This window comes from Malus domestica, chromosome 10 (assembly GCF_042453785.1).
Source record: "Malus domestica chromosome 10, GDT2T_hap1".
NCBI lineage: Eukaryota > Viridiplantae > Streptophyta > Magnoliopsida > Rosales > Rosaceae > Malus > Malus domestica.
The window spans coordinates 2,905,734-2,977,532 of NC_091670.1; the positions used below are offsets into that span (position 1 = coordinate 2,905,734).

The 71,799-nt window shown below is 38.2% G+C and overlaps 6 protein-coding genes across 6 annotated transcripts; 3 read left to right on the forward strand and 3 right to left on the reverse strand.

The window, feature by feature from the left end:
• Nucleotides 1-796: 796 nt before the first annotated feature.
• Nucleotides 797-2,056, reverse strand: LOC103455344 (germin-like protein subfamily 1 member 11). Its single transcript, XM_008394924.4, has 2 exons — nt 1,854-2,056; nt 797-1,513 (listed from the first exon to the last, which is right to left on the reverse strand). The coding sequence occupies exons 1-2, from the start codon at nt 1,978-1,980 to the stop codon at nt 963-965; spliced, it is 678 nt and encodes a 225-aa protein (XP_008393146.2). The 5' UTR covers nt 1,981-2,056; the 3' UTR covers nt 797-962.
• A 7,790-nt stretch (nt 2,057-9,846) lies between these two features.
• LOC103444632 (serine decarboxylase) lies at nt 9,847-12,637 on the forward strand. Its single transcript, XM_008383585.4, has 5 exons — nt 9,847-10,553; nt 10,653-10,884; nt 11,010-11,203; nt 11,317-11,453; nt 11,926-12,637. Exons 1-5 carry the CDS (start codon nt 10,241-10,243, stop codon nt 12,487-12,489), a joined length of 1,440 nt encoding a protein of 479 aa, XP_008381807.1. The 5' UTR covers nt 9,847-10,240; the 3' UTR covers nt 12,490-12,637.
• Nucleotides 12,638-23,883: 11,246 nt separating this feature from the next.
• On the reverse strand, nt 23,884-28,155 carry LOC103444633 (transcription factor VIP1). Its single transcript, XM_008383586.4, has 4 exons — nt 27,307-28,155; nt 26,824-26,956; nt 24,638-24,722; nt 23,884-24,541 (listed from the first exon to the last, which is right to left on the reverse strand). Exons 1-4 carry the CDS (start codon nt 27,885-27,887, stop codon nt 24,312-24,314), a joined length of 1,029 nt encoding a protein of 342 aa, XP_008381808.2. The 5' UTR covers nt 27,888-28,155; the 3' UTR covers nt 23,884-24,311.
• Nucleotides 28,156-37,353: 9,198 nt separating this feature from the next.
• LOC103444634 (THO complex subunit 7A-like) lies at nt 37,354-38,603 on the forward strand. The gene is made up of 2 exons (XM_008383587.4): nt 37,354-38,175; nt 38,284-38,603. The coding sequence occupies exons 1-2, from the start codon at nt 37,582-37,584 to the stop codon at nt 38,398-38,400; spliced, it is 711 nt and encodes a 236-aa protein (XP_008381809.2). The 5' UTR covers nt 37,354-37,581; the 3' UTR covers nt 38,401-38,603.
• A 20,863-nt stretch (nt 38,604-59,466) lies between these two features.
• On the forward strand, nt 59,467-60,479 carry LOC103422025 (vacuolar iron transporter homolog 4-like). The gene has a single exon (XM_008360065.4). It carries the CDS (start codon nt 59,594-59,596, stop codon nt 60,278-60,280), a length of 687 nt encoding a protein of 228 aa, XP_008358287.1. The 5' UTR covers nt 59,467-59,593; the 3' UTR covers nt 60,281-60,479.
• Nucleotides 60,480-62,476: 1,997 nt separating this feature from the next.
• On the reverse strand, nt 62,477-71,475 carry LOC103444636 (eukaryotic translation initiation factor 5B-like). The gene is made up of 12 exons (XM_008383589.4): nt 71,327-71,475; nt 68,285-71,077; nt 68,086-68,193; nt 67,895-67,995; nt 67,709-67,799; nt 67,510-67,620; nt 67,302-67,367; nt 64,926-64,985; nt 64,268-64,825; nt 63,483-63,602; nt 63,054-63,173; nt 62,477-62,977 (listed from the first exon to the last, which is right to left on the reverse strand). The coding sequence occupies exons 2-12, from the start codon at nt 71,009-71,011 to the stop codon at nt 62,912-62,914; spliced, it is 4,128 nt and encodes a 1,375-aa protein (XP_008381811.2). The 5' UTR covers nt 71,012-71,077; nt 71,327-71,475; the 3' UTR covers nt 62,477-62,911.
• Nucleotides 71,476-71,799: the final 324 nt, after the last annotated feature.

The following is a 71,799-nucleotide window of genomic DNA, read 5'->3' on the forward strand; positions in this document are numbered from 1 at the left end:
TAATATATATACACACACACACGAACAAGTCCCACTTTTTGGTGTTTAGTTAAAGATAACTTCTGCAAAGGGGCAGCTGGGAATGCTTAAAATAGAAGCAGTACAACTTTTTGACGATGTACAATCAGGAGGATGAAAAGAAACTAATTAGAAGTTGTACTAAAAGGTGATAAGTTGTTAAAAATGGTTAATGTGATAACATTATTAATAACTTTAGGTTGGCTATAATGAATGAAGGTGTTCATCAAATATTCCCAGTTTATTGTTTTATATGGATTCGTTCTACCAAATTGTAAGCAGCTTTTATTGATGTTGACAATTTGTCTCAATATTCCGAGGTATAACAGGGTAGATGCTCCTCCTGTGATATCGAGCTTCACCGTAGAATTAAAGTTGTGTAAAAGACTTTTTCTTATATACTTTGCTTTCTGCTTAGAAGCTGCTTCTCTGCTCAGTCTCGGGGGTAGAAGCTACTGGTTCAGTTTCATATAAATTTGATCCTCTGTTCCTTGTTTTTCTGTGTAATATCCTGGTGCGCGTGTGTGTGTACATATATACATATATGTTGGAAAGGTTCTTATGTGTACATCCGCTACACTACGCAGTAAGACAATGTGGTGTATGACATTTACACATTATATTTACACATTATAACCCTAAATCTGACATATCTAGTTAGTTTTGAATTAATATGTATCTTAGCCCTAAACCCTAAATGTCATATATGTGATATATTTGTCATCTTTTAACTCTCCAAACTCCAAGTAAGAGATCCCAGAGATAACGCACACATTAATGAACACAATAACATTATATTAATTGATATCAAAATTCACGTAGGGACGATGAGGTATACATAAGTAACCATCTTATTCAATTAATACTAGATCATACTTTGTAGGTAGTGAAAAGCTTAACACATCCACTCAGGCACGTGGACCGTTCCTTGGCCCTTTTTGTTATCAGTTGTTGTCGTACCAGAACTGTTTTTGAAGATATGAAACCAGTTTGTCATCGACTTGGAAGGCCTTGGCTAGAACATCAGGATTGATGGGAGGGTTGGCGCCGAACACTGCATTTGCTATGGTGATGACTCCTGGATTCTGGCTGCTAAGACCAGCAATGGCGACAGCACTGGTATGTCCCACATTCAGTTGGAAGTGAATAAGACCAACTGGGAACACAAACACATCTCCCTTGTTCAACACCTTGGTGAATAGACGATTATTTGGGTTGGACGTTACGAACCCAACGTAGAGTGTACCTTCCTGGAGAAAAAGGATTTCCGTGCCGCGAGGGTGAGTGTGGGGAGGGTTTAGGCCATTTGGTGCAAAGTCTATGCGAGCTAGGGATATGCCGAGAGTGTTTAGTCCTGCTATTTGATCCACATTAGCAGGTGTTACCGTTGAACCCAACGGATTTTGTGTGCTTCTTGGAATTTGAAGCCCAGAAAAGAAGAAATCATTTGCTGATGCAAGCCTTGAGTCCTTGCAGAATTTCCCGTTCACAAACACTGCCATTACACCCGAAATACAAAAATTTATTTATTTATCAATATAAATGAGACAACGTACATGATTAACACGAACAATATATATGAGCTTCTATTAAACAGGTGCCAAATTGTCATTACATGTGATACGTACAGATAGTATTACTATCGTACGTACAAGGAACTAAATATGTATGTACTAAATACTAACGTACTCATATTGTTCATATGCATGCTATATATATTTTCCATGCAAACTATACAGAAAAACAATCTTCATACAAAATATTCCCAATGGCTTACGAAAAAATAATTGTAAAAAAAAAATAGTATATATACTACATGTATATTAATGCTATACCCCCTAATTTGGTGTCATTAAGTGCAACGCAGAAGTCCTGGAGGGGACTGGGGTCAGAGGCAGAGACAAGGGAGGTTGCGAATGCCAAGATGGCAACAATGCATACGAGGAACTGAGCACCTTTCATGGCTAATTAGGGTTAAACTTAACTTAAGATGCCTCAAAACTTGTATTAATGTGTAGAGGGCGGGATGAAAATCCTGTATGATGCATAGGCCTATTTATAGATCGGAAGGAATGACTTGGTCTTGGATATACTTTCACTGTCGAAGCAGGTAAACCCCATAATATTAATAGCCAGAAGCAGGTTAAGACTTGGTTTGATGAAATATTTTAGTTCGTATTGACCAAAATTTCTTTCCCTCATCCATACATGGTTCGATTTCTTATACCCACATAATCTTTTTGAGAAAATTAATATCAAAATTTTGACAGTGCAAAATTTTAAAGAACACTAAGTCGTCTAATGATCTTTTTTGTGTAAATATGGTACCCACATGTATAACCGCGCTGTTTAACTTAGGGTTTTCATTTGAACTGTACTTTCCCTTTTATAATCCTAATTAATAACTGGTGGGTAGAGTTCTTCTACTCAACCTACTAAGTTCAAACTCTTCTCTTTAGTGTAACTTAAATTGTTATAATATCATTTTGTAATAAAAAAGAACCCGGATCCTCTTTGTGAGAATTCTGGGGATCCTTCAATCATGTCCGTTCATCGTACATCGTGAGGTCAGAAATTATTTTAAATATTTTTATTTAAAATTAAACACAAGCAGTACTTGACAAAAACTGACCGTACAATGTATGATAAACGGACACAATTTACTGATTCTCAAGATCCTCACCAAAATGATCCGAAGATGAGCCTGTTGATAAACAAATAACTCTACACAAAATGCTTAAGCGAATTACAATTTTAAATACAGATAATTGTGAGCACTACTACTTGAAAATAGTTATTCCGTACTCTTTACTTTTTTGTTACATTTTAGTTTGACAATACTAATTTGCTTGAATGATTCTTTGTGTTTAGCACTTACGTGCTAACTTTTTAGTTTTCATTTAATTACCTTCTCTAAAGGGATATTATAGTACAGGGTTAGGTGTGAAGAAAATATACTAGGAGTTGGAGAGATTTTTCAGTGTACTGAAAACACAGTTCAATATATCAAGTGTAATAATACGATTAATTGGATTTTTTTTAAATTTCCAACTAATTTTGTTATTACACTTATGTACTAAACTGTGTTACCGACACACTGCAATTTTTCTAAATGAGGTTGGAGTTTGGACTAAAAGAAGGAGTAGTTAAAGGTGATGCGATAAGGATATTAAAAGACTTTAGGTGGCAATTAACTAATGCAAATGTGGAATGTTTATCGTTATTTTGAATCATTCTACCAAAGAGAATGATATCCATTTTTTATTTTTACGATTTAAGTTGACAATTTTGCCTTAAACACTATTGCCGCTCCAAATTGCTCCTATCATTTCCCAACTGCACCGTAGAAGTACATGATTATTTCTTCCTTTTCATTATTTTCAACCGTCTAGTTAGGAACTGGTGTTGCTCTCTTCTCCCCATCGAAGGGTTAGTTGCTGCAAGTAGTTTTTGGCCTTGTTTGTGCTTTGAACGTGTGGTAACTTTGAATTACAGTGTTTTCCACACATGGAAAACAAGTTAATGAGCCCAAGGTTATAAATAGTACTTGTGGTTTGCTATATGTGTTTAATTAAGTAGTGTGGTATCAACTTCAGTAAAAAAACATGAACGATACGTAAATATATTTACAGTAAAACTTTTATATAGCAATAATGTTGAGGTCAAACTAATTTTATTATTATAAAGCGTTATTACTTATTAGAGATGTAGTTAAATAAATTGATTTAGTTATCCTTAATAAAAGTGAACTATATTAGTAGTGGAGCATGTCAAGAGGTTGAGAGTATGAATCCCACATCGAGAAAAAATAGATCTTGCATGTGCTTATAAGTAAGTTGAGATATTCTCTATATTGCCCATTAATTTTATGGTAAAACCTTAATTTTGCCATGTGTGAAGCTCAATGGCCACACGGACTCCAAGTCACCCGATTTATGTTGTTCATGTGTCAGGCTTGAAAATTCACCACATGTGAGAAGATGCACTGAGAGTATGAATTCCTGTAAAAATATGACTCCTTGTATTGATATGTGAAAGTATTACAATATATATCGGGTTATCTCAATCCCTATTTCAATAGAAATCCTACACTAATTAGAATTGAAAAATACATTTTTATCATACATTTACAGAGAAGATTTGGGATTAATTTCTTCTAATCTAACATTTCCACATCGGGTCAAGGTAATACATTCCTATAATACATGCAATAATTAAGAAGAAGATTTGGGATTAATTTCTTCTAATCTAACATTTCCACATCGGGTCAAGGTAATACATTCCTATAATACATGCAATAATTAAGAAGAAGGTTTGGGATTAATTTTCTCGTACCTAACAATTCAACATTGGGGAAAGGAGAGACCTTGCATGCATGTGCTTATAAGTAGTTCGGCTGCTCCTTATATTGCCAATTGGTTTTATGATAGAAGCTTAACTTTCTTCAGATGTAACATTGGAAAAAGAGAGATACCTAATCTCTAAAAGCGCTAGTGGTGAATGTGTGTATGTAGTGCTAATACATTTCCTTTTCTTTGTGACATTGCATATTTTTGGACTAATTGACAATTATTACTATATCGAGACAAGTTTCTTAAGACGGGAGCTAAAAAAAATTATAACTCATTACAATGTGGAGTTTATTCCTATATGTAACTGAGACAAGTTGGGGCCGAGATTTTTTATGACTACATGGACGTTATTCCTTTATATATAGTGTCACTATAGAGAAGTTTTAATGTAGTATATTTTTACTATGTTTTTTTGTGGGAGTTACAACATAAAACTCTGATTGAAAGAAACTTCCCTCTTACCCACGAAACCCCTTGTCACTTAACAGTTAACCCCTCCAGTTTACATTCATTTTTACTCCTTACACACTCCTCTTGATTTTTAGTTATCAGATCGAATGAACTGAAGAAAATTAATAACAAAAAATGAATACGGGTGTGTAGGAGGTAAAAATTGGTGTGTGAAAAGCACTTTCCTTCATCAAATGCAATCTTCACTACCCCCAGGGTGATTTCTACAAGTTACTCCCAAGAAAACTAAATTCATGATGATCATCCTGTAGATATAAAGGTGATTTTCAGGCGGATCAAATCGGAAACAAGGTTTCATATATCCATTCCAAATATTTCAAGGGTGGTTCTGTTGTTGCAAATGCTCACGGGAAGGACCCAGCCATGGGCTAGTTAAGGCGAGGCATCCCGTAGATGTCGACGTTTTGGCTCGTATACTCTTTTCCCTTCAGTACGTTTATCCTACTGGTTTTGCTCAAAAAGGTTGTTAATGAAACACCAGTTTTCGTCATCCAACCTTACAATACTGGTTTTACTAAAAATCCTCCACTTGAGTTTGTTTTCACATATATAGATAGAAATTTCCAGGAGTACGAAGTTTCTCCCACGCCGACTATTGATTTTTCTCTATGCTTGGTTTTTTTTTTTTTTTTTCTCATCGTCCGCATGAAGAGCATACATTTAAGTTTGGAAGAGACAAAGAAGAGGCATTGACATGGAGTTCCCGGATTGCCCAACTGAATAATTCATGAATGTCCAGAGGAGAGTGTTGCATGACATTTATGTCAATCCACTAATTGGTGTAACTGTTAGGTCATTGATTCCTCAATTGATTTCTCCATATTGAATTAGGGGTATTTGTGTAATTTTTCATAATAGTCACATCACCTTATAAAGATGGTTATGTCTCACATTATAACACTACGAAATTCTCTAATAAGAATTCTTTTATTCTCACTCAAATTATTTTCCTCTACAACAGATATGATTTTTTTTGCCATGATAGCCACTCCACTATATAAAGGTGGCTATGCATGACTTGTTAATTAAGATTCATGTTAAAAAAAATCTTAATTATGTTATTAAAATTGGGAGATAACTGATTCAAACATAATTTGATTTATCATAACATAATTCAAATATTTGGCACATAATTAGAAAGAAAAATACACTTATAATAAGTGCATAATAAGAATTTTAGATTGTCATTAACAAGCAATTGGTCATTGCAAATAACATGGCCCCAAGCAATTGCATACACACACAAAAATGTACGACTCACTGATTCCGACCTATTGGAGAAGTCCGCCTTTAACACCTCAAGCATTGTGCTCTAACAGTAGTACACGAAGTGGAACTATCGAAGATTCTCAGCCCTCACAACAATTCTCTTCACCAAGCCATCACATGGTGGGCTTTATGAAGAAAAATAGCCGAAATGCATGGGGATGTCACTTTTTTGCCTATCTTGCAACTGATTTGAGCCCAGTAAATTGGTGATATTATGGATGAAAACTTATATATATATTAATGGGTAAAATATTGTTTACTATTCTCATGTTTTGTGGTTTTCAACATTTAGTACATCAAGTTTTTTTGTCTCCGATTCATACCTAAAGTGTAAATTTTGGAACAGTCTCATACATCTGTTAGTCAAACTGTTAAATTTGCCGTTAATTATGACGTGGCGCCATGACTGGACGCCACGTGTCATCCACGTTTTTTTTTTCTTTTCTTTCTTCTTTTCGTCTTTCTTCTGCAATTTTTTTTTCTTCCTCCTTCTCCTTCTTCCTTCCTCCTTCCTCATTCTTCCTTCCCTTTCTTCTCCTTCTTCCTTCTTCTTCCTTCTCCTTCCCCTTCTCCTTCTTCTTCTTCTTCTTCCTCCGAATCTGGGGAAGTTTTTTTTTTTTTTCTTTTTTCTTCTTCTTCCTCCGACTGCAACCTTTTTTTTTTCTTCCTCCTTCTTCTCCTTCTTTCTTCCTCCTTCTTCCTTCCCCTTCTTCTCCTTCTTCCTTCTTCTTCCTTCTTCTCCTTCTTCTTCCTTCTTCTTCCTTGAATCTAGGGAAGATGAAGGTTTTTTTTTTTTTTTTTTTTGAGGAAGATGAAGAAGAAGGAAGAAGGAAGAGGAGGAGAAGGGGAAGGAAGAAGGAGGAAGATCTAGGGAAGATGAAGGTTTTTTTTTTTTTTTTTTTTTTTTTTTTTTTTGAGGAAGATGAAGAATAAGGAAGAAGGAAGAAGGAGGAAGGAAGAAGGAGAAGAAGAAGGAGTAAGTAGAAGAAGGAAGAAAAAAAAAGTTGCAGTGGGAGGAAGAAGAAGAAGAAGAAGGAGGAAGAAAAAGAAAGAAGAAAGAAAAATAAATATAAAAAAAAGAAAAACCTTCATCTTCCCCAGATTCGGAGGAAGAAGAAGGAAGAAGAAGAAGAAGAAGGGGAAGGAAGAAGGAGGAAGGAAGGAAGAAAGAGAAGAAGGAGAAGAAGGAGAAGAAGGAGGAAGAAAAAAAAAACCTTCATCTTCCCCAAATTCGTCGGAAGAAGAAGAAGAAGAAGAAGAAGAAGAAGGAGAAGAATAAGTAAAAAAAACAAAAAAAGTTGAAGAAGGAGGAAGTAAAAAAAACAAAAAAAGTTGCAGAAGAAGGAACTAAAAAAAACAAAAAAAGTTGCAGAAGAAGGAAGAAGAAGAAAGAAGAAAAAAAAAGGAAAAAAAAAACGTGGATGACACATGGCGCCTAGTCATGGCGTCACGTCACAATTAACGATAAATTTAACAATTTGACTAATAGATATATGAGACTATTCCAAAATTTACACTTTAGGTATGAATCTGAGACGAAAAAAACTTAATGTACTAAATGTTGAAAACCACAAAACATGAGCGTAGTAAACAGTCTTTTACCTTATATTAATTGTATATTATTTGTTTTATAATTTATGTGAGATCTTATTCTTCAACATACCCCTTCATGAGTGGCTTCACACGAGATCACAAGAGGAACTAATTCCCACATTGAAAATTGGTCAAGTCATGATACAGAGCTAACACAACTTTTCAAAAACCCAACTTAAAAGAGACAAATTCGAGCCTAGTAAAAGCGGGCTCAGGACGTGTCGAAAGAATAGCTTGCTTCAAAAAAAAAAAAAAAAACTACATATTACTAGGTGTTAGATCTTATCACAAATACCTCGATGATATTAGGATCTATTCTCCAACACAAATTTTTATACACTTGCAGTCATTTTATTCAGGCATTTCCATCAAAATTCTCATCTAAGGTTTGCTAAAGAGTATTTAAACAACTTTGAATAGTATTTCATGGTGTTGACCGTGGAAAATATTAGCTGATTTGTCAAATTTGGAGGTAATATTTACCATAGGCTAATGCTTGATATGAGCCGAGTTAGTAGGCCATGCATTTGAGGTGAGCCCCCCATGCCCACATGGCCTTCACCCGTTCATTTCGGATTCAATGGTCCTCACAGATAACGTGGCCACAAGCAATTGCGCACACACGCACATACAAAATCTCCAACTCTCTATTTCAAAAAAAAATAAAAATTATCCAACTCTTGACTCTTGAGTACTCGTAACAGCTACAATAAATAAATAAATAAAGGAGGAGTCATCCTTCATCATTTAATCGACAAAGAGGTAGATTCAGAAGTGGCTCCACGTGATTCAATCTTTTTGCTGAATATTCATTTTCCTACAACGGGCCCATTCCTATTGATATGATTCCCGTAAGTACGTCATCGTTTTTAATTATCGTGGTTGGTGCCGACTTCTAGATATGATTGATCATAGCATATGAATATCTTTATCGGCTTAATCCTCTCCTCATCTTTATGATTCCCGTAAATCTTGAGAAATTTTTAATTTTGACGGAAATATAAATGGTATATCATGTATTTTTATGTAAGTAGTGAAAATTTTTAATTTTTAAGTTGTTAACCTTTTAACACACATATCTCATTATTTATATAAGAACACATGATGTACCACGGTCGCACTGAAAAATCTCTTGTAAACCTCAAGGCCACATTGCAAAACGTGGTCCACGATGTCTCTCGGTGATGCCCGGCTACTTCTCTGACGAAGGTCGTCGTCTAATCGATGCCCGGCTGTTCCTTCATAAACGGTACTGCATTAAGATCCATCGAGCCAAGTCGATGCCCATGTCCAAATTCATGTCAAGTGGATGGATCTGCGACAGCTGGGGAGGGGGAGAACGAAGGGGACGATCCCTTTTGCAGCGGGGTTGCGACTTGCTGATTAATTCGCAGGATCTGGACAATTAAGATTCAAAGATTTTAACCAATCTTCATCATTCTCAATTTCTAAATTGTTAATTAACAATATAAAAAAATTGAGGTATTAGCTGATTTCCTACTAATTTGTAAGCAAATGCCAATTTCTTACTTGAACTTTAATTTAGTCAATTATCCTCATGAACTTTTATAATTAACTAATTTTTCTCTGAAATTTAATTTTAACTAATTATCCCACCAAACTTTTATAATTGGCCTATGTACTCCTAAACCCTAAAATTTACCCAAAAAATGTGTCCAAAGTGAACTAGCATAAGAGAAGAAGAAGACGAAACAATATATTGTTTACATTAAGATTAAAATAACTTTTTTTTAGTTATAAAATTAAAATTAAAAAAAAGAAATTAATCAATTATAAAAATTAAAGAAACTAAAAAAATAATGATTAAAATTAAAATTTATAGAGAAAAAAAATGACAGTTCCTTACAAATTTGAAAAGAAAATCGACATACTGTTAGAATTCTTATGTCCCACATCAGCCAGAAGGCTTGAGAACAAGCCTTTTAAATAGAAACCCTACTCTTACTAGCATCAAGACATTTTATATTAAAACCTCATACCTAATGGATTAAACAAGTGACCAAATAGAGATAGTATTGTTGATATTGTTGAAGTAAGCCCATGACCCGTCTACCGAAAATTTAAGACATACAACTAAACAAAATTTGATGATTAAATCATCTCTAGGCGAAACCTAATAAACATTTGTTTGGGGTTTTATGGGTCCACATCATTGATGCTATCACGTGAAATTTGATCAGAGCATCATCACATGTATATGTTCCGACCGATTTCCGATGTCTTCCACACGCTTTTTTTATTTTTTATTTTTTGGTCTGAAACTTAACAAGCAAGCAAAAATAAAAGTACGTAGACTGATTATTTCATACGTGGCAAAAATTCAGAGGACAAAATTCTCTAAAACTCGTCGATATTTATTGCAAACCACAACCGCCAATTAGCAATTCAGAAAAATACTACTATAAATAGAAACCAACGCCTTCCCCTGTCTTTCTTTAAACTCTCCTTCCGCCGCCTCATCTGTATTGCAGCTCGGCCACCTCTCGACCGTTCGATCTTTCAACATTACAAATTTCATGGATCACGAGAACGGAGCTGTGGCGGTGGAGATGCTATCCGATGATTTCGATCCCACGGCTGTGGTTGCGGAGCCTTTGCCTCCGGTTGTAACCAGCACCGACGACTGCGATCTCCTCGGAAAATTGGCCGAAGACCGCAAAGGTAGCCGGGAGAAACAGATGGTTCTCGGCCGGAACGTGCACACCACGTGCCTCGCCGTGACGGAGCCCGAATCCAACGACGATTTCACCGGCGATAAGGAGGCGTACATGGCCAGCGTCCTCGCCCGCTACCGCAAAACCCTCATCGAGAGGACCAAGCACCATCTGGGTAAGCTTCATTTGTGCCTTTTTTTTTCGATTGAAATTTGAAATTGAAGAAACAATATTGAATCTGAATTGTGGGTTTTGGTTGGAATTGGAAATGCAGGTTATCCTTACAATTTGGACTTCGACTATGGTGCTCTGACGCAGCTTCAGCATTTCTCCATCAACAATTTGGGCGATCCGTTTATCGAGAGCAACTACGGTGTCCATTCAAGGCAGTTCGAGGTCGGTGTTCTCGATTGGTTTGCTCGGTTGTGGGAGATTGAGAAGAATGAGTATTGGGGATACATCACCAATTGCGGCACGGAAGGCAATCTTCACGGAGTCTTAGTTGGGTATGTTAAGTGTTTGATTAATTGTTTGTGTGAATCTGCTCTTAATTTATCAGCACATATGCTAATGAGTAATGACGGAGCTAAAACAATCGGATGTGATGTATAATGCAATTGAATTCTTGCAGGAGAGAAGTATTTCCAGATGGGATTCTGTATGCTTCTCGAGAATCGCATTATTCGATATTTAAAGCTGCCCGAATGTATAGAATGGAATGCGAAAAGATTGATTGTCTGATCTCTGGTGAGATTGATTGTGCGGATTTTAAAACTAAACTTCTTGCTCACCAGGATAAACCCGCCATCATCAACGTTAATATTGGTATGTGTAAGATTTGAGACACACATCGACACAAATTGAACTCAGCTGTGTATATTATGTGCACCTCTGTAATCCGATTGGTCGGATGGTTTACTGAATTGCTTGAATTGCAGGAACTACTGTCAAAGGAGCTGTTGACGACCTGGATCTCGTCATACAGACCCTTGAAGAATGTGGATACAAGCAAGATCGTTTCTACATTCACTGCGACGGAGCATTATTTGGACTTATGATGCCTTTTGTCAAACGTGTATGTCTGTCATCTCATTTCAACTCTTGTTGTTGTGACTAGGAACATGTCTCTTATGCTTATTCCCTTTAATTCATTTGGTTCCAAACTGTTTTTCGTTTCGTACACAGAGTTTTCCCGTTGCAATTTTGCTGGGAATGCTTTTGATTTGGCTCTAGTTGATCTTGATTGTTTATAATCTTTTTTCATGTTTGGCTAGTTGAATGACACTGACATCTTTGATTGGATAGGATTAATTAACGAGCATAGTATACTGTTAGTGAATCATCTTGTGACTTCTAGGATGAAACTTTTGATAAGTTTGTAATCCAACTCGGTTAGTGCACGATGGATTAGAGTCCGCTTGTATTTAAAAAGCTAGTCTGAAATAGCTGTAGTAATATTTTGCTTTGCGTCCTAATTACGATATGCACATATTTTTCTGTTATTGATCGATGCTTTCCCTTTTCTCATTATGCTTGGTGATGAGCAGGCACCAAAAGTTTCGTTCAAGAAGCCCATTGGGAGTGTCAGCGTTTCTGGTCACAAGTTTGTTGGATGTCCAATGCCTTGTGGTGTTCAGATAACAAGGCTGGAGCACATTAATGCCCTTTCAAGGAATGTAGAATACCTAGCTTCGAGGGATGCCACAATCATGGGAAGCCGGAACGGTCATGCTCCAATTTTCTTATGGTACACGCTCAACAAAAAAGGTTACTCGGGGTTCCAAAAAGAAGTCCAGAAGTGTCTTAGAAATGCTCACTACCTGAAGGGCCGCCTTCGTGATGCTGGAATCAGTGCCATGCTGAACGAGCTAAGTAGCACAGTGGTGTTTGAGCGGCCTAAGGATGAAGAGTTTGTTCGTAGGTGGCAGTTGGCTTGCCAAGGAAATATTGCGCATGTTGTGGTGATGCCAAGTGTCAACATCGAAAAGTTGGACGATTTCTTGAATGAACTAGTTGAAAAACGCTCAACTTGGTACGACGAGAAAGTTCAGGCTCCATGTATTGCAGCTGATGTAGGAACCGAGAATTGTTCCTGCGGGCAGCACAAATGATACAAGTTTTCGCACTGAGCTGTTGTATTGTTGTTAGTGTTTTGTTCCGAAGGGTTTTCGCCCTTGGCTCGTAGAATGCTTAATCTATTCGTCGGATTTATGTTGTTGCCTTAGAACGCTTTTGAAAATGAAAATTCTTGTATCAGGACACTGCTCTTACGGTGTTTAACTGTTACTCGATGCATAATGCAGCGGTCTCACTTCTATTGGTTTCAAATCCGCAGGGATCAAAGTGATGAGTTATGCAAATCTCAGTGATCATTTTAGCTGAAAAGCCTATTCAAATGTTTGCCATTACAATTTTATTGTGAAGTTTGTTAGCAGAACAGTATTCTAGAAAGAATGGCTTGGTTTCTGGCTTTTGCGGATTTAGTTACAAACCATATTATTTGTGTTTAATCAAACGGATTCGAATAAATGGGTATGGGTTAACAATCCCGCCCTTTGGTTATCCCAATCAGGTATTTCATAACCAAAATCAATTCGAGGCCCGCATACTTGTCCATTAATTGATTCTTAGTAAATGTGCGATATAATATGAATGAAAATGATAATCATTCCATGCAAATTCATGCATTGTAAGTAAGCATGCACTGAATCGGCATTGGAATGGAATAATTAATGGTAATATTACTTTAAATAAATCACATATTGTACATCTTGTAAGGTTTAATTTACTATTTTTATGTAATATCAGATTATCCAAGTGTTGCGCCCAATGGCGCCTAATGTGCTTACACATTACTTATATTGTTTACGTGGATTGTATGTTCACATTCTAACATAATATAACATACGCGGCTCATGTTGTGCATTACATGTTTTTTCTTTTTAGTCTTTACATTTAAACTATACACAAAAGGAAAAGATTTGAAATGGAGGAACCAAGGTTCTAAAAAGCCCTAATGGGGCATTGGGCAGGGTCTTAGCGTCTAGGCCTCTAGACGGGCCCATGCGGTTTTTTTTAATTTAAATTAAATTTATTAAGTAACATAAATGAATGCATACTTATACTTAAAAAAGTACATAATTGTTTTCAAATAAAATGACATATATTAGAACATATTGAAAACATAGAGAACAAGAATATAATGAGTGTTCATCCAAGTATTTAACAAGTCTTATTCTACAATCCTCACAAGTGTAACAACCCGTATTAAAAATTACATGTAAATTTACGAAATTACCCCTGATGATGGAACAGTTGATTCTTTTTCGTTGATGTTCATGCTTTGATGTGTGGGACTCACCTCAACCCGGCCCATAGTTCTTTTTTTTTCCACTCCCGTGACATCTATCTCTCTCTCTCTCCCTCTCCCTTCACCTAGCTCGACACCTCCCTCTCATCTCACTCACTCTCTTCTCCCAAACCGATCTGAGACCATCAAGCTTCAAGAGGCCAACTTCACCCCAGAGCATCACTCCATATCCTCCCTCTCGTCCATGTCAACTCTGCAACTGTGCATGCACGACGGAATAACCATTTCTTCGGCGACTCAACTTGGAATCCAACGAAACTGAGGTGAGTTCGATGTGTTTAGGTTGTTTAGGTGATTTTTGAGTTTAAAATCGAAGGTTTTAACCTTGTCTGTGCATGTTTTTCTATCCCGAGTTTTTCTGGAGAAACCCGACGGCTTACGAGCCAATTTCAGGCTAGTTCCGACCATGGTCAGCCCTCAAGTTAGTAAATCCTTGTTCTCCTATTCCTTAGCTTCACTTTGTTTTATTTTTAATAATTGTAAATGGTGGAGATTTGACCCCAAAATGGAGCTGGGGAAGTTTCCTGGCCAAAGTCCTTAAATTCTGGTTTTCTCCTTCGTTAGGTTTAGTGACCCGCGAGCCCAATTAGGTCCACCCGACCCGCAACTCAAATCCCGGCCCAAGTCCAATCTATTATCCAACCTATTAACCCGGCCCAAAGCCTTGGCTTAATAACCTCAACTTGGTCCAACCTATCAAACCCAGAACCCAGATTCGACCCGACCCAAGTTTGATACCCAGTTCCATGGTCACGACCCAACTCGACTCGGATCCAGCGACCCATCTCGGCGCATGGTGGCATGTGGCCTTCCGGGTCGCCACCTTGTGGGGTGAGTGGGGGAACCCGATGTCCCTCCTTAGGTTTTTCGACGCGTCGAATCCAACTTCAATGTCTGTTTTTTCAAATTCTATCGTTATAGTAGATTTTTATTAATTGGTCTCTAATTGTGGTTAGGTGCATTGGTGAGAAGTGACCCCGTCCTCCATCGTTTGAGTATGTTTTAAAGTATGTTTTACGGATTTTCATATTTTTGGTTTGCGGAGAATTTATGATTTATTTAAATTACTTTACGAAATATTTATGATTTATCAAATTTACATTCTACTAAAGGTTATGAATTATTGGATTTATACATATGAATTATGTGAATTTACGAATATGAATTAGCATGGATTTATTTGACAAGGTTTTTAGCTTTTGAGCTCTGGTGTTTTGGCATGAGTTTTTGAGATATGTTTTTAGTGATTATCTAGTGGGTTATCATACGGCACATACACACAACACATGTATGTAGTCTATGGCCATAGGACACAGTTGATGATACTTATGTTATACCCCCAGCTTTACTGGCAAACCAGTGTCGGACAGCTTCACTAACCATGTTTAATGTCGGTGTGTTATGCAACATATAAATATATTTCTTCTCTGGCGTAACCCAGAGTCGTACAGCTTCACTTTTGGGTGATGGGGCCTACCATGTTTCTTCACTAGCATAACCCAGTGTTGTACAGCTTCACCTTTGGGTGATGGACAAGTACTGCCTTCGGGCAACTATGATACCCCTCAAGAGTACAATATTGATGAGATTTATGGATTTGCCTATGGGCGACGATAGCACCATTATTAAGCATTGTTTTACTCGTACTTGTTTTTACGAATGATTTCATGGCATGCTAGAGTTTTTAGAAAACTTACTATATGTAGTATTATATGTTTTCAAAACAGGGGGTTAGTATGTTCTTAAATAAAACGGTTTTCTTATTATTAGTATTATTATTATCAACTTTGGTCTACTCACTCTTTTGTTCTGCACCCCCTTAGGAGTTAGAATCGAGGCATTTAATCCCGGCATCAAGGCACCTTTACGTAGGTATCTACAAGTCTTTTCAGCGTAGGACCCACTCTTTTATTCATATATTTTATTGTAATTCTTTCATATATTTCTTGATTAGTTGTATGTTCTGAACATGTTTTCACATCGACATATTTCTTTCTAGTTACCTATCTTATTGTATGCATGTTTAAAATGGCTTCGTCACCCTCGGGTGTCGGCCAACATGTGCCCATCCTGGTATTTGGGGATATCAAGGTTGGAGCGTGTTAACAAGTGTATTTTTCTTTCTAGTTATAGAAAGTTTGGAGTGTTTAATGAGATTTTACGAGTGTTAATAACAATTCTCTTTATTTATTTATGTAATAATATGATTACGCAATAAATTTTATTATTGCCCTAACTTTTGCTACCCAAGAAAGGAAGTTGCTAGCCCATGTGGTGGATGTAGCTCCATTTTACGGATCATTGGAGATGAAATTTCTTATTAGGGCTTCAAATATAATAGCCTCAAGGAGGATAGAGCCCTCATTGTGGATGCTCTTTACCAAAAGCATATTATAAGCCTAAAGATATTATAAGTTGAAATGACTATTCACAATTAGAAGATTTATATGCTTATGTGAGGTTGTAATTAGTAAATTGTGTGGGAACATGATTTTCAGATAATCGGACCAAGGGGGAAGCTACGAAGACCGACCTTAGAGGAATTAGTAGAGCTTTAGAAATGATAGCTTAGATCAAATTCTAGACCCTCAGCCTTACACAATTAGATCAATATTTTTCTAATAACCTACATGGTCTGATTACTAAATGTATTATCGAAACAAGTCAATCTAATAAGCACCGAAACAATAGATAAGGCCCACTCTTATCGAGAATGACCTACTTGCCCCTCAAAAAGTGTATCTATGATCATATCTCTACTAATTAATAAAACATTCATTGTCAACCAAAATCCTATGAAATTACCAGTTTAACCTTCTAATTAAAATAGAATATGAATAAGAAATATGGGTAGAAATGTAATTTCACACAATTAAATTTTGCTGTTTTTTTTTTCAAAGCTTTACCTACATGTAATTCTAACATATCTCTAATTAAAAATTAAAAAAATAAAAATAAAATAAAATAAAATAAAACTTCCCACTCTTACATTCTTTATCATTCTCCTTTTATTTCAAAAACAAAAACAAAAAATTATTGCAAAAGCTATTCAGAGAATTAAAATTAAACCTGGGCTCGACAATTTGGAAGGAAGTCGTCGAGATTGGGTGATGATGACGATTACTTTGAACAACCTTGGTGCTGCCACAGGAAGGAGAGGCCCCTATAACCGACGGAAGTGGTTGACTTATGACGATCAACAACAACAGAAGCAAGGGTGGGAATGGTAATGACTTATTTTGAATCAAAACGAATTGGGCATCTTAATCTAAAAGTATAAACCAAATTTTGGAGTTTCTGCAATGCGTGGGAGTTTGAGGTAAGTGAAATCATAATATTTTTTAGATAGTTTGAATGAACTGAAATGATTGCGCTTGAGAAGAACGTAGAAGAAGATGGGCGGTTAAAGAGGCTTTTGGCAAGAGAGTTGCAAAGAGAAGTTCAGGAGAGTTGATGAGAGAGAAATAGGAACGAAGAGAAATTTTAAATAAAATCTGTTAAACCCATATGCTAGTTCTAATTAATAGAGAATCTTGAGAACTCCTATTGTCATGGGGATTGGTATATGCATCCAAGTAATCACTAACCTAATATGAAAGGATATTCTTCTAGATTTCCTATTAGGATTCTCCCAACGTTTAATATGTTCCGTCTTCACAAGGACTCTCATTGAATGCTAGAAATACGTCTCCTTAGAGCTTCAAGAAAGGATCTCGAATCATGTAAGGTATCTCGAAATAACACACATCTCATTCAATGCATGGGTTGCGATAGAGGATTCAAAATCAAGGAGATTTCACTAGAATCTAACAAAACTCATCAAGATTTCGACTAGAATATTGGGTTTCATCTTCAAATACGACATAATTGTCATTGGGGATGTGTTACATCCCACATCGCCCAGGAGAGTGGATCCTGTAAGCCTTATATGTATATTCTCTTCTCTACCTAGCACGAGGCCTTTTGGGAGGGTTCCATCAGAACTCCGAAGTTAAGTGAGTTCGCATGAGAGTAATCCCATGATGAGTGACCCATTGAGAAGTTCTCGTGTGAGTTCCCAGAAACAAAACCGTGAGGGCGTGGTCGGGGCCCAAAGCGGACAATATCGTGCTGCGATGGAGTCGAGTCTGGGATGTGGTGGGGGTCCGGGCTGGGATGTGACAATTTGGTATCAGAGCCAATCTTTAGCATGTGTGCCGACGAGGACATCGGGCCCCTAAGGGGGTCGATTGCTACATCCCACATGGTTCAGAGGAGTGGATCATGTAAGCCTTATATGTATATTTTCATCTCTACCTAGCACGAGGCCTTCTGGGAACTCACATAAGAACTTCCCAGTAGGTCACCCATCATGGGATTGCTCTCATGCGAACTCGCTTAACTTCGGAGTTTCGATGGAACCAGAAACCAGTGAGCTCCCAAAAGGCCTCGTGCTCAGTAGAGATGGGAATATACATATAAGGCTTACAGGATCCACTCCACTAGGTGATGTGGGATGTAACAGGATGACTGCAAATCATCGAGGTGGCTACAATGCTTCTTTGGACTACTTTAGGTAGTCGTAGATCGAAGCAGACAAAGAGATCGAGAAAGAAGGGACGACTTCGAAATGATGTTGTGTTGATCTCTGCTGGGCTTGGACATATCTTCGGCTGGGTGGCTCACATGGCTTCAGGACGTGGCTTGGCTTGGACATATGCGATTATGGTTTTATATAAATTCTTTTTCTTCTTTTTTCTTCGCTTATTTACACAAATTCAATTCACCATAATTAGAACAGCAATATAATAATATTGTTGATGCACAAAACCGGAAAGGTCTTGGAACAATGTAAATCCAATAGTGAATCTGTAAGAAAGTAAATAACACAAGATGTATCGTGGTTCACCCCAATGTTTGGGCTACGTCCACACTAATTATTGTATTTCTGAGGGAGAGAGAACTATGAATATGAAAGTGAGAGCTCTGAGAGGATGAGAGAGCTTCCTTATGTGAGGATGAGCTTCTCTGAATATGAGAGGGGATGTGAGCCTCTCCCTAATTGTGAGGGTGGGGGGTCCTTTTATAGAATAAGGGTTCTTCACTTATTACATATTTGCCCATTCCTTTATTACATAATTACATTTAAGTCATCCGAGTATTTATACGAGATCTAAATACGGAGGCCCTAAGTATGATATAAACAGTAATCCCCCAAGTCTTCAGTCAAGAGATTCTTTTGGCTGGAGACTTGAAATTCAGTCCATATGTGGGCCGAAGTAACTAGATGTCGTCTAGGACTGATACTCGATATGAAACGGTGCTCAATCTGAAATGATGCTCAACTAGAAGTAGCACATGTTGCGAGGCTACTCTGCTTTTGGCTTATGTTGCCTTGGTTGGCTCGACTTGTGGCGTTGAAGGTAGGGGAGTCCCTTTTATAGAATAAAGGTTCGCTCCTCAATACATAAGTGACGGGCTAAGAGTGATGCTCGCGGCGAGGCGATTGCTCAGCTGGCGGCGATGCTCTCTAATGAAGGTGAGGGAGTCCCTTTTATAAAATAAGGGCTCACTCCTCAGTACATAAATAATAGGTTAGGAGTGATGCTCGCGACGAACCGGTTGCTCAGTAGGCGGCGATGCTCTCTAATGATGGTGAGGGAATCTCTTTTATAAAATAAGGGTTCGCTCATCAATACATAAATAATGGGCTAAGTCCCCCAAGTATTTTTTTATGAGGCCCAATATATGGTACATAGTGTAGTCCCCCAAGTCTTCGGTCAATAGAGGTTGTTGGCTAGAGACTTTAAATTAAATCCATGTATGGGCCGAAATGGCGGTTATTCGGAGGCGGTCTTTGTAGACCATGCATTAAAGCTTTGTAGGTGAAGCTTTCCAAGTGAAGCTTTTGAAGCTAGAGCTCTGTAAATGAAGCTTTTGAAGCTAGATTGACATAAGTGATGCTCATGAATGTTTATGTATGAATGACATGAGTGATGCCCATGTATAATTTTAGAATACTGGGTGTACTTTTGATCATCTAGTGGGTGATAATAGCAGCAGGTTGCCGAATAATTTTGGCGTATTGGGCGTACTTTTGATCACCTAGTGGGTGATAATAGCGGCAGGTTGCCGAATAATTTTGGCGTACTGGGCGTACTTTTGATCACCTGGTTGGTGGTAATAGCGGTAGGCTGCCGAATAATTTTTTGTAGTACTGGACGTACTTTTGATCACCTGGTTGGTGATAATAGAGGGCCCGGCTCTTTTGGGCATATGGGCCTTCGCCCTCCACATAACAGTCCAGCCCATTATTTTGGGCTTGCCGTTTTTTTTAACCCTCTGATAGGGTTATACAAATGTCTCTGAAAGATAAGAAAAATAAATTACATCATTAAAAAATAAATGCGACCCTCTGCTCAATGGGTCACACCTATAAGTCCCTCTTCTGCATGCCATCACCACCGCAATTATGTCTGCTTTTTTTTATCTTCTTTTGTTTTCTACTTTTGCTTTTGCTTTTGCTTTTTTACCGCACTCTCTTTGTCTCTTCACCTGGCAGACAGAAGGAATCATAATAATAGGAAAATCCTTTGCTTTTCTTCTTTTCTCTTTTCCTTTTTTTCTTTTCACTTTTGCTTTGCACCTCTGTCTCTGCTTTTCTCGATGAGCTTCTGAAGACTTAGCCTTTGCTTCACCCGCCTGCCATGGATGTCATTGCCATTGAGAATAGCTTCATTCCGTGCCTGCCTGAGGTGCAGAATGCTCACTAACACTAGCTACGTATTCCAGGAGTTTAGTCAGAACGAATGGGCAGCTTTCCTTTAAGTGTTTGTAACCATCTGTTTGCATCACACCTGGCAGCATGCTCTGGAAAATGTTTCCCAGGTTGTTTTTGTCTGAGTGCGTGCAGATCACCCTCGGGACAAAATTCCATCACCAAACAAGATACCTTATCCGTCTCAAAATGTGTATATAATGTTGGCAGGAAAGGATGATCCAGAGATTGCAGTATCTCCCTTTTTATCTGAGCCCTAAGAAGCTTTTTCCTACTTGCCAATGATGCTTTATCCATAACCAAGCATTCCATCATGATCAGATCGCGCAGCTTGCACCACTTCCCAACTAACATCATTTACCTTGTAGGGCTTGTAAATGGCACTGCTCAAACTACTGGAATTGCTCTCATCGCTAACATCGCTGCCAGTGCTGCCTTTGTAGATGCTGGTCGTTCTGCTCTCAATAAGATCACACAAATTAGTGATTTCACCGCTTTCAACAGACTTCTCCATACTGCTGGTACATTCACTGATTTATGTGTTGGTGAAACTCTGCTTGGTGGATTCTTGTCACTAGTTTTTGCTTCCACCATGGAAACCTTGTTTAGATAAGAAGTTTCCGCTGATTTGTTAAGAACATCATTTGGGCCTCCATGTTCAAGTTTTCTTTTATTCGAACTATGGTAATGTTTCCCCATATGGAGAAACGCTTCCTGCGAATAAGAATGCGCAGTCACGCAAGATGGTGACAGAACCCCTTCGCTTCTCGATTGTTTTGGAGATGGGGGCTGAGAAGGACGAGCAGTCCCAGTTGTGGAAGAAGGGTTGTTGCCTACATCCGGTGGTGCATAATAGCAAATCTTCAGCAAAGAACTAACCCCATCAACTAATGACTCCATGGCCTTCACACAGTCACTATCACTTTGAGGGGGGCCTCCGTGGGATTCAGAAATTTCTTTGGTGCTTCAGGCATGGCGTTTGTGTGAAGTTTGGAGAGAGAGAGATGAACTTGGTGTCTCTATGTGGGTTTTGCAGATCCACGGTAGACAGTGGTGAGGTTGTGAAGGTTTCACGGTGGTGAGATGCAAAATTGAGAGAGAACCGACATAGCTCTTCATGTCGATTCCCACAGACGGTGTCAAATGTTGATGCACAAAACCGAATGGGTCTTGGAACAACGTAAATCCGACCGTGAATCTGCAAGAAAGTAAATAATACAAGATGTATCGTGGTTCACCCAAATGTTTGGGCTACGTCCACACTGATTATTGTATTTTCTAGGGAAAGAGAGCTCTGAATATGAGAGTGAGAGCTCTGAGAGGATGAGAGAGCTTCCTTATGTGAGGATGAGCTTCTCTGAATATGAGAGGGGATGTGAGGCTCTCCCTAATTGTGAGGGTGAGGGGTCCTTTTATAGAATAAAGGCTCCTCACTTATTACATATTTGCCCCTTCTTTTATTACATAATTATATTTAAGTCCCACGAGTATTTATACGAGATCTAAATACGGAGGCCCTAAGTATGGTATAAACAAATACAAATACGAATAATAATTTTAGTAGATATATAATTTTGTAACCGAAAATTAGGGTTCATGCTCAATTGTGAATGTTTCATGCAATTGGACTAAAAAAAAAATTTCGATATTTAGATTGAGTTGTAGAAGAACTTGGATTGTAGATGTTGAATCTTGTGAATGGGTTTGTAGCAAAATAACCTTAAGTTCCTTAACACAATGTCATGAGCGTGTTAATAACGTGGTGTAACCTATTTTACTGAAGGGAAGAGAGCAGCAGAGCGGGATAGAGGAAAGCTTGAGGAATCTTATGTATTATTCATCATAGCTAGTGCCTTTATTTATGGTAAACTGGAAGGATTCATTGCCTTGTAAGTAATATAATCATAAAGGAATTAGATGTTCTAATATCCTAAATACAACCTACTAGGAATCTATATAATCACATGTACAATAATTAATATCAAACCAGAATTATAAGAAATAAACAAAACAAGAAATTCTTTTTAAATTAAGAATTCAAATACCTGGTAGACATATCTCGAATGCGTTCTACAAGTTTCTTCGACAACACTCAATAAATGCCCTCGATAACACTCATCATATTACTTTAGTAAACGTTAACATATGCACAACATGGTTCGGCAAATGACAATAAGCCCACCAAGTGTTCGTTGAACTACCTCCATGGATAAAACTTGAACTTTGTATGTTTCTATTTAAAAATCATGGACCTTTAATATTCGAACCCCTCAAAGTTCAAATCATAAATTCGCCACTAAATGTGTCTATATATTGTGCACTATTTTTTTAATACAAGTAAGATTCTATCTACGTTAAAGATAGGAAGGTTTAAACTCGAAATACAGTAAGTTGAGTAGAAATACCCTATTCATTAGGACAATTTACCAATTACTTTTTATTTTATTTTACTTTGTACAAACAATATTTTAAAAGGAGAAGTCAAACCTAGAACTCAGTTAGAAAGGAACATAAGCTACTACTATATATATATATATGATAACACACTATTCTATCTTTGATTTTTGTTATAATAATTGTTTTCTTGTCCAGTAGTATGTGTACATAATACAACATACTTAATTATATAATTGGATAGATGTTAATGAAATATAAAATAGGAACATGTCATGCTCACCAAACTTGCATGTGATATTTGTTCTTCTCCCTCATTAATATAATGGACTTAATACACATTATAACGACTCAAATGATTCTTTAGTCATCAACTTTCACAAATAATTTCATTCATTGACAAGACACGCCAATTATTATCCTTCGTTTTGTGACGCAACAAATGACCCTTAAGTTTTTAGACTCCACTCAAGTGATAGTGATTATCGTTAGACGAGTTTCAATTTCGAGATTTGTATTATTTCAAAATCTGTGTAGTGAATAGACATAAATCTCAAAATTTATACTCATCAAGTGATAACAAATAGAATAGTAAGCACTACCACCACATGAGAGTAGTGAGCAAAACTACCTCCCTCATACGTAGAACAAATTCTCAGGCCCCACCCTTCGATCAGACCACCACTCTTGGACGCAGTCCGACCGGGCAAAGAGAAGAATCGCTCCACACACGGTGTTTTGGTTCCATCCCGACCTGGCATATGACAGTGGCAGTATCCAAACAAATTATACGTCATAATGCGGTTGCCTTGGACCCCGTTGTGCCACGCATGTATGGGAAAAAATTTCTCAAGGGGCGACAAAATGAGATGAGAGTCGCCACTTGTACGCACTTGTAGCAGTGACAAGCTTGAAAATTGGAATGTAAACCCAAAGAAGAGAGAAGAAAACAAAACCATTAAACAACAATTTCTGAATCTATCATAACAGAAAGAAGACACATTGACATTCCTTAGCAAGGGGGGCCAACACAATATATGATGATACAACCGCTGCATAACCAACAGTTCAAACCCTTGAGGTTGCTTGTTCGACAAGTACAACGACGATAACTAGGTGTTCCGGTAAGATTTGGACTCTAAAAATGATATTCTAATCTGCTAGAAATGATAATAATAACATAAGAGTTAATCTGTAGTTTTAAATTAACTGATACAGGGAACTGTGGGGTTCTGTGTGTACTGGTGTGAGCAGCAATCTTCACAGCCTTAAGTCCTGTACCACATACATATACATGATCTGTATGTATGTAGTATGTACAAGAAGCTATTTGATGAGATTTACTACCCTCCTCTAATTCGAAAAACATTATGAAATACCTAAACTGTGGTTAATGATTTCTTGGAGAGCTTCTATGCCCTCCCGTTGAAATCCATGTAGCTCGGGTGAGCCTGCCCACTGGCGACGCCCTGGTTGTGATGCTGCTGGTGCTGGTGCTGGGTCTGGTTCTGGTGGAGCTGGGTCTGACCATACTGAGGGGGGAGCCCTCCGTAGAAAGGGTTTCCATTCCCAGCCCCGGGTCGGATTTGGTTGGCTTCAATCTTAAGCCGCTGCGCTTCCTCCTTAAGTTTCTCACTCAAGGCTGAAGGCGTAAAATAAAGCAAACGGCAACTATAACATAATTTTAAAAGAACAGACGGTTAAAATTTAGCACAAACGTATGAAATGAAACTCGTACCATCTCTAAGCTGTGATTGTTGCTCCAGAGCCTGTAGGCGAAGTTTGAGCTCCTTATTCTCAGCAGTTATGACAGTAGTGTCTCTCTGCACCATAGATAAGCTGTATAAGCACGACGAGAACTTTTTGAATTGTGATTGTAACCTTGCTTTATTTGTCTTTCTAGTTAAGTTTTGTGGCGACTCCAACATTCAACCAACTTACAGAACATGATAAACTCTGGTTTTACGGTTGTACCGGCAAACTACTAAAGCTCGTGAAGAAATTAAATCAGTTATGACTATTTACAAAAATGACAAGGGATGGAAGTAGGAATATAATAAGAGGCTACTTTTAGAAACATTGAATACCCAACCTTAATAACCAACCAATTATTAAAGGGCAGAGACATGAAATATGCAGTCATGTGGCACATCCGAAATGTTTGCAAAGTCGATACAATTAGTTTCCGTAACAAAAGAATACAGCACATGTTAATAGTAGAGACAATGACAGATACACATTCCATCATTTAGACAGCTGCAGAAACATGCAAATCAATTACTGTGTCTTCAGGAACTATGGTGACAATGTGTAATTTGTTGAAGAATATATAATTTGAGAAAATGTCGAATTTGGGCATCTTGGTTAGTAACCTTTCTCCCTGCTAAATAGACCGATAAGGATGCCATTATAATGTGGTGTTAAACTAAAAACCTTCACCTATATTTAGGGAAAAAGAAAAAGAAAATTACTGTTATCCAGATCTGATTCTCCGACTAAAATCCTAAACTGAGACATCTGAATTACCTGAACTATGTGCTATACAAACTTGCTGTGTTTTATAAGGACATATACTATAAGTTAAAACTGGGTCACACAACAAAGTCCCTTTAGAAACATCTTGGTTTTAACCTCTGCCAAAAAGCAAGAGTCCAAAACCAGACAACGACCCTTAAACTGCAGCAAACTTGTTTGGCTTTTTTCCTAATCAAACAAATTAAGAAGAACATACAATGACATCTACGAGGGCTCAAGTTTGATTGTAACTTTTGACTCTTCAATTCTCCATGACTAGTATGCATCTATTACTGCATTCATGGTTCAATAGCATGTCATTGGCGACAAAGTTTTATAAGTTCCTGGAACCTACTTTCTAATATTAAAGCTTCAATCGTTTAAGAAACCTACTACCAAGGAAGCCTGCATTGTCTAATATAGAGGCCTGCTGGGTCTGGATATGACTTGGACAGAGCTCGCTAGTCGAAAAGACATACGGAGAAAGTGGCCAATGCACTTATTCCCAACTCGATTAATGTACCACAAGAACTCAGGTTTACGGTAACTACACACTACAAATGTTTAACGACCTTCAACAAGAAAGTGAATCCTGGTTTAAACTTTAAAGTACAGTATTTGTTGTAGGTTATAACACTTTTTCCCCCTTAATAATGTGCCCCATTTACATCCTTCTAAATATGTAGCCGGATCTGTTTTGGATGCACCAAAATATAATGTAACCAGATGCAGACATCCAAAAAGCGATAAAACCCAAAAAAAATTGAAAACCGCAGCAATTCCATACACAAATAGTTATCATGTAACAATGGTTTTTGTAGATGATTCTTCATACCATGAACATATGATTAAAAACACGTTACTTTGCATGTTAGGATTAAGCATGTCAAACTTAGGGTTTATTTTGGAAAGATAACTACATGGAAACATGCAACGACGTAGATTTACATAAGCGAATTATCATCACTGAAACTCGATCAACACACATTATTATTGTGTACTATGTAAGTGTACGTTTCCTTCTTGGGTTGTTAATGGAAGTTCAAAATCATACCAAAATAAAGATCGTAATCAAAGTTAAACTATCACTTAAATAAAGTACATTCTAAACACAATAACGGCACTCTTCTCAAAAAAAACACAATAACGGCACATTTTCCTATCCTGGATCATTGAAAATCACAGCAAAAATTTTCAAACCAAACCACGCACATCAATAAACAAATAACTTCATGACGATCCTCACAAAGCAGAGAATACCATATTTGCAATGAAAATGCATGAAACGTCTGCATCATAACAAGCCAAGTTGTGGGTTTCATTGGTTTAGCATGTAATACCGAAAAGTCTAGCCCAAATGATACTTCTAATTCTACAAAGCGACAAAGGTCAAGGTCTTAGGTAATATACCTGTAACAGAGTGACCTGGGCGGAGAGGGTGGTCGCCTCGGTCTGAAGAGTCTGCACCTTCCTCTCCAGCTCATTCGCATACTTCACCTTCCTCTCCTTGGACCTCGCAGCGGATTGCCTATTAGCTAAAATCCTACGAAACCACAAAATAAAAAATTAAAAATTAAAAAACAACCCTCAATTTCTCATTCAATCAAATAATATCCACAAAGATAACCCAAAATATAAAAACACGCACAAAAAACAAACAAAAAACGCAAATCTTTCTTTCCTAACACAAACTTCAACCACAAAACTATGTTAAGACTAAGAGAGACCAAAATAATTCACAAAATTTAAGCAAAAAAAATCCATTTTCCGTATCAAATAAGATGTAATTCCCCTCAGTTTAATTACATTAATTCGATCGCAAACAATTTGATCGATATTTGCTGAAGAAAAAACCTGTAAAAAATAACACCAGTAGAGAAGAAAAGGAGCAACCTTTTAGCTCTCTTAGGGTCGGTCAGAGAGAGCTCAGCAAGTCTCTCAGGAGCTATGGACTTCTTGAAGCCGTTCAGGGTGATCACCGACGAGTCCGCCTCGATAGACGAACCGTCCATCGAGATGCTGTGCCTGTGGGATCGAGACCTCTGCCCCCCAGTCAGTTCCCTGCCTGAATCCCCCAGGCCCAGGCCGTCGAAAAAGTCAGAGTCGACGGAGAGGCTCCGGAGGTGGGCAGCGGTGGCGGTGGAGCCGGAGGAAGCGGTGGGCTTGGGAGTGGAGGAGAAGGGGTTGGGTGGTTGGCCCCCCGAGGAGTCGTCGGACTCGAGAAACATGGCGATGTTGTCGCTGTCACTGCCACGTGGCGGGAGGTTGGGGGAGGCGAGGCAGGAGAGGTCGAGGTCGGAAGGGTCGAAGAGGAGGAGGTCGTCGAAGTTGGGGGTGCGGAAGGATGTGTCGGAGTGAGCCCGGCGGTGGTGGGACCCGCGCTGAGGGGTCTCCGACATCTGCTCCATGTCATTGAATGTCGGGAAGGGTCCGGCAGCAGCGCCGAAGTTGTTGTTGACGTTGTTGGAATCCATTTTTGTGTCTTTCCGTCTGTTTTTTTTTCCGGTTGGTGGTGGTGAGTGGCTGTGGAGGGCGGTGATTGATAGTGGTGACGCCTGGTGGTCAGGTGTTTAATGTTTATTGACGAGGGTTGTGTGGTGGTGGGAGTTTAGGTTGTTGAAAGCAACGGGGAGAGAGAGAGTGTGAGAGAGAAAAGTGCTTTTCGTTTTGGTCTTGGGAACTGGGTAAGCAGGTATGACTTGAAGAAGCAGCCGCCGAGTCGTGTGTGGAGAGAAGGGCGGCATTTCAATCCTATTTATATCGTACATATACGATGAATGGGTGTAATTTGAGAAAGAAGTTGAAGTTGTGTCCTTCAACTGCAAACTTTTTTTTTTCCAACAAAGATTGTTGAACTTTAGCAAATAGCACCTGCCATACTGGTATGATTCGAACTGATAAAATTACTCTCATTTAGTCCAGGAGTATTTTTTGGATAATTATACTAATGACATTCTATTTTAAACTAATTTAAACTGTATGAAAGAGGGAATTTAGGCGCGGAAAAACTATATCCGTTATAGTAAATGTGGCTACGTCCACGTGTTCAATATTTGTTGAGTTATATACTAACATTTGAGTGCAACGAAAAGCTAGCATGTGAAGTGAGCAATCCAAAAATGTAACTAATCCAACAACAACAAAATTAATCCTTTAATTAACACTATTTGTTGAGCGGTAAGCTGAACCTTTTTTTTTTAAGAAAAATGTGTTATACTCATCGATAGAATAGAACGCTGCATAAGAGGACATAATACAAAGGGTGTGTCTTAGTAAAAAACAGGTTGTCGGGACCTTCAACCCAAGATCAATTGGGTGGTTTAGAGGAAAAGAAAAAACAAACCGTCATACACTAAACTGAGCACGAGAGTTATCCTGTAAAGGTAAATCCAAGATCAACTGGGTGGTTTTTCAAATCAATGTTAACAATAAGGACCAATGTTGCACATTTTATTAAATTCAGGGATTTTTATTAATGAAGTTTTGGTTGAAGGACCAAACGTAAATTAGAGTGAAAATTGGGGAATAAACTAAATATTTCTTCCATTTAAGGAAAGTGCATCCAAGTGTAGATATGCATTTCCACAACAAATTCTCCACCATATTTGCTCTTAATAAATTTCAAACTCTTTTCCATAAGGGATTTGAGTTGAATAGTTTTCCATTTTTGCATAATTACCCTCAATAAGTTCCAAACTCATTTCCATAAGAAAATTGCTCTTAATAAATTCCAAACTTCTTTCCGTAAGTGATTTGAGTTTAATAGCTTCCCCTTCTTGCAAAAATCCTACTAAATTAGATTATAAATACGTATTGTGGGCAAACTTTCCATTTCTTGAAGATAATTTTTTTTTTTTTCTGAACAAAACTTGAAGATAAATTTAGAACTTAAATTATAAACTATTTGAGAAGACCATGCAACAATAATCCTTACCTAAAAAGATGACAATTATTTAATTATTAGCAAAATGGGAAAAAAAAATAAATGGACAATTTTAGATTAAATATACAGAATTCAACATTTTAAAATTTCAGTTCACTCCCTTACTAAATCCAAAACTGACATACCCCGACCGAGATCGAGGCATGTTGGCCGTCACGTGAGGGTGACGTAGCCATGTGCACAGTGCACAGTGCGGAAGCAATAAAGATAATAAATATACGAATAAATAAAAACCGAAAGCTACTAATGTGCACTAATAAACAGGAAGTGCTAGGAGTGAGATACAAGTGTAAATACTCCTAATCAGAGTATAGAAAGTCTAGGTGCAGTCAAGTAGGACAAGTACTAGTTATACAATACCAGAAGATGTCCTACAACTATTTTATTCTGTCAGAACCGTTGAGATCCTCAATGTCACCAACAACAAGCTTACCTAAAACATGGAGGGGCGCAAAACAAATGTTTTAAAAATCATTTCAATTCTCAAAAGTTCTAACCCCTCGCCGTAAAACATGTATAATTTTCCCAGAAATAGAATATAAGCATAAATATGTGTGTATATGTGTGTGTATATATATATATATATTGTTTATGCACAAAACCGGAGGTGTCTTGGAACAACGTAAATTCGACCGTGAATCTGCAAGAAAGAAAAGAACACAAGATGTATCGTGGTTCACCCCAATGTTTGGGCTATGTCCACATTGATGTTGATATTGTTTCACTCTGAATGGTGAATATACAAGAAGACTAGAGGTAGTGTGCTCTCTAGCTTATTTTCTGTGTGCTCTCTTCCCACGACCTAAGACTTGGCCTCCTCTAATGAGGAGAGTGAGAAGTCCTTTTATAGAATAAGGGCTCCTCACTTATTACATATTTGCCCCTTCATTTATTACATAATTACATTTGAGTCCCCCAAGTATTTATACGAGGTCTAAATACAGATGCCCTAAGTATGGTACAAACAGTAGTCCCCCAAGTCTTCAGTCAAGAGAGTCTTTTGGCTGGAGACTTGAAATTCAGTCCATGTGTGGGCCGAAGTAACTAGATGTTTTCTAGAACTGATACTCAATATGAGGCGATGCTCAATATGAAATGATGCTCTACTAGAAGTAGCATGTGTTGCGAGACTGCTCGGCTTGTGGCTTATGTTGCCTTGGTTGGCTCGGCTTGTGGCGTTGAAAGTGAGGGAGTCTCTTTTATAAAATAAGGGCTCGCTCTTTAATACATAAATGATGGGCTAAGAGTCTATCTCTAATGAAGGTGAGGGAGTCCCTTTTATAAAATAAGGATTCGCCCCTCAATACATGAATAATGGGTGCTCTCTAATGACAGTGAGGGAGTCCCTTTTATAGAATAGGGGTTCACTCCTCAGTACATAAATAATGGGCTAAGTCCCTCAAGTATTTTTCATGATGCCCAATTGCGGAAACCTAATATATGGTACATAGTGTAGTACCCTAAGTCTTCAGTCAATAAAGGTTGTTGGTTGGAGACTTCAAATTCAATCCATGTATGGGCAGAAGTGGCGGTTGTTCGGAGGCAGTCTTTTTATACCCTGCACTGAAGCTTTGCAAGTGAAGCTTTGAAGCTGGAGCTTTTGTAAATAAAGTTTTTGAAGCTGATTGACTTGAGTGATGCTCATGAATGTTTATGTTGATTAACATGAGTGATGCTCATGGATGTTGACATAAGTGATGCTCATAAATGTTGACATGAACGATGAATGTTTATGTATGATTAACATAAGTGATGCTCATGTATAATTTTGAAGTATTAGACGTACTTTTAATCGCCTAGTGGGTGATAATAGTGGCAGGCTACCGAATAATTTTGGAGTACTGGGCGTACTTTTGATCACCTGGTTGGTGATAATAGCGGCAGGCTCCCGAATAATTTTGGAGTACTAGACGAACTTTTGATCATCTGGTTGGTGATAATAGAGGGTGAACCTTAAGTGGAGGGATGGAGGTTGGAGTTTGAAGCCATATGGCCTGACTCTTTTGGGCATATGGGCCTTCGCCCTTCACATAACATTTTAGCCCATTATTTTGGGCTTGCCCTTTTTTTTTTTTTTAGGCATGCTGCCTTTTTTACACATCAGTATAACTGTACAATAATTGCTCCATTTTGCAGAAGACAACTTAATAAAATATTCATCAATGACAGTGGGTATGGGTGTGTCATGCTTTCCACTTCCGCTTATTGGTTGTAAAGGTCAGTATACTCCAGTTGTGAAAGGGCAATATTCCTTTCTCTAAAGTGACAGCTGCTTGGACACCTTTCCGACACCACCCATTTGCTTTTCTCTGGCTTTCTCAAAAAATGGGAACATGCATGATGAAAGTTTTCTTTTTCAAAGTTGATGGCATCTTTTGATGGCTTGGTGCTGCTGAGAGCACTGAGCTTTCTGGAAAACAAGTTTCATCGTGCACAAGCAGATCACTGCGACCGCAAATTGGACTGTCGCAGCACAAGCAGATCAGTCGGGTCCTGAAACCCCACCTGTGTACTCATCCTTCTAGAGCTTAATCACAACAAAAGAGATGAACTAGCAGATATACAACGCAAGAGGCTGAGCACACCCAAATACTGAGATAGTAACTTGAGGCTGACATTCAACCTATTGTTGTGGTGGTGGAGGGTAGTTTCAGCATTTGAAAACTAGAGCCGATGCTGCGGAGAGAACAAAGGTACATTGTGTGAGCCGTCGACCAAGCTTGCCGTGCTTTCACCAGCTGTTTCATGTACCGCTTTCTCGATTTGCATCTCGACACCATTTCTTCCCGTTCTACCCTCGAATAGCAGCACCCCATGTTTGCTCCTGATTAACTTGATTGCTCCAAAAATTACAGTGTTTTAGCAGCTGCTAACTAACTTCTCAAATGGTTTTCTGGGTTGGAAAAGTAACGTTTGCAGACTTGGATTTTATCTGAAAACTCTGGAGCTTTTGATCTCTATACGGCTCTCCTCCGCTGCTGACAAAAGAAAACTCAAACTCCTCATCTTTCTCCTATTTGTCTTTCTATACGTGGTCGTCTCTGGTTTATTGGCGGTGACCAGGGAAGAAGAAGAAAACGAAGTTGTCAGGGCAGAAGATCTGGTCGTAGGGTCATGATCTGACGCTGTCCATGGTTCCCAGCTCGAGATCCATTGGAAAATCTGGCCGTAGGGCCCTGATCTGACGAGTCCTCAGCTGCAGCTTGTTGTCGCCCTGGTATCAGCGGATGGCATCGATGTTGTGCTCGACGTAAACTACCTCCCAGAACATCATTGATTCGTCGCGACAGGCCTCGAGCTCCGCGCTACCACAACTCGTGTTGGCCATGGACTGCAAAATGGACTCTTTGAAAAGCTGAGATTTTTCTAGGAAATCTAGAGGGTCGAGCCAGGGCCAAAGATCCTTAACGAATGACATGGGTTCATAAAAGATGGAATCATGTGAAAATTGATAATCTGATCGATGAGTACGAATCCTGATTAAGTTGATTTATTTTGATCAGGTGGAGGAAAGAGAGAGAGCTGGAGAGTTTAAGGTCTGCGGTTTTCTAGAAAAGCCCAATGAGGGAGGTTCTGGGTTCTTGGGTTGTGCAGATTCATGGTGGACAGTGTGGTGGGGTCTCACGGTGGTGAGATGAAAAAAATGAAAGAGAACTGACATAGCTTTTCGTGTCGATTCCCACAGACGGCGCCAAATGTTGATGCATAAAACCGAAGGGGTTTTGGAACAACGTAAATCCGACCGTGAATCTGCAAGAAATGAAAGAACACAAGATGTATCGTGGTTCACCTTAATGTTTGGGCTACGTCCACACTGATGTTGATATTGTTTCACTCTAAATGGTGAATATACAAGAAGGCTAGAGGCAATGTGCTCTCTAGCCTATTTTCTGTGTGCTCTCTTCCCATGGCCTAAAACTTGGCATCCCCTAATGAGGAGAGTGAGGAGTCCTTTTATAGAATAAGGGCTCCTCACTTATTACATATTTGCTCCTTCATTTATTACATAATTACATTTGAGTCCCCCGAATATTTATACGAGGTCTAAATACGAAGGCCCTAAGTATGGTACAAATATATATATATATATATATATGTTTGTACCATACTTAGTGAGCTTAGGCCTAGCCACAACCCAAACTCATGCCCTCAAGAAGGCCCAAGGTGCTACAAAAGCAGTGGAGGCCCATGAGGCTTAGGGTTTAGAGTCTAAGAGCGTGTGAATAATAGTGCGTGAATTGTAGGGTTTAGGGTTTAGTCCCTATGGGGACATTGCATTTTCAATGTGACATTCATGGTTGAAAAGTTGTCAATTAAAGACTTGTGGTGAGCCTTATTAGTAATTACTAATTGTTGATGCACAAAATCAGTGAGGACTTTGGTATAACAGAAAGTGTTAAGTTTGTGACCTTCACTAGATTGCTCCGGTCACTAGTGTGAATAAGTATGTAAATGGATAGAGACAAGGAAGCAAACACAAGATGTACGTGGTTTACCCAGATTGGCTACGTCCACGGAGTAGATGAGTTCTCATTAATTGTGAAGGGTTTACATAAGTACATAGGTTTAAGCTCTTCTTTAGTGAGTACTAGTGAATGATTTAGTACAAATGACATTAAGAAATATTGTGGGAGAATGATCTTCTTTTATAGAAGAGGGTTTCTAGCTTTGTTCTAACATTGACACGTGTCGTGTTGTGATTGGCTTCCGATGTTAACATGTGTCGCGCTATGATTGGCTTCTAATGTCGACACGTGTCGTGCTGTGATTGGCCTCCTAGTTGGAGGGAAACTCTTCTAGGTCCTTGGCGGTATAACGTTAACCGGTGTTCGGTAGTTTCAGGATCGGTCAAGTATGGTACAAACACTAATCATAGTCCTCGTTCAAACTTTCGTTAAAAGAAATCATGTGAGCCTCTGATGTGAGGTCAAATTGCCTGAAGTGGGGATGAAATGGTTCTGGGATTTGACGAAATTTAAGAGGCTTGAAAAAAGATAATGTTTGTTTATTCGCTACCTACTGTAGTGACTACTTTATGAATGACTCAAATCCTCGACGTGGTGCGTGTGAATGAGATTGTATACGATGATGTTGTAATACCATGATTATATTTAATTACGTTATTTGGTTATGAAATTCAAGTGGGGGAAATGTGAAATCCCGTAACTGGATGTTATATTTTCTTGTTGTATTCGTAGTTACGACACATTTATATTTACAACGAATAATTTTTCGATCTGTAAAAAAGACGAAAATGCCCATAGTTGGCTAAACCGAAATTATACGAGGACGTATTTTATTCATATATATTTCATTGTATTTCTTGGCATATTTGGATACAACTCGATCCCACGAGTGTGTAGGCGAAAACTGTTCATGAAACGGAGTTATAACAAATGAGATATACACGAGCAAAGATAAGGGGAAAATGCCATTAACCTAGAAGGCTCCAGCTTTGCTGGAGCAGTGATCTATGTGCCACGTGTGTGGTTAGGATTAAGAGAGAAAATGAGAAAGGAGGGAAATGAGGGAGTGGCTGCCCAATGAGAGGGGAAAGAAATAAGGGAAGAGAGAGATGTGGAATCACTAGATCTTATTTGACCACCGCAACTTGGTTTCCCGATTCGGTTTATGCACACACCCTGATGTCGATTTCAGCATTTTTTTGGCAAAAATATGTCGAACCACCACCTAGAACCAACCACGATCCTCCCTCCTTTATTTGCACTCAAACTAGACGAGTTTTGGCTCTAGTTTCACAAAGAACGGCGTCGGTGGTCAAGGGTTCCATGGCATCGATCCGCCATTCCTGAAACCAATCTCATCAACCACCACCACCAATAGACTCCTCTCAACCTCAGGAACAATGCCCATGCATTGGTTGAGGCGTCGGAGTTCGTTTTGCGTCAAACCAAAAACACCAATTTTTAGGGTTTCCAATAGATCAAGGGAAATTTCAGGTGTTTCCCGATGAATTAGATTTCAGCCCAGGTATGAAAAATGGTTCTCTCATTGAGCTCTACATGCCTGTAAAATTTGGTAGTTTTTGGAGGTAGTCAAAAAATTGGGTTCCCGTTTGCCGGAAACCGCCACTTGCAACAACGCGTGGCTAGTGGACTGATTTTTCCTTTTTAAGTTAATTTTGATATTCTGAAATTATATTCGTTTGATGTGATTTGATCGTTTGAATCTAGTATTGAATGTATCAGCCCCTTGAATACTATTAGTAAACGTATGTGACGGTGAACTACGAATGACTTGATCTCATTTGAGGGTATGTAGGCAGTCTACCAAGGAGGTTAGATGCAACCATAAAATAATGGAAATTAAATTTTAGTGAATAATTGTTAAGGAAATAAATTTATTTTGGTTAATAACGTAAAGATTAACCATGACTTATTTTTGGCCTACTACTGCAGTTAGCTTCCGAATTAATTTTTGGATCATTACAGATGTTCTATCGTGTTACAATGAGAGAGATGAAATAGAGATAAGAGTGATAAGCGTGAAATTTCAAGCTTCCCTTTGAACATAAACATGATTCCCTATTTCATTGATTAATCTCAGTATATTGTGATTCTTCTTTGATTAGATGAATTATGAGGCATATACTTTAACCTCTTCACGTGAGACTTACGTATGTTCATTTAATGAAAGACTAACTGAAGTTTAGGTTTAGATACCAGTTGCTAATGGGTCTCACCACGAGAGTTTAAATAACAACTTTTTCATCATAGGGTGACATTGCAAGTCCAGTGTCACCATGGAGACCACGAAAAAAAAATTTAGCTTGCTTTATTAAAAAAAAATTATGGAGGAAAGATTCATTCAAGTGAGAAACCATGAATACAATTGTTTCCAATACTATCAAACAAACAAGTAGCCCTAGCAAAATTTGGAACACAATGCTCCCAAATCTGAATATTAGAGACAGTGAGACCATGATGAGCAAAAGCATCAACAACAAAATTTGGTTCCCAAAAGATTTGGTTCCACTTGATAGTTTCAAATTGAGTAGCCAGTCACCTGATATCATCAATGATGTATGAAAAATTCCAGGGCACACCACACTATCCTTGGACCGCTTGAATGACCAACCAAGAATCGCCCTCCATAATAATCTGTTAATCCTTTCTGTTTGACGTATTTTAGACCTTCCCTTAAGGCCAAAGCTTCTGCTATGACAATAGTAACCCTATCCAAGTTCTCCTTCATTTAGCTCACATTATTAGTAAAATCAGTTTGTATACGTTAAAAAAAATGTTGTTTTAACTATTTGTAGAATAAGTTTTGCAAACTTTATTAGTATAATCAAATGGAAATTAAAACAAAGCCCGCTTGAAAAATTAAATAGACGTTTTGCATACATAATTTTGTATTATTTCTCTCACCATCCAATTCAAATCACTCTTTCTCCAAAAAAAAAAACTTGAAACAAAAAAAAGCTTAACAAATGGAGGAGAGAGAAAAGGAGAAAAGAGAAAAACATATCGAGAAAAAAGAGAGAAATATGAAGACTTTACCTTTTGTGATGGTAGTGCGAGGAGAAGAGATGGAAAGATAGAAAAAGAAAACTGTGAAGAAGGAAGAGAGAAAGAAAAAACTCATTTTCGACGGAAAAAATAGAAGGAAAAAACCTCTCCAAATAATAAGATACAAATTCATTTCTCATATAAAATTATAAATTATAAATAAAAAAAATTTAAAAAAAATGAAAATAGCTATACCATCATGTACCACATAAATATATTTCATCTCTTCTTAAAATCAAAATTTTATCGCCATTTAAAATATAGTCTTATAATTTCGCTTTGGGGTCCACACATTTTTTTGTTAATTTCTATCATTTAATATTCTTTAATTTATCTAATCCGACAATCAAAAATTAAAAATATGTGTGATAAGTAAAATGATAGATGTGGATATCACAACCCTTTCCCCTTACGTGTGAATCGTGATTTGTTCCATTATATAAAAGCCCAATTGACAAAATGCCCAAATTTGAACATTGTGGATCCGGTGTAGCAGTGGTCTCCCGTGAAGCACATCTGACCGTCCAATCAACCTCGAGCAAACACAACAAACATCTCCCCTTGCCGTTGGATTCCACATACGGAAGCTGAATCCTCCGCTGTGAACTGGGGTTTTCTTTCTGGACATTAGATTAGGGTTTGTCAAATTCGAAATCGAATCTCCGCCGGACTCAAAATCTCCGGTCAGTTCCGATGCTGCCGAAAGGAAGAAAAGTTTCAGGGCGAGGAGAGGCCGTGGCGGCGAACTACGCGTTCGGGCCACTCGAAGATGACGTCATCATCAAACACAGACTTCTTACTCGGACCACCACCACGAGAGGCGAACCACCATTGAAGAAGCTCCAGAAGAAGTTCACGTCCCTGTTCGTCGAGCTCGACAAGAACGATGACAACTTCGCCGACTGCGACAAGCTCGCCAAGGCTTTCCTCCAGGAGCTCAACACGTTCGAGATTCCGCTCCTCAAGAGCAAAGCCGTCGTGGATGCGAATCTCCGGGAGAAGCACAATTTTGACGAGCTGAGGGAGGAGATTAACCGGCAGATTGTGCAGGCGAAGACCGACATTGAGATGCTCAAGAAGCAGCTAGAGGAGAGTAAGATCGAAAGAAGGCACAAGGAGGAGTGTGAGTCGATCAGAAAATTGATTTCTACGCAGCCGCCGCGGTCGGAGACGCTCAAGATCATATCAGATTTGGAGAAGGAGATTGCGGCATTGGATGCGGAGAACACCGCGAGTTCACGGACGCTGGAGCTGAGGAAGAAGCAGTTTGCTCTGCTCCTGCATGTGGTATGGGAGCTATATTGAATTCCCTAATTTTGGGCTATATGCTGTATGCATTTAGTAGAACCCTCTGTGAAAGTAGTGTAATTTAGGGTTTATTGTATGTTTTTGCAGGTGGATGAGTTGCAGAATACCATAGAGGAAGAGCAGAGGAGTTTAATTGAGGAGAAAGAGCAGAAAAATGGAATGGAGGATGCAACTGGGGGCTCAGAACCAATGCATGTTGACTAGAGTATGCAGTTCATTTCACAGTTTCCAAGTTGTAAGATTGCGAGTTATGCATTAATGTCTCTTGATTTTCGGAAACGGGGCACTCAAGAGAGTATAAGTGTATTCCTCTGTAGTTGCAGGATGCTAGCAATTTTATGAAATTTTATTGTTGTGCATTTGTTGTACGATTCTCTTTGCATATATGGATTACCAAGTTTACTTGATGAGAAGAGAATCGTCATAGGCCCATAACTCTTTCCTAGATTATTTTTTAAGTAGTTGATCGTATAAACCTTATGGTTCGATACATTGATGTCATTGCATTTGAGTTTACCCCTCTAGTAGTGTAATACTATACAGTTTAACATCAGATAAATTCATACCGTAAACAAAATGCTTCTGCTTTTCAAGTTCCATGTGATCTGACTTTTTTGGCCTTGCTCGAGTGAAAATATATTACAAAGTTTTTACTATTTGAAATTGCTCTTGCAACGCCAAAGGACGGATATGATTTGTTATCACATATATCAACATTTGAAAGAGAATTTTCTTTTATATTAATGACTTGTATTTGTATTGGCTTTAGAAAGTGATAGATTTAACTACTGATCTTCCAGAACAGGGTAGGGGGACAACTAAATGTTATGTTAAATAATAGATCAGTCCTTGTAGATTTCCTTATCGTTTTCATCTCCATTGAGTGAGTGACGTTTCTGGAAAGTTATTGCATTCCGTCCCACATTTTCATGGATGGGTATAAACGCTAATAGAAAGTGGATACGTTACTGGAAAGGAAAGATGCACATTTTGTGTTTTGGCCTGGGAGTTGAGACAGGCAACTAGGCAAGCAGAGAATTGCGGTCAGTTTTAGGTTGGGATTTGTTTATGTTCTTGTACTTTAGTTATGTTTAATTTCTTTATGGTTTTTTTACAGTGTATATATAGAGTTTCAACTAGTGACGTTAAGACTTTTATTTGGTATGCCTGAAGGAGTTTGCTTTTGATTTTTGAGACATTCTTAAGCTAACCCCATTCTCTATACAAGGGGTACCAAATCCCTATTCAAGGGGCCGTATTTGTGAGATGGGAACGGCAATAATACTGTTGTAGGAGAATATGTTGGAGCTTCCTTACCATCTGCAAGCATATGAATACTTCACTTGTTCATAAGGACTTGTGGGATTATTGGAAGCAGACTGGAATGAGATGGGAAGCATGCATGTTTTTGGTCTGGTGTTTATAACGGTGTTAGGTGGTAAGTATTGAGGTTCCTCTCTAGAGTTGACTGGAGTTCACACTCAATGTGGATCATGTGGAATTAGGACTCTCATCTCATGTTCCGACTGATGTTTACCAAGGTACTCAAACAGGCCAATAGTTTAAAATTTCAAATCTGCAGATCTATTCAATGGATGTGGTGGAAATAGTGATGATATTATGTATGGTGCGTACAAAATGCTGCTCCAGATGATGCAGATAATGGCTTTTTTCGGCTTGTGTATTTGAGTAAGATGAAAGAAGAAAAACAAGTCATTTTCAAAGAGAAGGTAATCACCCAATGTGTGGGATAGAGAGGGGGAAGCTAGCCAAATGTGGGATTCCATGGCTAGTTGTATCCGAAAAGTAGCAAAAGAGGTATTAGGAGAGTCCAAGGGCTTTGCCCCACACCAAAAGGAATCTTGGTGGTGGAATGAGGAGGTACAAACAAAGGTGAAGGCTAAGAAGGAATGTTGTAAAGCCTTATACAAGGAGAGGACCGATGAAAATGGTGAAAAGTATAGAAAAGCGAAGCAAGAGGCGAAAAAAGCTGTCAAAGAAGCTAAGTTAGCGGCTTACGACGATATGTATAAACGACTAGATACCAAAGAAGGAGAGTTGGATATCTATAAACTATCTAGAGCAAGGGAAAAGAAGACAAGGGACCTAAACCAAGTGAGGTGCATCAAGGATGAGGATGGAAAGGTTCTTGCTACAGAGAACGCGGTTAAAGACTGATGGAGAGGTTATTTTCATAATCTTTTCAATGAAGGACATGAAATGAGTGATTCTTTAGGGAAGTTGAGTAACTCAGAAGAGTGTAGAAACTACTCTTTTTATCGTCGAATCCGGAAGGAAGAAGTGGTTGTAGCTTTGAAGAAGATGAAGCATAAAAAAGCAATAGGCCCAGACAATATACCAATCGAAGTGTGGAAACTTTTGGGAGAGACAGGTATAACATGGCTCACTGACCTTTTCAATAGGATTTTGAAAACGAAGAAGATGCCAAATGAGTGGCGAACGAGCACTTTGGTGCCTATCTACAAGAACAAGGGCGACGTACAAAATTGCATGAACTATAGGGGTATTAAGCTAATGAGTCATACAATGAAGCTCTGGGAGAGAGTTATTGAGCATAGATTGAGGCAAGAGACACGGGTTTCGGACAACCAATTCGGGTTCATGCCAGGGCGCTCAACCATGGAGGCAATCTATCTCTTACGAAGATTGATGGAAAGATATAGAGATGGGAAAAAGGATTTACACATGGTCTTTATAGATTTGGAAAAAGCGTATGATAGGGTCCCAAGAGACATTCTTTGGAGGATTTTAGAGAAGAAAGGAGTACGAGTAGCATATATCCAAGCTATAAAGGATATGTATGAAGGAGCAAAGACTGCCGTAAGAACTCATGAAGGACAAACCGAAAGCTTTCCCATAACTGTAAGATTACATCAAGGCTCATCCTTAAGTCCTTACCTTTTTGCGTTGGTAATGGATGAGTTAACAGGACATATTCAAGATGATATTCCTTGGTGTATGCTTTTCGCAGACGATATAGTGTTGATAGATGAAACTCAGGAAGGGGTAAATGCAAAGCTTAACCTTTGGAGAGAAGTGTTGGAATCTAAAGGTCTTCGCCTAAGCCGATCAAAGACAGAATATATGGAGTGCAAGTTCAGTGCAAATGGAGGCCAAAACGAGTTAGGGGTGAGGATCGGAGATCAAGAAATACCAAAAAGCGACCGTTTTCGTTACCTAGGATCTATCTTGCAAAAGAACGGAGAATTAGATGGAGATCTCAACCATAGAATACAAGCTGGATGGATGAAGTGGAAGAGTGCATCCGGCGTGTTGTGTGACCGCCGTATGCCATTGAAGCTCAAGGGAAAATTTTATAGGACGGCAATAAGGCCGGCGATGCTGTATGGCACAGAATGTTGGGCGGTGAAACATCAACACGTACACAAAATGGGTGTAGCGGAGATGAGGATGCTTCGTTGGATGTGTGGGCACACGAGAAAGGATAAGATTAGGAATGAGGATATCCGGGGTAAAGTAGGAGTAGCCGAAATTGAAGGAAAGATGAGAGAAAATCGGTTACGGTGGTTTGGACATGTGCAAAGAAGGCCCACTGACGCTCCGATTAGAAGATGCGACTATGGGACAGAGGTTCAGGGCCGAAGGGGTAGAGGAAGACCTAGGAAAACTTTGGAAGAGACTCTAAGAAAAGACTTAGAGTACTTGGATCTAACGAAGGACATGACACAGGATCGAGCACAATGGCGTTCTAAGATTCATATAGCCGATCCCACTCAGTGACTTGGATTTTCCAAGTCTCCAACCGAGAAGTTTTCCTCACTCGGGAAATTAAGGGAACACTACCCCAACCTACATGTTCCACTCAGAAAGCTTCAACATACAAGCTTCAACAAAAGAAAATTCAAAGAACTTAGCGAAGAAGGCTTTGGTGTATTTAACACAATACGTTGAAATGAAGGAAAGCTTATTTATTGATATCCCCGATTAGCTACAAATATGTACATATACATGAGTCAAAATAAACACACAAGACGGAGCCTTCACAAAGGTTGCTTAGGAGAAGTCTCAGCAGTCGGTAGAGCCCCAGAAAGAGAAGGCACCGAAGGGGGATCATTTGGAGCCTCAGCACTGGACAAAACCCTAGAAGGAGGAGGCATCAGAGGTTGATCATTCGGAGCTTCATTACGCGGTACAGCCCCAGAAGACGAAGGCAATAAATGCCTTTGGAACAAACCCACAAATCTCTGATGATCAAGTAAAACCTGACCATCAGTTTCCTTCATCTGGTCAAGCTTCCTCTTCATGTTTGTAGCATAGTCATGTGCGAGCCGGTGCAACTGTTTATTCTCATGCTTGAGCCCTCTAATCTCCTGTTTGAGACTCATCACTTCAGCCGCCAAGGATTCAACTTGGCGGGTTCGAGCAAATAGGCGTTGGGCCATATTAGACACAGAACCTGCACACTGAACACTGAGAGCCAGCGAATCCTTAACAGCTAACTCATCAGACCGTTTGGAAAGTAGTCTGTTATCTTTGGGAGTGAGAAGGTTCCTGGCCACCACCGCAGCGGTCATATCATTCTTCATCACGGAATCCCCAACGGTAAGAGGACCAGTAGGGGAGACGAAGGATGGGCGCCATATGTTGTCTGGAGAAGGCGGGGCTGCCTCTTCAACAAGGTTCAAGTCAAAACGACGGTCGGAGGGGCCAGACATTTTCAAAGGTGTTGAAGAGAGAAGAGGTCGGACAAATCAAGATCTTAGAAGTGCAAGAATGAAGCTTCTACTGGTGGAGATTCAAGTGTGCTTTGGAACTTAATGTCAGCCTCTATAAAAATCTGCACTTGACGGAGCTTCAGAAATCGAAGAGGCGCCTGCTCAGAAATCGAAGAGGCGTTTGCTTTCTCAAAAGCTGGGCTGCTTAGAGATCACGAGGGTTGATCTCAGAAATCGAAGAGGCATTTGCTTTCTCAAAAGTTGGGCTGCTCAAAGACCACAAAGGCCGATCTCAGAAATCGAAGAGGCACCTACTTTTCCAGCCTTGTCAGCACCCGTCACACGCACACTCAGCTTTGCAGAAATTATGGGCATTCTGTCGAAGACTTCTGGGGAAGTAGAAAACACATGAATCTTACTGTTCAATCACCCACTTCCCACACGCAACAATAGCTCATGGGTACCACAGATAACTTTGCCAAAGTTCTCTGCCAAAGTTGAGCACGTGAAGCTTGCAGCTCCCACTACATCGCTCTGACCAAGAAGGGTAAAAGAATAGCAAAGAAACAGCACTAACAAAGTTTAGACCCATAAATTTTGAAGGTCTAGCTACCATATTATTACCCACAAGGGTAAAGGAACAGTACCACTGCTGGATAATTGGAAAGTCCCTGTGTGTCAACCTCTGTGCTTCGTGGCAAGGTAGACTAGCAAACATGCCCAACCTTTACTCACATTCGAGAAAACACTCCCAATAAGATTGCTTGCTCCAAAATCGAAGAGGCACCGTCCTCCGAATCTCGAGAGCCAGACTCCCAACATGACTACTTTCTTAAAAATCGAAGAGAGGGTAAAGGAACAATACCATTGCTGGATAATTGGAAAGTCTCTGTGTGTCAACCTTTGTGCTTCGTGGCAAGGTAGACTAGCAAACATGCCCAACCTTTACTCACATTCGAGAAAACACTCCCAACAAGATTGCTTGCTCCAAAATCGAAAAGGCACCGCCCTCCGAATCTCGAGAGCCAGACTCCCAACGTGATTACTTTCTCAAAAATCGAAGAGACACTGCTCCCCGAATCTTCGAGAGCCAGACCCCCAGCATGATTGCTTTCTCAAAAATCGATGAGGCATCGTTCTCCGAATCAATCGAAGAGGCGCTCGCTTTCTCAAAAGCTGGGCTGCTCAGAGACCACGAGGGCCGATCTTAGAAATCGAAGAGGCACCTACTTTTCTAGCCTTGTCAGCACCTGTCACACGCACACTCAGCTTTGCAGAAATTATGGGCATTCTGTCGAAGACTTCTGGTGAAGTAGAAAGCACATGAATCTTACTGTTCAATCACCCACTTCCCACACGCAACAATAGCTCATGGGTACCACAGATAACTTTGCCAAAGTTCTCTGCCAAAGTTGAGCACGTGAAGCTTGCAGCTCCCACTACATCGCTCTGACCAAGAAAGGTAAAAGAATAGCAAAGAAACAGCACTAACAAAGTTTAGACACATAAATTTTGAAGGTCTAGCTACCATATTATTACCCACAAGGGTAAAGGAACAGTACCACTGCTGGATAATTGGAAAGTCCCTGTGTGTCAACCTCTGTGCTTCGTGGCAAGGTAGACTAGCAAACATGCCCAACCTTTACTCACTTTGGAGAAAACACTCCCAACAAGATTGCTTGCTCCAAAATCGAAGAGGCACCGTCCTCCGAATCTCGAGAGTCAAACTCCCAACATGACTACTTTCTCAAAAGCGAAGAGAGGGTAAAGGAACAGTACCATTGCTGGATAATTGGAAAGTCTCTGTGTGTCAACCTTTGTGCTTCGTGGCAAGGTAGACTAGCAAACATGCCCAACCTTTACTCACATTCGAGACAACACTCCCAACAGGATTGCTTGCTCCAAAATCGAAGAGGCACCGCCCTCCGAATCTCGAGAGCCAGACTCCCAACATGATTACTTCCTCAAAAATCGAAGAGACACTGCTCTAAGAATCTCGAGAGCCAGACCCCCAGCATGATTGCTTTCTCAAAAATCGAAGAGGCATCGTTCTCCGAATCTCGAGAGCCAGATACCACAGACCACTTTTTCAAAGTGCTCTGACAGAGTTAAAACATGTGAAACTGGCAGCTCCCACTACCGTGCTATGACCAAGCAAGGTAAAGGAATAGCATTACTACTTGTTGTTAGGGAGACTCCTATATATGTCGACCTCCATCCCCAACGGACAGGCAGACCTGCAAAAATGCTCAACCCTTCATCATATCTGAGAGGGCACTCCCAACGAAGCCTTTCGAAATATTCAGCTTTCTTTCCCCCCGATAATACCTCTGCAAACAAGCTATACTAGAGCAAGAATATCTCATATCATCAGGGTTAAAAGCAAGAGTATCCCATATCATGCTTTTTCCCTGTCTTTTCCTTTGGCCTTGTTTTTACCTGCAAGATAAGGAGAAAGAGAGCAATCAGTCAGCACTTGGAATCAAGCTTCCAGCCAGGAACTGACTGCCTGGAACCCCTTACCTGATTACTTACCTGGCATTGCTCTCGAGTACTCATCTTCAACATCTTATGTTTCCAGGGAAGATTCCGCATCTGCTTGAGGAACAGATAGGGCAAGTGCGAAGGATACAAGGAAGCATGTGGAGACAAGCGTAACAGCACACGTGCCGATACACCCATTACTCTGTCAAAAGCAAAAGTATCACATATCAGTAGGGTGGAACGTACTCTAGATTTGATGGACTTGTTTTGACCCTCAAATTCTTCAGTCGGCCTTATACTCTGGAGGAAACCAGAAAACCCTCCAGCTCAGTTCAAGAATAAGCCTGTGGAAAGTTACTTCTTCAAAAGCAAAAGTATCTCATATCATCTCTTCTCATTTTTCTTCTCTTTATCCTTCATGCTGCTGCAAGATGGGGAGAAGGTGAACAATCAGTCGGAGCTCTGATTGCTTACCTTGTCTGTCACCTCTTTCAGCAGACCCCCTAGCTCGGCGACTTGGGGGACTCCTACTACATGGTTTGTATCGCGCTTGACCAAGCCTGAGACTACAAGTAAGCTTCAAGTGAAATTGATACATTACCTTGTGCATCTCCACCAGCTAAAGATACCACCCCTGGATGGAGGAAGAGTACTTCCAGAGAAGATGCCACATCTACCTATGAGACAGATAAGGCAAGTCAAGACGACACCACACTCCGATACTTAGAAGTTTCGTGATTACGAGATCATTCTCTCACAATATTTCCTAATGTCATTTGTACTAAATCATTCACTTGTACTCACTAAAGGAGAGCTTGAACCTATGTACTTGTGTAAACCCTTCACAATTAATGAGAACTCTTCTATTCCGTGGACGTAGCCAATCTGGGTGAACCACGTACATCTTGTGTTTGCTTTCCTATCTCTATCCATTTATATACTTATCTACACTAATGACCGGAGCAATCTAGCGAAGATCACAAAAAGCGACCGTTTTCGCTACCTAGGATCTATCTTGCAAGAGAACGGAGAATTAGATGGAGATCTCAACCATAGAATACGAGCTGGATGGATGAAGTGTAAGAGTGCATCCGGCGTGTTGTGTGACCGTCGTAGGCCACTGAAGCTCAAGGGAAAATTTTATAGGACGGCAATAAGGCCAGCGATGTTGTATGGCACAGAATGTTGGGCGGTGAAGCATCAACACGTACACAAAATGGGTGTAGCGGAGATGAGGATGCTTCGTGGGATGTGTGGGCACACGAGAAAGGATAAGATTGGGAATGAGGATATCCGAGGTAAAGTAGGAGTAGCCGAAATTGTAGGAAAGATGAGAGAAAATCGGCTCCGATGATTTGGACATGTGCAAAGAAGGCCGACTGACGTTCCGGTTCGAAGATGTGACTACGGGACAGAGGTTCAGGGCCAAAGGGGTAGAGGAAGACCTAGGAAAACTTTGGAAGAGACTCTAAGAAAAGACTTAGAGTACTTGGATCTAACGGAGGACATGACACAAAACCGAGCGCAATAGCGTTCTAGGATTCATATAGCCGACCCCACTTAGTGGGAAAAGGCTTTGTTGTTGTTGTTGTTGTTGTATTTGAGTAAGATGACTTTCAAATTGAGATGGGAAGCATGCATGTTTTTGGTCTGGTGTTTATAACGGTGTTAGGTGGTAAGTATTGAGGTTCCTCTCTAGAGTTGACTGGAGTTCACACTCAATGTGGATCATGTGGAATTAGGACTCTCATCTCATGTTCCGACTGATGTTTACCAAGGTACTCAAACAGGCCAATAGTTTAAAATTTCAAATCTGCAGATCTATTCAATGGATGTGGTGGAAATAGTGATGATATTATGTATGGTGCGTACAAAATGCTGCTCCAGATGATGCAGATAATGGCTTTTTTCGGCTTGTGTATTTGAGTAAGATGACTTTCAGATTGAGATGGGAAGCATGCATGTTTTTGGTCTGGTGTTTATAACGGTGTTAGGTGGTAAGTATTGAGGTTCCTCTCTAGAGTTGACTGGAGTTCACACTCAATGTGGATCATGTGGAATTAGGACTCTCATCTCATGTTCCGACTGATGTTTACCAAGGTACTCAAACAGGCCAATAGTTTAAAATTTCAAATCTGCAGATCTATTCAATGGATGTGGTGGAAATAGTGATGATATTATGTATGGTGCGTACAAAATGCTGCTCCAGATGATGCAGATAATGGCTTTTTTCGGCTTGTGTATTTGAGTAAGATGACTTTCAGATTGAGGTGGAGTGGTATATTGAAGACACAGAAGGCGGATATTTGTCGTGGTAGGATTTCAATCAAGGTAACGATTGTCGGGTTGTCTCTCAAATTCTAGTTTTCATGTTTGAGTTGATTGAGAATTGTAGAATTTGTATTAGGTATTTTCATATTTGCTGTTTGGTTTTTCTAGATGTGAAAGTAAAGTATTTCTTTGTTATGAAGCAAATGAGTTTTGAGATTTCACAAGTTTACAGTTGTGAAATATATAGTGCGAGGGTTCCGGAGGTTTATGGAGATGTTAAGAAAGAGTGAAACCAACATTGAAAATCATGGGACGATATACTTCTGGATTATCAGTTAGGTGTTGAATTGGGTGTCTAAGGTTTTCCTTGTTGAAGTAGATACTCATTTGCATAATTTGCTTATTGTTCCTGTTTTTGCTGCCTGTAGCAAATCAACAGATTTCTAACCCAGAATTCGAAGCTACCCGAAATGAGCCAAGTTTTCTTTGTTTTAGTTTGATTCGAATTTGTTGTGTACTCATATGCCTTCGGTTGTGAAATATCTTGTAATTGCCAAGGTTGAAAGAGATTATACGATGCCTCGTCTATATACGTGGTTTAGTTTCAATTTACCAAATTAGGAGGTGTTTGATTGACCAGACTTGGAATGGGATTGGTGTGTGCTGTGTAACACCAATAGCAGGCTGGACCAAACATGGGCTAAGTAACGATGGGATAAGCTGGGAGTATATTAGACCTGGTTTGGTACTAATTCTGAAAAAAGTGGGTATCAAAAAAATCTGAGAGCTTTTTTGTGTTTGGTAAACATTTAGCTTCAGTTTTTTTTCACAATTTTTTGTGGAAAAAAAAGCCAAAAACACAAAGTTGCAAAACCCAGCTTTGAAAAACCGGCTTTTTTTTCACATCTGTTTTACATAAAAGTTTACCAAATACTATAATACTGTTTTTTTTCTTTCAAAAGCACTTTTACAAAAAAGTTTACTACACTCTGCTACTTTATTTCACAGCTGCTTATTCTCACAGCACAATAGAAGTAGTTTTTTTTCAGAACACAGCAATACCAAACCAGCCCTTATTCTCAGGTGGTCTTGTTAATCGAACCATTCCAAACCCGTAAACCGAAAACACGAGAAAAGTAAACCTCGCGACGATGATTATAAAACGTCTTGCTCTCATCTGTTGGCATCTGGTTTATGCTCCTCTCCTACCACTTCTCCGTCTATGGAATGATGCTGCTTGTATTTTTTTTTCTGAGATTTTTTTCGGTTCCATTTGAGTTTGAATTTGAGTTGGTTGAGTTGATAGATTGATGTTTCTCTGTATTTTGGGTCTGACGTCCTCAATATGACTTTATAGCTAGCACTATCCTCCTAATCCAAAGTTACACCAAACATGGGACAACCCCAAGTCCAAACCAAATCAATTCAAGTAATTACCTACAGTTAGTCCGAGACAAATCAATCTTGTGTATCAAACGTGCCCATAAAATATAATCTAGATCCTAAACCTTCTATCCATCCTGGTCATGCGTACTTTGATTTCAAAAAGTTCAGTAGCAGACCTCGAACGATAAAGGAAGCAAACCTCAAACCTAAGCTTTGATCTAACAAAGAGAACGATCATTATCAACTCAACCAACCCTTGTTGGCATCCTGATCATACACATTGATTCTAGGAACAACAACGGAGCTACTAACAAGGCTAAGATACGCTCTAGCATAGGGAGAGTTTTAATTCTTTAAGCTTAAAATACTAAATGTTTGGGCTATTTTTTAATTTTTAATTGTTATAATATGTACACACACAAGTCTGTTAAAGAATAAAATATAATTATTAACATTATTTTAATCAATTCAAAATCCATACGACTCCTAGATTCTAGAAATAATAAACTTTTAATATTTTAATATTTTATTCTATTCAAATCCAAACGGTTTTAGATTTTTTGGGAGTAAGTAATTACTAGTTTTCATTATTTTATTGTTTTATTCATTTGAACAACTACTTACACGTTTTCTAGCACGCTTTTCGGCTGTTTCGAAGGCACGCTAGCCTCTGAAGTCTACTTATTTTCTCATCAATTGTAAAGTTTTTTTACCACTTTGTTCTTAATTTTTTATCTTATTTATTTGTTTATTTGAATTTAAAATTTTCGTACTCGAAATTTATTAGATATAATTTATCATATACAATTGTGTTATTATTGTTTAATTTGTTAGGTCCAACGTTTATCTAATGAAGAGGTTTAGAAGTTACAACTATCAATTTATTTTTTAGAAAAAGAGATAATGATAATAAATTAGAGAGTGATATACCTTTTGCATCTATTGAAGAGGTCCTAAAGGTATTATTTGATTGATAGGTCAATTTGACTTGTATTGACTCTTACCGTTTCTATAGCAAGTACTAAATGAGATTTTTCAGCAATAAATTTTATTAAAACAAGACTTCGTAACAAGATAGAGGGTGAGTTTCTAGTAGATACAATGGTTATCTACATTAAAAAAATGAACTTTAACGAAAAGTTAGCGGTACTATTCACTTTAATGAAAAACCACATTTTTACACTAAAAAGTCAATCTTGGTACTATTCACTTTCCCCTTTATTTTGTCCTTATCGTTAAAACTCAAAGTTTTCAAGTCATTTTCATTAATTTTCCAAGCTTGCCAAAAATGTTGATTTAGATGAAATAACAAATGATTTCAATTATATTTAACCACGTGGTCGTGGGTTCGTTTCCCACAGACGGTGTCAAATGTTGATACACAAAACCGGAGGTCTTGGAACAACGTAAATCCGACCGTGAATCTGCAAGAAAGTAAATAACACAAGATGTATTGTGGTTCACCCCCAAGGTTTAGGCTACGTCCACACTGATATTGTATTTCTCTTAGATGTTGAAGAGGGAGAGAGGGAGAGAGAGCTTCCTTATGTGAGGATGAGCTTCTCTCAATATGAGAGGGGATGTGAGGCCTCCTTAATTGTAAGGATGAGGGGTCCTTTTATAGAATAAGGGTTTCTCACTTATTACATATTTGCCCATTCCTTTATTACATAATTACATTTAAGTCCTTTGATTATTTATACGAGGTCTAAATACAGAGGCTCTAAGTATGGTATAAACAACTTGAATATGTACTTTTTCTTCTTTTTATTTGTTAAGTTGAATAAGATTGATGATACATGTTTTCTTTTTATTGCAAATTGCAAATTTAAATGATTTCTTTGTTATATCTAGTTGAAACTTGAGTAATGCATGGTTATAATTTCTTTACTTCAAAATATTACTTTTAGGTTTATTAGTATACAACTTTATATAGGTAATAAAAAAAAATTTAAGCATTTGATTTCGTAGTAATAATTCTAGCTTAGCCCACCTACCAAATAATTCTTGGCTATGCTATTGTCTAGGAATTGAAAATTAATATGCATGTCTCCATGTTTTCTTCAGGCATAAATTTGGAAAGCTTTCCATTATTTGTAGAGCGTGTGACATTCAGATAGTTATAGTTAGACCCGGTAGTTTCTGACACGACACGAAAATAACTGGTTTCGGATCAAAACGATAACTTATCGGGTTATTATCGGGTGACCCGTTAAGAACCCGCGGGTAACACGTGGGTAACCCGTTTCAACCTGTTAAGAAAAAATTTATTTTGATAATTTTAAAATTTAGTTACTAAAAGATTTATTATAAAATACAATAGCCATATTAATATATACAATATATTTTATATTAAATATATAGTTTTGTATTATTATTCTATATAAGTTTAAAAAAAGTTTTAGTCATTATTTATTTTTATTATGAGAGTTCCTTATTATCATTACTAGGATAAATTTTACTTAACATATTGTTGTCCAAAATTAAAATAAACTAATATAGTATTTGTATAGGCAAGAACTAAGAAGACATACATACAAGTATGAAAAATGTGAAAGAATATATAAACACTCGTGATTCATTATTATTCCTCCACGAATAGATAATGGTTACACTTACATTATCGTTTAGATTTTTAAAATCATCCAAACCTTCATGAATAATGTTTTTTATTTGAGGATAAAATTAATAATAATTATTGTAGAAGTGTAAAAAATGTAAAAAAAAAATATACAATCACTCATAGTGACAAACTTTATAACTTTCATGAAGGGGTCAGCTTCGAAATCCAACACTATAATTCATAAACCTTAAATTTATATTTAACCGTTGATTGCCATTTACGCTTTATTCTTCTTATTGAATTTCATTTTTAAAATTTTCTTTTTTGAAAACATGATCATCTGACGGATGTAAGAAGATGAACGGTTCAGATCTTTGATATCACGTTTTGATATTTACGATTAATTGAAATATGAGTCGATGTCATATAATTTGTATAAACTTTATAAACATCAAGCAATATTTTCACTAACCATAAAACTCTGAATATAATATCAACGATCCAAACCGTTCATCTTCCTGCATCCTCTAATAGATCAAGTTTTCAAAAAAAGAAAATTTGAAAAAAAAAAACCAAAATTTGATGAGAACAATGAAGCGCAAATGTAAACAACAATTAACGGTTAAATTTTGATCTATGATTTATATTTCGAAGTTAAGCTCTTCATGAAAGTTGTAAACCTTGTCATTACAAGCATTTATATATTTTTTCTATATTTTTTTACACTTCTACGTTAATTAAAAAATTATTAAAGACTTTAAGTAAGTGAAAATATACTTCAAAGAAAAATGTGTTTTTATGTTTTGGATGTGATAATATGGTATATACTTATTTAGTATTATATTTTTCATTTGATTATTTATTGGTTTAAAATATATTTTCCTTAACGGATAACGGGTCGGGTCATAATACCTGTTAATATTATCGGGTCGATTTCAGGTCGGGTCATTTTACCTGTTTATTTTAATGGGTGTTACACGACACGACCCGTTAAGATATCGGGTATGACACGAAAACGACACGAACACGAAAAACAAGACACGAATGTCAGGTCTAGTTATAGTAGAGGTTAAGTTTTTGCAAGGTAAATGAATTTGACAATTCTATCACTAACGGGTCCGTTAAGCCAAGTTACCGGTAGTGCAATTCCATGAAGCGTTGCTGCATTACAGCATCTTCAACAACTTTGTCATCCTAATTCGGATTGGAGTTCGAGTTCCACGGCTTCCAGTATGATCTGGAATTCGAGAAATGTATCGGAGTCTGGCGGCGCAGCCTAAATCTGCAATGCAAAATATGTTTAAAGAACCTGCTCCTGAGAAAGCAATCAGTTGTTCGATGTCAAGCTATATCTCTAGAGCAACTTCGACTATACCCTCGTCGATAATTATTGTGCAATGTGTATAGACACTACGACTAGTGATATTCATTTCTAGCTCTCTACCGTCTACATTATCACTACAGTGATAGAGATTCGAAGTTTGAGTGCATGCAAAACCTAGATTATAGAATTGAGTTTATATGAACGGCATCGACAAAGCATTGAAAACAATGTACCATTCTGGGTTAAGGCTTTTTTTTTTATTTTTTAAGAGGAGGGTTCGAAACTGTTAGGAGAGAGGGTTTCGAACCCGAGACGCATGGGTAGAAACTCACCCTATCTATTAAAATATTGGACTACATACAAAGTTATGGCTTGAATATATAGTTAGAAATCTTGTTTTAATTTTATGCTAAATTTAGTGGTATTATAATTCACGTATAAGTATGAAGTCTAAGATTCGATTGTATACGAACTATGCTCAGCCCCAATATAATTGTATTAGGAAAAGCTTGTTTAACTCCATGACTCACTCATGATTACTTCCTGTGTCACAACGTTTAAGTTGTTAAAAGCTAATAGGTTTACCTGGTGGGCAGCAATATTATTAATGCCAATAGTAATTTTAAGTACATATTTTAGCGACGTGTATAGTATTTATGGGTATGAAATCGGTAAAAACGTTCGCATGAATAATATAGTTTTTCTATGCAAGGGTCCTTTGCAGGTGAAAGATAAACTATGAATATGATCTTGCAAACAATTATCCTTCTCTTTATTTAGTAAAGAGTGGTGATATTCCCACCCCGGTGTCTTATTTCCCCACCCACCTTTTTATGAATTTTTTAATTACAAATTTATCTATTTGTAAAATGACTAATAGGGACCTTACTTACTCCTTTTTGCATTAATTTTTTTTTTTTATAAAAAAAGAAAAGAAAAGAAAAGTTTAGAAAATTTGTCTTCCATAAACCCTAACTCATCCTTTTCATACCCTTTCATTCAGAGAAAGCAAAAAGAATGAATTTAGAAGATGACATTTCTATGGAACAAGTAGATGACTATGTTTCCGTCGAACAGGTAAAAGATAATTTTATGTGGACCATCTTGATTTGTCGACATGAATAATTGAAGCATAGCTTTGTGACTTTTTATTTGAATTTGCATTAGGTTAAGGTACAATTTGTTTCATGTTTTCCTATGAGAATTCCTAGAATTCGTTGGAATTGTTTTAATTAGGTTAGGGAAAATTTGGAAAGGACACTCAAATTGGTATGCATCTCGAAAAGGACACTCAAATTGGAATTTGGAAAGGAAACATGGTTTTTTTTCTTTTTTTTTCCTATTTTTAGAAGGTTTGTTTATTTTCTTTTTTTTTTAAAGAAATTTATCTCTAATTATATATAGGGTTATTTTAGGAATAATAGTGGGTGAGAAAATAACATTTTAATTTTTTAACTTTTTATAGTGGGTGTAAATATAACGTGGGTGGTGAAATAAGACAACGGGGTGGGTTTAGCAGTTCTCTTAGTAAATTATTAGTGTAGTGATATTCGTCTTTACTTATAAATAAAATGTCTTAAGTTCGAATATCGTGAATAGTGAGTTTAACACAAATTTATTAACTTTCCCTTTTTAGTGTAAATATACCCTAAGTGCAAAAAAATTACGGAATCCCATGTATTAAGGTTCCACAACATTAGTTAGATAATTAGTTAAATAGTTGTACAAATCAACAATACAATTAGTAAGTTTGTTAGAATTTGGTTAAAATTGTTAGACTTTCTATTATAAAAATAGAGTTTGTAATCATCATTCTTTTAAATCAATACACAAATCTCATTTCTCCCTCTAAACTTGGTCTCTAATTCTTCTCTCACATTTCTCTTCTATCTATAAAACTTCCATCTCCTGGTTTTTGTAATTGTTCATCTCTGCTACTTCTTCAATGTAGTTAGCACCATGGACCATAATAATTAATTTAAAGGTTTAAGACACGAAAACACTCTCTCTCCCCCCTTCCTCCCTATCTAGGTGTATTCCAATAGAATCCAACTCAACTTGATATGGATATGTCAGGGCCAATCCAACAAACACCACGCACCATCACAGTAGTTCCATGTCGAAGCAAACGTAAATCCCCACTCCCTACAGCAAACTCACACAGTACATAATTGGGGCAATAACAAAAGGAAAGTGTTATTTACACACTCAGTTTTACCTTTTACATAATCTTGTTAATTTTTTATCATTGATCTTCTTCGATTCATTCGATTCGATGACCGAAAATTAAGAATGATGTGTGAAAAATAAAAATGATGTGTAGATAGCACTACCCTAAAAAGGCAAAAAGACTTGGGTTGGCTTTCTTTTATATATATATTGCATATATGCATCTCAATCCACCGTTACGTGTTCCACATGCAACAGCAATTCAGTCAACCGATATTCAAATCGGGCACCACACGAACCACTAATACTACGACAATGCACCTAAAATGGAATAAATTATTAGAGCGTAGTGCGCGACCCTTGCATGTAACTCTCAAAGAGGTTTTAGGAGAAATTTTTGTGTGCATCCCACCAGATTTTACCATGAGTGGATAATATATATTTGTACATGATACAATATGACAAGTGTATATGATAATGGTATTATGGTCTAGAAATAACCAAGGACGGATCCACGTACAGGCCGAACCGAAGTGGCTTTTGTCTAATTGATGAATTACCATACACATAATTTTGTGCATGGAGTTATGAAGTCAAACTAACACCCAACACTCATTAAGACACCCAAGCAACCAGCCAACACACCTAAAGCCTTTCCAGAATTGCTTATTCTCCCAAGGGGGATGCAAACATTATCCTTTTTTGTTCACCATTCATTGAATATAGTGAGTTCTCATATTCAAATTAATTCTAGACAATAAATGAGGCTTAAAGGTTTCTAGTAGTGATAGTGAATGTAAATGACTTTATTGCTGGAGAATAGTCCACATCGGAAACAAAACATATACATTTTAAATGTGAGAGGTTCACTAGTAATATCACAACGGTCTTTTGTAATATTTTATTAAGTTGAGAACAATATTGGTAATGTTGATGGTGTGACCCCCTAGGCAGTAGCTTTTTAAAGCAACATGTAGGTTGCTTTTAAAAGTTACTTTAAAAATAGGTGGAGTTGAGCCTTTAATAAATATTTTTAATTCCTGTAAAATGCTCATTAATTTTTCAAAATGACATTATTTATCCTTTTAGACACATTTTATTTATGCTACAAACGCTATCCTCTTACACTACCATTGTCATTACCACCACCATTGTTGCCATCACCAACACACCACAATCACACCACCACTACCACCACAACCACAACTACCACTAGCATCGTTGCCACCACCACCACCACCACCACCATCACCATAATCCCAACTGTCATCACTGCCACCACAACCGCCACCATCATTTGTTGTCGCCGCCCTTACCACCATTGTTACCTATGCAGCCCAACCACTACACCCCTTTTATTGGCAACACCCAACCACCATCATAACCACTGCCCTCGCTACCATTGTTATTGTCATTACCCACACTATCATGTCCATTTTTATCATTATATACAATTATATTACGTTTCCGTTAAAATTTACCAAATGCTTTTACATTGCTTTTCATACTCACAATACCTTTAAAAATACAATTTATCAAATGCTTAATTGCTTTATTTTGCAACTAATTATTCTTAAAATACAGTAGAAGCAATGATTTTAAAAAGCACAACAATCCCAAACTGACCCAAAATCTATTCATATATCAAACAACACAGGATTTGAAATGTCAATTTTTGAAAGAAAAAAAAAATTATCTCATCTGATCCACCCATTCTTTGGAAACCATACTTTTCTGCAACCTAATATCCAAAGTTGTAGCTTGGCCATCGGGGAGATTTTGGCTTCAAGTAGACAAAACAATTGGGTGGTCCACTAACAAAATTGAAATAATATGCACATATTTTCAGAAGTTTATTTGGTATGTTTAGCTTATGGCTGCCAATTGCTTGCACGATCCGTTAATCGGACATGAAACGTTACGAAAACAAGTAGTTTCAGGTCAATTCATTAACGAGTCGGGTCATTATTGGGCCTTTAACGAATCAAGTCGTTATCGGGTTACCCGTTAAGTGTCCGATAAGATATCGTTTGTTATTTTCTAAACATTAGACATGACAATTTCTTATATGACTCGTTAACCTGACACGAAACGACACGACTCATTAACGAATCAGATCGTTATTGGGTCACCTGTTAAGAAAACGAGTTTGACACAACACGACCCATTAAGATAACGGGTATGACACGAAAATAATGCGAACACGACAAACACAATCCATTTGCCAGATATTTAGCTGTACACAAAAGTCATTTTTAATTTATTGCTCCAATTAGAGGGCATAAAAAACCAATTAGTGATTTGAGTGGGAGTGTGTTGGACGCTGAAAAAGAAAGGGGGATAGGATAAGGAAACCCTAATTGGTTTTTTTTAGTGAATATAAAATCAAGATGGTGGTGGCATTCGTATGGAATGCACACTCCCTTCCTTTTTGTTATGTTATCTAATCCCCACTCCTTTTCCACACTCGGTGCTTTCTTGCTCAGCAATCCATTGTTGATCTATTTAGTAGGTTTATATTTATCAAATTTAGTAGGTTTTGATGTAAAATATATACGAAGGTCCAAACCCTCGTACTTGGTATTTAAGCTGAAAACCGGCCCCAAGAGTTATAGCTAGCAACGTCATGAAGAGCAATAGTACTAAATAATTGATTCAAAGAATTCCCACTTAAAAGGATTGATAGAGAACTTGCACCTTGATGATTCCGATTACTTTGGCATCCGTATGGCAGCTCAAAGGAGATTCATGATCGATTATCATATCAAACCTTTCGAACAGTTTACTTTGAGGACATTACACTTTAGTTCACATTCATTTGCTTCATACGCGTGTCCAAACATATTTAGTTACAGATTGGAGCATCTTTTTTCTTGTTGGCACTACAGCATCTATTTATGAGCTTACATATGCAAATCCTACCAAATATTTGATGTCTTCGGAATTTTAGGTCTGGCTATAGCTATACTTCAAAACCAATCATAGTCAATTACTACTTACTAGAAGGTATACGTAGTTGTGCTTATGCATGCCATGGACGTGCTAAGTTACACCAAAAGAAGCTACCTAACCAAACTAAATAAATGTAGCACAACCGAAAGAAATAGAAAAAGAGATAAAGGGAAGGGAAAGCCTTGAATTATTGCTTCCGTTTACATATTTGTTAAAAAATATGCAGGATTTGTGTTGCCTCTTTTTGTCTTTGTTTGATAGTGTCACGTTTTGCTTATGGACTTGTTTCTGGTGTAACTGCTTTGGAAGTCTTACGTTTCCTCTTAAATTTGATGTTCATAAAGTTGTTTGTTCTTTGTACTATTCTTCGTCCTCTTCACTAATCTCTCTCGGTTGCTGATTACGTTCTACTGTTAGCTCTAATCACCAATTTTCCTTATTAAGCTCAGATATTAATTTGAAGCTTATTTGTACAATTGGGTCAGAGGCAAGTTGGTCGAGATAAGCTTCAAGATCATGCATGCATGCATGTATAGTAATTAATCTTAATTTTATTTGCTTTCAATAATTCGCAATCATCCATGTTATAAGTCGATCTAATTATTACAATTGTGCTTATCATCTTATTTTCTTTTTGGGGTATATATATATTATTGATAAACTTTGTAGGCGCATTGTGCACTACCAATATCACCGATATTGTTTCAGCTTAATTTTACATTATCTTGTCATAAAATGGATGTGAGATCATATTCTCCTAACGTATATATACTTTTCTCTTATCATGCTACGAAAAATGGAGCATGCATTCATATAAATGTAGGGTGATAAATATCTACCAGCTAGGACGCGCATCATCAAAAGTTTAAGCATTATACTGGATAACTTGTGATATAGGACAAAGTATTTTACATCCCATCTGCTTTTAAATTATATTTTCTTTCTAAAAGATTTTGTTCCCCTTGGCTACAATTTTTTTAAAAAGGACGTTGTTATTTTAAGTACTGAATTAATGGATATATGAATTATTGTACCAAACTACGGCATGCAATGTAAGTCACCAAACCAGTTAGTCAAATTATTTGTTCATCTTCTTATTTTATTTATTCCTAAACCTGAATTATATACATAATACACACACACACACACACTATATCAGTGTTTTCATAACATTCTATGTAAAATAAGCAAAGAATATGATAGTGGTATCTTATATATAATACACACACACACACACGCACATACACACTATATCAGCGTTTTCATAACATTCTATGTTAAATAAGCAAAGAATATGATAGCGGTATCTCATATTAAAAAATAAAAAATAAAAAATAAAGGGGGCAATGGCACTAGGTAAACACACCTTGCTTTCTTCCATTTAGTGTACCCCGCCATTGCCTCCATGATTGAACCTCTCCCTCCATAAATACCCTTGTTGAGAGCGTGTGTCCTCCACACTTCTTCAATCTCTCTCTACTCTCTTCCTCAATCCACAGTACACACATAAACCCTAATTCCTCATTATCCATTTTTCTCGTTACTTTTTCCATGGCGACAAACAGCCAGACTTCCCTAGCTGAAGGCAAGTGTGCCATCATAATCACCCCAAACGACCTCGAGCACCAAACAACGCTAGACCAAAAGGAGTTTGACTACTCCAAACGCTCCCAATGGCTCCGCGCTGCCGTCCTAGGCGCCAACGACGGATTAATCTCAACTGCGTCGTTGATGATGGGAGTCGGAGCTGTGAGACAAGACATTAAGGCCATGATACTAACCGGGTTTGCTGGACTAGTAGCCGGAGCATGTAGCATGGCCATTGGAGAGTTTGTCTCCGTGTACTCCCAGCTGGACATAGAGGTGGCTCAAATGAAAAGAGACAATCAGAACAAGAAAAATAACCAAGAAGTTCACGTGGCAGAAGATGATGGTGGAGATGAAGATGATAAGGAGAGCCTGCCCAACCCTTTACAAGCAGCAGCTGCATCAGCACTGGCGTTTTCAGTGGGAGCAATGGTTCCATTGCTAGCAGCGTCGTTTATAAGGGGGTACAAGGTGAGGTTAGGAGTTGTGGCCGCGGCTGTGAGCTTGGCTTTGGTGCTGTTTGGGTGGTTGGGAGCTAAGTTGGGGAAGGCGCCAGTTATGAGATCAGTGATGAGGGTTTTGGTTGGAGGTTGGATGGCCATGGCGATTACCTTTGGGTTAACAAAGTTGATTGGCTCCAGTGGGCTGTGAGACCCTTTGATCTAACGCCCATTAATATTGTGTTACAAGATTTTTCGTTATTTGTTTTTTTTTTCTTGTTCTTATTTTATTTTTCACTGTTGGGTTTTGTGTAATATGAAAGATGAGAAGATGTGCATAGGAAGTGAGTTAAGTTGCTAATTCTCTTGGTGTATAACTTCTTAAAGAAATGAAACGCATATTAGTAGTATAAGAAGTAATTGCGTACACTTTACTTCTTAAAGAAATGAAACGCATATTTTAATTTATTTAATTTTAAGAAGATAAAAAGTAAAGATGTACATAAAGATGGTGTAAATAAATCACATCTGTATACATTATTAATATTAAAAAAAAGTACTAAGTATAAGTTAATTGATAGCATCTTAATTTGGCTCCATGGATGTGAGTGAAAATTTCAGTTTGAAACAATTGTATAACATTGAGAATATAAGTATCATAAGACTATAATACCTTTGCCATGTTATTTGTTTAAGACGATTCTGAACCAAACATAAAGTCCTCGACAACATTCGATGGCAACGGGGCAGGGCATACCTCCAAACTCGCACCCACCAACCCACCTATCATGAAAATTTCTCTAAAATTTGATTATGCAGCATAATTTAATCTATATAATCAACTAGATGTTAGTATGTAAAACAAAAAAAAACAAAAACAAAAAAAACTTTTTTAAGAAAATTCCTGTAATAGCAATGAAATATAAGACACTACAAGACCAAAAAATAGGATTGACAAATCTAAATCATAAAAATTATATTGATAATTTAATATACGTATATAATCGGGTAGGGTTTGGATCGAAAATAATAATATCACCACTGCTCTATATCCGACTTAGGTTTTTAAAAAAATCTCCAATTCCTTGTTCTTCATAAGTGCCCCATTAGAGTCAGGTATTTGGGGGGAAAGATATTATAATCGAACAAGTTTTGCAGGTGGTTGCAAATGAGAACACCGATAAACAAAGGAGAACCACATGTGAATAACTTTGAAATTCAAGGTATTAATTATTTGAAAATTATGTTGACATGGTTGTAAACAAAGATTTAGGCCTATTTAAATAAGATAAGGCAAGGCACAGCACGGCATGATTTGGAAGAAGTGAGCAAACCGGGCCTAAGGTTTATATGAATAAGCTCATTTATTATTTTTCAACTATAAACATACATTTTAAGGTTAGTAAGACAATACTAATGATATAAGGTTTTTTTTTTTTTAATTCCAAAATAATTAAAGTTTGTTTTGTTGAAGTCCGCCATGTTCTACTAATCCGACCCAAGACGGTCTAGGTATTAATGGGTTAGGACTACGAGCTAGATTGAACTTAATGTTTTATTAAGTGAATCAATCCAATCACGATTTGTTTATTAAGGGGGTCGGCCCAAGCACGGCCCAAGTCCACGTGAACCGACTTTATATGAGCAGTGGTGGACCATCCCGTTTGACACCTCTAAGCATGCGTAAGTGGTACGGAATCTCATTAAAATATTTGTTTAAAATTAATTGATTTATAATTCACGGTTTGAAAAAGAGTTAATGGGTGGTCTCTTATTTGCAACTTTTAACGCATGATTTCCAAAACCCTACCAAGGCTCACAAGGACTAACGATTGATTATCCAATCAATGTCCCGGAATCATCCTAGAACTCCAAATTAAGTCAACGTTTGCGACATAAATTTGACCTCTGATTGATCGAAAGGGCATTTTGGTCACTTCCACATTATAATTCTCGTTTTGCATGCCCTGAGATTCTGGAAGTTATAGAACCAATTGCCAAAATTTCTACTTGGTATTCACTCAAATATTCAAAAACACTATTAAAAACACTCACTGCGATTTGGTAGCGGAAAAACTTTGACAACTTTAGAAACGAAGTGCAGATCATATACCATTTAGAGTTACGATCCAATAATATTTTTGTTCACTTGTATGTGAAAGGTTTTTAATTTGAATCTCATCGATGACAAATTCAATACCAATACATTCCCCCCATCATATAGTAAAAATATATCATGACACCAATTTCCTTTGTTCCAACCTTATGTTCAAATCCTGGGAAAGGAAAAATCACACCTTATGTTGGGTACTTTTCGGCCAGAAAAGTCCATAAGATGGTCAGGTGGTCATTCGCGTACAGAAAAACGAGGAGAAAACATATAAGGTTCAAACCATAGAAAAACAGATGAAGCCACCAAGAGACGTTAATTTCTATTTGAGGTATCCTTGAAATATATACTCATGCCAACAACCGTACAACTTTAATGTCGAATTTCAGATCATTCCCGTTGAACGCTGGCTCAACAGGTTTCCAAAAGGACTAAACAAAGCTGTTTTCTTCCATCAATATCGACTTGGATCCGACACTGCATGGACAAAAAATGCAATGCACGCTCTTGGATAAAGGACCTCCTGAAGATGCAAACCGGAACCTTGTCTCCCCCTACACATATACGATCTCACTTGAATTTGAGTGCCGAAACTTATTTGTGTGCCGCTTACGATCAAAAATAGATCCGCAAGGAACCTTGGTATCGTTTCTGCTTGCCGCTGAAGTCGTTGCAGCCTCTCCTGAGTGTTGTGTTATGAAAGAATTTCCTCAAACATGGCATTAGCTCTTCTCATGGTATCTCGAAAAGTTTCTTCAATTTCACGAGCAGCTTCCACTCCTCCATTGATAGTTCATCCTGCATATTTGAATTACAGTTCATAACGATGGTTCACATTGTCCGGAAGTAAACTGTACGAGGAAATGAATCTTACCCGGTAATTCGCTTTAAGTACATCAATCGAATTCCTTGAGATTTGGCTGACAAGTTCGTCATCAATTTCAAAATGCCTACCAAACATCTTTTGCTGCTCTTCCGAATTTGACCCAATAATCTGCAAAAACGCAAGAAAAAAGCTGCAATAAGCACGAGGACAATTAAGTGTAAAAGTTGCATTTCAGTATTTAAAAGTATAAGTAGGAGAAAGGGTAAGAGAAAAAACAGATGAAACGCAAACGAACTACGTGATTGGCTAGAAAACAGGAAAAGCCAAGACCAAACAGTATTACGAAATGATCGGCCAGAACAGGAAAAAAAAAACAAAAACAAACTAAAAGCAAGACCACAACTGCAATGACAAGCCAATCCAGACGACAAAACTAGCACATATATTTGTATGTCAATACTTATCACACATTCATACCTTAATGGCTAACTTCGACCCCTTCTTCGCCGTATCAACAGGTTTGTGGTTATTTTCAATGGATGCAATGCGCCCAATAGAAATAAAATCCCTTTGAGGAATACAAATTGGAGTACCCACCTGCACAGAGCATATAATAAAAATAATAAGAACTTTTAGGCAATATACCTAACATTCCTGGCATTGTAGTACAATCGGAGCTGAACTTAATTAACGAACATTTAATTGATTCGATATAACACTTCGAAAGATGCAGAAAAAAAAATTCAGACATACAAGGAGTTATTCATATTAAACCAAAAACAGAACTCGCAAACATTAAACAGGCACCATACAAAAACTAGCATTCATATGATGAAGGGAACCAAGAATGGAAAAACTGAGCGAGCTAGCACTGCAAACCATTTAAACCAATCTACCAGACTTCCAGAGTTACAAATTTAGCAGCTCCCAGCGTACCTTAGCAGGTTCCCAAGCAATACTCTGTCACATTTTTTCAAATAAATTGTTTCCACTACCTACGCTATACATTCAACAACCCTGATAACTCCTTCGGTGAAAATTACAAACTATCCTTATACTTGCGGCAACATTCCATTTTAAGTCTCTTATCAGATATTTTAAATGCAAGTATCTAAACAAAATAATTAATACTGACAAAAAAACATAGAATTAGTAAAGGACTTTTAAGAGAAATTAAAGGAAGAGAGACAAATTAAGATGGTAAACAATCATATCCCGCTAAAGAGAACTAGGTAAACCAAATGGTGTGCATATAATAATACCTTCAAAATGCCATCGAGAACCTCAACCCCCAAAATAATTGGATCCTTCTTGTTGAAAACACAGTTGGGCATAATCTTGAGCACGCAAGGAAAGACAGCTTCATCAGCAGATTCCTTCTTCTTTTCCTCCTTGATATTTTCAATATAGGCCTTAAATTGATCAAACAAGTGATAGATGATATCGGCAATGAAGATCTTCACACCTAAATCATCTGCCATTTCTCGGGCCTCTGGTGTCACTTTGACATCAAATGCCAAGATGGTGGCAAACTCCTTTTTCTTTTCAAGCATGACACTGGCCTTCATGACATCCTTTTTATGCACAGGTCCTATGCTAATACCACTAACGGGAATGTTAACGACAGGTGTTTTCAAAAACTCTAGCAATGCTTCCAAGGAACCTAGAGTGGATGCTTGTACGCAAACTCCCTCACCGCTCTTGTCAATCCTATTCATAACTGACTTCATGTCTTCCATAGCTGTTTCCTTGATTTCGTCCAAGTCATCATGAGGCCCTACCACATGTAGAGCAGTACCAGCAATAGCGTGCTCAAGACCCTGCATAAAACAAACATCAAAAATCAAGAAAAACCCACAACATGAGTCCAAATAGATAGAGTTGGATTGGCCATTGGCCTTGATTTCAATTTAAAATTACCTGTGCTGAGATTTTGATACCCTGTGCAGCCTTGATTTCACTATGATGCAGATATGCTCCCTGAAATAAAGATCCACAGAATCATTCATCTGATGCAACATGGAATGTTGTTTATGGACGAAAATAAGTGAATAAGAGATCCCACCGAATTGGGTTTGCACCATCAAAGAAATCGACTATTTGATAAACCAGATGAATCAAATAGTTATCTGAACTGAGAATCCGAAATAAACCATTTTCCAAACTATGTAGAATTGCTACAAGAATCATTTTGTCCTAAGTTTATCAAGAACAATTATCTGAAAACAGCACTGAACCCACCCTCCATATTTTTTAACCCCCATCAAGTTTTTAAGTGATATTAGTCTACTATTTGCATTACCAAAATGGCCTCACCTCCTTTCTTTCCCTTTATCCTAATCAAATCGTCACTCCTTTATATTTCTTTTTGAGTAAATTTGTGAATCGGGCAGGACCAAATCTGGAAAGGCTGGACTTCCCTCCTATTGCTATTACTTAATTCCTTCTTCCTTTAAATTACTTGTTTATAATAGAAAAGAAGCATTCAAACATCGGTCCGGGCTCTCTTCCACTCTTCTAGAAGATTACCTGGTTCCACTAGCAGCCATATTAGCCTCAATATCTTGGTTCTCTTCTATTTATTTGTGCTATGTAGTTTTACATATGTTATCCCTTTAGGGTGCGTTTGTTGCATCGGATTGTCTCGGACTGGACTAGCTACAGGACTAAGCTGGACTGGCTTAGACTAGACTAAGCTGTACTAGCTTAGTGAAACGTTTGGTGCAGTGTCGGACTAAGAAGCAGATAACTAAAAGATTCAAATATTATATTATTTAATCTATATTTATTAATAATTTATTATTAATTTATCATTTTTTTTTTGTTTCTAGAATCATCTCTCTGTCTACCAGTATCTTTTCATGTTTTTTCATCTTAAGTAACCCATTCCTCTTTTCCTCCGCCAGTCTCTCCCCCTCCTCTCTGTATCTTGTTTCACCATTTTTTTAGAATTCTCTTCCTCTCCGTATACCTCTTTCTATTTTCATCTACCCATTCTCTCCCTCCCCTCTCCCACTTTTCCTCATCCACTCTCCCCCTCTTTTCCTTATGCAGAGATTCGCGCAGAGGATTTATCGGAGCTCTCCACCCAATGCCTTCACCGACTTTCTAGGAAAATCTCAAAATTTTCTGATGATTTTGCCCTTTTATTTTGAATTTGTGTGGGGTCTGCAGGTGCTTAAATCTGGGGGTTTTGCATATTTTTGTTTTGAATTTTAGGTATTGATTTTGAGATTTAGGCTGTGGGTTTGAGATCTGGGCATGGGTAAGGGAGTCGGAGTTGCAGACAACAAAGGCGTGCAAACGATGTTGGAGACGGGATTAGGAATCCCATGCTTTTTGGGGGGTCTCACTAGGACGACCTAGCGAAGCACTTAGTCAGAACGAGTCCGACTTAGTCTCATTTAAGTTTAGTCCAACTCGCATCAAACACGGGATTAGTAGTCTTAGCAAAGTAATCCAGTCCAGTGAACTCTAACGAGGGCAAACAAACACGCCCTTAAAGTACTATTATGTAAGGGTCCATTTGGGATAAATAATATTCTAATGTAGACAGGAAAATAGGAAATGTGAGGCGGGAATAGCGCCACTCTAATCTAAAAGTTTTTTTTTTTAAATTACAAAATGAAAAGGAAAAAGAAAACAAAAAACATCAAACATCAAACAAGCATCGAGGAATAATGCAATGCTTGTAATCACATAGAAATCCAAAGCAATACAGCACTGCGGCCCCTAAATCATAAAAAAGAGCACTGTAGACTATAGTAGGCAGACAATTTAACCTGAAACTAAGCAATGTAGTGTTTTTTTTTTTGTGGAAATGCACCCCAATGGCAATACCTAGGGTTTTTTTAACAGAGAACATGACAATTTTTTAGGGATGCATGCACCATAAAGCAGATCCATTGTGGGGTAGGATTCACTTCGAGTTTTTCGCAGATGTGTTGGCTGATATTTCCTGAGATGTATTTGGATGGATTCACCAGAATGGTTTGGCTGTTATTTCTTTCAATGAATGGGGTTTACCTGTACCTCGTGTCTTGCTTGTTCGCCAATGTAATATTCTGAACCTTCTATGTTTATGCTAATATTAATATTTTCCATTTCTTTAATACATGATCAGCCAACCACCACTAATATGTGCACATAGCACTTTACGCTGTTGTACTTATTCTTCAGTGGACTAACTTTCACTGGGAGCAATAGATTTCATTCTCACACTAAAATCACTAAATAGCTAATTGCAATGCAGAACAAAAAGCAGAAAAGAGTTGAAAAGAAAAGAAAGAAACCTACCTTCACACGAAGTTCTTTCATTGGATGTGGTGTCAATAGAGACCGAATTGTAGCAACAATAGGTCCCTAAAAGAGACAAAAAAAAATTGATATCAATAATGGGACCTACTACAATCATTTGCAAGCAGTTCTAAAGCAAATATTGAAAATAGTTTTATAACAGTCAAACTTTACAAAAATTGTCTCGGAAAAGATTTTAGATTCTTGCCTGCATGCCGCAAACCACTATTTGATCTCCTTCATGAAGCACACCATTAACCAAAACAACATCTATTGTTGTCCCAAGGCCTTCTATAACCTTAACCTCCAAAACCGTACACTGGTTCACAAGAACAGCCCCCATCAACTCACATATAAACAGTTAAGCACCTTTACATTACTGGAAACAAGGTGAAACTATATCAAACCTGAATTTCATTGCTGAAAGTGAGTTTCTCAACCATAGTTTTCTGCGTCCACTGAACCAATAGTAATAGCAAATCTGGAATTCCTTCACCACTGCAATATTCAAAAGCCGAATTTCAGGACATAGCATAGAGCAAATTACTAAAAAAGAAAAAGTAAAAGAGATAAGGTTATTCCACAAGCCATACCTAATGGCACTTGTAGGAATAATACTGTATGTTTCCCCCATTTCTTTATTCTTATAATACAATTCAGTATTTAACCCCTGCTCCTTGAATTGAGTGATAATCTGGCAAACCATACAAACAATTGAAATTTTAGACCCACAAAAGGTCAAGCAAATAAAGTGAACAAAAGACAAAGTTGCAGTACACAAGACCTGTACGAGCCTCATATTGAACTCATTTTGTACATCCTTAGATTGTTGTTTCATTGCTTTCACAATTGGTGCATTGCGGCAGGTTTTCCATCCGTAGAGTCTGTCCACCTAAAAATTTGGTATTCCAGAATACATAAATAAACATTTATGAGACAACAGTATTAGAGATCTGGACGGTAGATTTGACCATAAATCTCACCTTATTCAGCGCAACAATGAATTCCGTATTCCTCATTTTCAAAAGGTTGAGTGATTCTATTGTCTGAGGCTCTAAGCCATGCATAATATCAACCACCAATATAGCAATATCACATAAACCTGAGCCCCGTGACCGTAAATTAGTGAATGACTCGTGCCCAGGGGTATCAATGACCAACAGACCAGGGACCTTCAGCTTCGCATCAGCTTTCAGTTCCTTGGTCCTCTCACGGATGTTCTCAGCAGGAAAATATGTTGCTCCAATCTGCTGAGTAATACCTCCGGCCTCACCTTCCTGAACATTTGTGCCTCTGATACAATCCAGCAGCTTAGTTTTACCAGTATCAACATGGCCCATTATGCAGCAAATAGGTGAACGAAGGTTATCTCCACTTTCTTTAGGGTCAGCATTAGAAGTTGCCGCTGCTTTTTTAACAGAAACATCTTTCTTCTTACTTTTGTCAACATCATTATCAGGTTGTTTTTTCTTATTTTCACCATCCTGAGATTTTATTGGTTGAGAAGGAACAGTGTTCTGGGCAGAAACTGATGGCTTGGCACCTGCACTCTTTATGTCTTTTTTTGCAACAGGTTGAGAGTCAATCTCTTCATCAGAAAATCCACGTTTAACAGAAAGGTTAACATCATCAAAGCTCTTAACATCCCATGGATCATCATCATCATCATCATCTTCTTCTTCTTCTTCTTCTTCTTCTTCCACTCCATTATCTTTAACCGATTCAGCAACTTCAGATTTTTCCTCCAGATCCACCGACTCTACATCTTCAACCTTTTCAAATTCCCCAGACTCTGGCTCAGGGATAGTGTCCTGCTGGCCTCCCTCTTCTAGGTTTTCCACTGGCTTCACAGAAGCTGCACCATTTGCATGAATGGGTGCTGCTTTTGTCTTCTTTTTCTGATACATGGGCCGTTTAGCCTTTTTATCATTGTCTGAGGTCGGGAGAGGCAAACCCCCTGCATTAGCAAGTATCTGGTTTCTCATTGCCTCCCGCCGACGTTGTTCTTCTTTTTGCTTCGGCGTTAAAACCTTGCCTTCCTGTCTCTTCCTTTGTAGCTTCTCCTTTTCCCTTTCCCTTCTCAGAATCCTGGCCGCCTCCTTTTCCCTCTCAAGTTCTTCCTGCTTACGCCGCTCCTCTTCTTCCTTCCTCTGTTTCTCCTCTGCTTCCCTTTTCAACCTCTCTTCCAGTTCCTGTCGCCTAGCAAGAGCCTCTTGCATCTCCCTCACATGTTTTGGAAGTTTCTTATCTGCTACTTTACCTTTCACTTCTTTCTTCTTGGGATCTGTAGGTTCAATTTGGGTTTCTTCTTGTTTATCATCCTTAGTGACCACAGGAGCAGTAGCAGTCCCTGCTACGGCTGCAGCTGCTGCCTTTTTCTCCTTTTCCTTCTCCTTCTTCTTTCTCTTCTTCTTTGCGGCAGCAGACTCCCCAGTCTCTTCTTCACCTTCCTTTTCACCAGAAGCATCAACCGGGGCAACCAGATCAGGTTGAACCTCAACTTTCTCCGCTTGCACAGTAGCCTCAGCTGGTTTCAACGTAGTAGGACCCTCACCTAGCTCAGCAAGAATCTTATCCAAGTCATCTTCTTCTTGAGCAGTCCGTCCACTCTTCTTCTTCTTTTTCTTACTTTTTGAAGTTTCTAGAACCTCTTTACTCTTGTTAGTTTTAGAATCATCAGCTTCGCTTTTACTAGTTTCAGTGTTTGGTTGTTCTGGTTCAAATACATCTGCATCTTCACTCAATGCAGTAAAAACACCATTACCTTTCTTTTTGGAAGACTTCTTTTTACCTGTGAATGCAATCACAGATGCATCTTGATCATCAACTGTGTCATCACCAACTCTAGTTGGTTCAGATACAGAAGTATCTTGATCATTCCCCTCATCAAGCAGAGCTGAGCTAAGAGAATTAGCACCGCTCTTTTTTGATACCTTTGATGACTTCTTTTTCTTACCGGAGAATGTAATCTGTGGAACTTCATCGTCCTCATCATTCTTTTCATCCTTCTCCTCGTCTGCATCATCGAGGGCATCAAAGCTAGCTGCTGCAAACACATTCCCACCCTTCTTCCCACCCTTAGACGGCTTCTTCTTCCCTGTAAAAGAAATTACAAGCTCATCTTCGTTCTCACTATCGTCATCTTCTTTACTCTTATCCACAGAGCTATCAATAACCTCACCATCACTATCGCCTTCATCACCAATCGCATCAAAAGCTGACCCTGTAAACAAACTACCACCAGTTTTCTTGGACGATTTTGAAGCCTTCTTCTTGCCAGAAAAACTCACCACTGGAGCATCCTCATCATCATCACCAGTTAACCCAGATTTCTCATCATCATCACCGTCTTCGTCTCCAAGCAGCCCAAAAGTCGAAGAGCTGAACACACTATTCCCACCACTCTTCTTCGACTTTCCCTTCTTCTTTCCAGTGAAGGCAACTTCGGGAACCTCATCTTCGCCCTCGTCCCCCTGTCCCACATCATCAAAGTCATCATCATCCCTGCGCTTTGACGCTTTTGAATTACCCTTTTTACCCTTCTTTCCCGTGACAGCAACTTTCTCTTCCTGCGCCTGAGACTCCTCGGACGGCTCAGTTCCTATAGAATACTCATCGTCTTCAATTACCAAAGCTTTCTTCTTCGACTTTGCACCCGCAGCCTGCTGAGGGTTCTCGTCGTCACGAGCAGTCGGCTTCTTCCGACCCATCGAGGTTTAGGTTTCGACAAATATGATCTGTTGCAACAATTGAATCGAAGCCTCCTTCCAAAAATCCTATCGCAAAACCAAGAACCACAATCAACACACAATCAACACAGATGAAACAAACACACACAGATATATACCCATTAATATATACATAGCTATTGCGCGTTTCAAAATCTAAAGAAATAGATCTAGATTCTCACAGCCATAAAGAAATACCGCAAGAATCAGATCCTAAAAACAACAGAAAACAAAATACACACGCATAAGTATGTATATTTATATATATATATAGAGAGAGAGAGAGAGAGGGCTTACTTGGGCGGTGAGGACAGAGTGAAAGCAACAGAATCGACGGATTGCGGAGGAAAACGATCGGGTTCGGAAGGACTACAATCCAGGGAGAGAGAGAGAGAGAGAGAGAGACTGGGAGCTTCCGGGAGAGAGAACAAGAAAATGAAGCGTTTTTGTCTCTTTATAGTTTCTAGGGTTGTGTAGTTTGTCAGGCTTTCTAATTAAAATGGAAAGGCGGTTGTGGGCCTTTTTAAAAATTTCCACCACCTTGGGCCTTAGCCCAAAAACTTTCAAGAAAATACTCGACTCGGCTTTTCAAATTTTTTTATACAAGTGTTATCCATACACCTCTTTTTACTTCTCACATACCTCTTGTTAATTTCTGTCCGTTAATCTTCTTTAATTCATCCGATCCGACGCCCGAAAACCAAATAATGTGAGAGAAGTAAAAAGATGTGTGTGGATATCACACCCCTTTTTTTAAGGCTATATTAATT

Bases quoted from the DNA above. Each gene is read 5' to 3' on its own strand.
- LOC103455344 (XM_008394924.4), bottom strand. From the start codon at position 1,980: ATGAAAGGTGCTCAGTTCCTCGTATGCATTGTTGCCATCTTGGCATTC. The intron at 1,514-1,853 runs GTATAGCATTAA...GTGTAATGGCAG, and splicing joins TAATGACACCAAATTAGGGG to TGTTTGTGAACGGGAAATTC.
- LOC103444632 (XM_008383585.4), top strand. From the start codon at position 10,241: ATGGATCACGAGAACGGAGCTGTGGCGGTGGAGATGCTATCCGATGAT. The intron at 10,554-10,652 runs GTAAGCTTCATT...TTGGAAATGCAG, and splicing joins GAGGACCAAGCACCATCTGG to GTTATCCTTACAATTTGGAC. The intron at 11,454-11,925 runs GTATGTCTGTCA...GGTGATGAGCAG, and splicing joins TGATGCCTTTTGTCAAACGT to GCACCAAAAGTTTCGTTCAA.
- LOC103444633 (XM_008383586.4), bottom strand. From the start codon at position 27,887: ATGGATTCCAACAACGTCAACAACAACTTCGGCGCTGCTGCCGGACCC. The intron at 26,957-27,306 runs GTTGCTCCTTTT...GTGGTTTCGTAG, and splicing joins GACCCTAAGAGAGCTAAAAG to GATTTTAGCTAATAGGCAAT. The intron at 24,723-26,823 runs GTATATTACCTA...TCTATGGTGCAG, and splicing joins CCCAGGTCACTCTGTTACAG to AGAGACACTACTGTCATAAC.
- LOC103444634 (XM_008383587.4), top strand. From the start codon at position 37,582: ATGCTGCCGAAAGGAAGAAAAGTTTCAGGGCGAGGAGAGGCCGTGGCG. The intron at 38,176-38,283 runs GTATGGGAGCTA...ATGTTTTTGCAG, and splicing joins TTGCTCTGCTCCTGCATGTG to GTGGATGAGTTGCAGAATAC.
- LOC103422025 (XM_008360065.4), top strand. From the start codon at position 59,594: ATGGCGACAAACAGCCAGACTTCCCTAGCTGAAGGCAAGTGTGCCATC.
- LOC103444636 (XM_008383589.4), bottom strand. From the start codon at position 71,011: ATGGGTCGGAAGAAGCCGACTGCTCGTGACGACGAGAACCCTCAGCAG. The intron at 67,621-67,708 runs GTTTGATATAGT...CTTGTGAACCAG, and splicing joins CTTTCAGCAATGAAATTCAG to TGTACGGTTTTGGAGGTTAA. The intron at 63,603-64,267 runs GTATTATTATAT...TGCTCTGTGCAG, and splicing joins TTCTCGATGGCATTTTGAAG to GTGGGTACTCCAATTTGTAT.